Source organism: Festucalex cinctus, chromosome 6 (genome assembly GCF_051991245.1).
Source record: "Festucalex cinctus isolate MCC-2025b chromosome 6, RoL_Fcin_1.0, whole genome shotgun sequence".
NCBI classification, from domain to species: Eukaryota; Metazoa; Chordata; class Actinopteri; order Syngnathiformes; family Syngnathidae; genus Festucalex; species Festucalex cinctus.
The window spans coordinates 25,822,936-25,895,024 of NC_135416.1; the positions used below are offsets into that span (position 1 = coordinate 25,822,936).

At 41.0% G+C, this 72,089-nt stretch overlaps 4 protein-coding genes across 4 annotated transcripts in view; all 4 read right to left on the reverse strand.

Annotated features, from left to right (window-relative positions):
• Positions 1-3,315: 3,315 nt before the first annotated feature.
• Positions 3,316-8,385, reverse strand: LOC144020795 (ras-related protein Rab-33B-like). The gene is made up of 3 exons (XM_077524596.1): positions 8,035-8,385; positions 6,504-6,682; positions 3,316-3,739 (listed from the first exon to the last, which is right to left on the reverse strand). Exons 1-3 carry the CDS (start codon positions 8,281-8,283, stop codon positions 3,424-3,426), a joined length of 744 nt encoding a protein of 247 aa, XP_077380722.1. The 5' UTR covers positions 8,284-8,385; the 3' UTR covers positions 3,316-3,423.
• A 1,610-nt stretch (positions 8,386-9,995) lies between these two features.
• On the reverse strand, positions 9,996-12,449 carry LOC144020522 (N-alpha-acetyltransferase 15, NatA auxiliary subunit-like). The gene is made up of 2 exons (XM_077524084.1): positions 12,308-12,449; positions 9,996-11,445 (listed from the first exon to the last, which is right to left on the reverse strand). The coding sequence occupies exons 1-2, from the start codon at positions 12,410-12,412 to the stop codon at positions 11,248-11,250; spliced, it is 303 nt and encodes a 100-aa protein (XP_077380210.1). The 5' UTR covers positions 12,413-12,449; the 3' UTR covers positions 9,996-11,247.
• Positions 12,450-13,744: 1,295 nt separating this feature from the next.
• naa15b (N-alpha-acetyltransferase 15, NatA auxiliary subunit b) lies at positions 13,745-31,206 on the reverse strand. The gene is made up of 20 exons (XM_077524083.1): positions 30,977-31,206; positions 27,180-27,264; positions 26,973-27,077; positions 24,638-24,795; positions 24,381-24,515; positions 23,601-23,754; positions 23,243-23,362; positions 22,903-22,998; positions 22,634-22,740; positions 22,329-22,401; positions 21,629-21,798; positions 21,386-21,538; positions 19,840-19,968; positions 19,544-19,757; positions 17,880-18,073; positions 17,677-17,785; positions 17,482-17,580; positions 17,197-17,340; positions 16,058-16,155; positions 13,745-15,195 (listed from the first exon to the last, which is right to left on the reverse strand). Exons 1-20 carry the CDS (start codon positions 31,028-31,030, stop codon positions 14,998-15,000), a joined length of 2,595 nt encoding a protein of 864 aa, XP_077380209.1. The 5' UTR covers positions 31,031-31,206; the 3' UTR covers positions 13,745-14,997.
• Positions 31,207-53,555: 22,349 nt separating this feature from the next.
• maml3 (mastermind-like transcriptional coactivator 3) overlaps positions 53,556-72,089 on the reverse strand; it is a 326,823-nt gene continuing 308,289 nt past the window's right edge. The window contains exons 4-6 of the mRNA XM_077523123.1: positions 66,510-66,770; positions 65,675-65,750; positions 53,556-59,394 (exon numbers count right to left, since the gene is read on the reverse strand). Of these exons, the coding sequence (XP_077379249.1) occupies positions 58,319-59,394; positions 65,675-65,750; positions 66,510-66,770 (1,413 nt within the window). The 3' untranslated portion in view covers positions 53,556-58,318. The remainder of the gene's footprint in view (positions 59,395-65,674; positions 65,751-66,509; positions 66,771-72,089) is intronic.

Here is a 72,089-nt window from a genome sequence, read left to right on the forward strand (position 1 = left end):
TGTATTTAAACACGATTCGATTCCACTCAGATTGAGCGGATGAGGATGAACCGATGCAAATGAGTTGAGTTTAAATCTGCAGGAGTAAGTCAGAAACGAGAGCTTCTTAACGCTCACATATTTTTCAAGTTTTTTCTTGTTTTTATTGTGTAGTTTTGTTTTCAAGTTATACCTCTTGTCGTTACTTCCAGAATGATAGTTTGGCACTCGTATGCTTTAGCAATGTGAATAAAATGTTTACCAGCCGTGTGGCACCCATATTCATCTTCATGAGCCTATTTTCCTTCTGAAGGTGTGATTGTGTCAAGCGTATGGCTTAGCGGCGCTGCTCACAACAGCAGAACTCTGTTGTGTTTGTAGTAAGGCTTGTCAAAGGAGAAGAAAAAACAAGCTTCATTAACATCTAGCTGTCTGTTCCTGTCACATATCTACATGTAACTGTGAAAGCTTTTTGCTTGTAAGTTTACTGACCAAGCTGTGATAACCAAATCCCAGGCGTAACTTTAAAAACATGAAACGGAAATGTGCAAAAAATTTTCTTCATATACAAATTTTACATGTTTAATTCATCTACCAACAATGACTCAGCAATTGAGCTCATTAAAGCAAGACAGTGTCAAACCCTCCCAGCCTGAACTGTAATGTATGTGTGAGATCAAACATTACCAAAAGCATCAGTAAATCCCCCCCCTCTCAATTTTCCTAAGTCCACTGTGCCGAGCAAGCTACCATTTGTTTGGTAATTGTTGCACCACTGTGATAGAATCTGGACCTTTCATGCACAAACACGCAGATACTGGCAGGCCTGCTGTATTACAGATGTGGAGTTGAAAAGATGTTTGCTTCATCATGTGACAAGCTCTGAGTCATCTATTCAAGAAAAAAAAAAATCAAAATCATGTGATACATTTTCCATCACCCCCATACTTCATCATCATCATCATGCATGAACTTTGACCCATCTGATATGTTGCTGACGTGTTTCTGATATGTTGCTACCCATCAAAAGGGAGAATGTATTGAAAGAGAAGACCTCGGCTGTTTGACTCCTACATTCAATTTATGGTATAGATACAGATGCTGTTTTTGTTTAGCTTTTTATGTAGGAAGTGGAAGCGGAAATTGTTTTGAAATCTCTGCTCAACAAATAGAGGAAATGGAGCTGACTTTTGAGAATAAGATTGTAAATAAACTGTCTTGACAAAAGTGTTGAAATACTTAGCCTGCATATGAAAAGTCTCCACACACCTGTTCAAATGTCAGTTTTTCTTTTGCAATAATAGATTCATTTCCAAACTTTTTCCACCATTAATGGGAACCAAATACTGTAACCTGTACAACTCAAAAGATTTTTTTTTTCTAATCTTTTCGAGAGGAAAATAAAAATATACACCTTTTATGACTAGTACTGTTGCTAATGTTCAGAATTAACTCTGGCTGTGGATCAATTCGATTTGAATTTAATTCAATTCACAAGAGCTCAGTTCAATTCATTTTCGATTTTTTTCTGAATTGATTCGATTCACTTCACCTGTATTCAATATTTATTATGGAACACCAATTCTTCTTAAATATCAAACACATGATAAAACTCCACAAACAATAAATTCTAAATGAAAATTTGCAGTGGCAGTAATGATTTAGTTTCAGGATTCATGGTTTGATGGATCAATATCAGGCTCAAAAAGTAAAATCCATCCATATTCTTGACCGCTTACTCCTCACACGGGTGGTGGGGGGTGCTGGAGCCTATCCCAGCTGGCTTCAGGCAGTAGGCGGGGTACACCCTGAACTGGTCGCCAGCCAATCGCAGGGCACACGGAGACAAACAACATCCACGCTCACACTCACACCTAGGGACAATTCGGAGCGCCCAATTAACCTTCCAAGCATGTCTTTGGAATGGGGGAGGAGACTGAAGTACCCGGAGAAGACCCATGCAGTGTTATGTGCTGGGGTTGGATCCCAAAAACACAGACACAAATAAGAACTTAACTATTTATTCACATCGAGAGGCGTGGACGAAACTTGCCTAGACGAGAAACAACGAGAGTTGCACAGAGGAACAGAGGTAATAAAACACACACTTCTCAGTCAGTCTTATATAGACAGCGAAATGATCTGATTGGCTGTGGCTAGGCATGTGGGTAATAGGACTGACATGGAATTATCTGATTGGCTGTTGACCAAATGGCTTATATAGACAGCGAAATTATCTGATTGGCTGTGGCTAGGCATGTGGGTAATAGGACTGACATGGAATTATCTGATTGGCTGTTGACCAGATAAAGAGATTAAAGATTCTTGACATCACATAACCTCTGACATCACATAGTGTCTTACCAGTTGAAACTAGATGCTGGCTACATCAGTTCAAAACAGACACTTGACCTCACGGTCATGACCCAAACATAACCCTTGCATGATCCAAGCATAACCCTTACATGACCCTAGTCATGACAGTAAACATAACCCTTACACGGCCCTAGTCATGACAGTAAGCATAACCCTTACATGACCCTAGTCATGACACGCAGACACGGAGAAAACATGCAAACTCCACTCAGGAAGACCGGAGACTGGACTCGAACCTGATCCTCAGTAGTGGGAGCTGTACGTGCCAACCACTCTTACCTACTGTGCCGCCCTAAAAGTAAAATCGATTATTTTTTTTTAAACCCAGCCCTTAAATTTAGCAATCACATTCAAACTCACTCCCGTGCTTGCCACCAATTAAAGTGCCTCTGATTAATCCCAAATAAAGTTCAGCTGTTCTCATATACTTTTCCTTTTTGTAGTCACATCTTTGGTCACGTTTCACAGTGAGCAAATGTCCTAGTGTCCATTGCATCAGAAAGATCTAATTGTTCAAAGGAGAAGTGTACAAAATAATTCTCGGTATTTTAAGCCCTTCCAAAAGTTAACTGTAGGTATATAATGATTAAATCTTACCTTTCACCGGTTTTCTAGTTTTGGTCATGTGACATTCACAAGCTGAGCTGTGATTGGTTACCTGAGCCCTTGTGATGTCATTTTCAGTCGACAGCAAGTTGCAAAACGGGTTTTTAAAGGCACTAATTGTACGTGAAAAATAATGAAAATATCAAATTTATTATAGGCAAAATAATAAGCAAATAAGCAAAGTATCCCTTTAATGTGCCTTTACTTTAGAGTAAGCCTGACCTACAAGAGCAAATGTTTAATGTATATTAAATTTCAGTAAACTTGACAAAGAACATATCCAACCTGAAATAATTGCCTGGCTTTTCATTTTACAAACTAAGTTTCTAGAATTTGCAAATCAACACATTTAGCTCTCCATTCACATTACTTTATTTGGCAAATAATAAACACGATTACAAAATATACGTTTGAAAGTGTGACATATAAAAGTATAAATATGAAAGTCTCTTGTTCTCTCTTTCAGCAGCAGCTCCACATTTCTTTCTCCTCTGGTTTTTTATTGAAAACTTTAAAAGAGCCGCTGTATGTGAGGTTGTATGCTGCGCCGGGATTGGTCTGTCTCTTTAGTCTGGCACCGACGGCATTGACGATGTCCTCCACCTTATCCTGCTGACAGGGCACGTCCCCGACACCTCGTGGCCTGCTGCTGGATTTGGCTGATGTCTCAAAAAACATCATGTTGTGAGTCTTGGCAAAGTTCTTCGCCTGTTCCTGGCTCACCAGGTCGTCGGCCTCGATGACATCACGGAGGTCGGTCTTGTTCCCAACCAGGAACCTGTTAATTAAGCAGTCAGCATAAAAACGAGGCATGTTTTCTAACATTTCAATTAGAAATGATAAACTCAGGCCTTAAGACAGGTCTTTCTTAAATGTAAGAAAATACTTTGAAATTTATGTGAACAGTAAATTTCAAGAAAAAAAAAGCCCTTAAAAATGATATTTTCTTAAGAATTTATGAGAAAAGGAGATATTAAAATAATCGATTCATGGTTTTATGAATTGATATTGATTATTCAATTTTGTTAAACCCAACCCTATTTATTTGATGAATTTTTCCAATGGAACACATCTTCTATTTTCCCCCCAGAAAACTTACCTATTTGCTGTTGCGCACAGGCCAAACCAATAAAAATATTATTTTGGGGTCATCATGTGGCATCTTTGCGTTGTTGTTATGAGGTTTAATTCATCACTGGAGTTTGTTTGTTTGTTTTTTTCATCTGCATTTGTGATGTCTTGTGTTGTTGACGTTCAATAAATGCACCTTGTGCGAGGGAACCATTTATGAAGATACTAACAACCCATGTAAGTCTATTTATTTTATTAATGTGCGCAAATACCAAAAGGGAGTTAAATGACTTCGAGCAACACAAGATTTATGAAAAACTAATTAGATATTCTGTGAAATGGTTAATTTCAACACTTCCCTGAAAAAATTGTCAATTGATGTTGAGCGATTATGATTTTATAGTACTTTTTATGAATACTTCTGCATTAAGTACAATATCATGGTCATTGTTGGACAGTTACGTGATCATTGTGACGTATCGCGTACGTAAAACACATAGAATAACACTGCTGCCAATAAGTACAAAGAGAATTATTGACGGCGGACATCAAAGGTGGAATTATGCCCGCTAACAAAGAAGCACTTCTTCAAAAGTAGTACAGCCACAGGAGACTCGCCAAACATTTGTGTCCAGCCAAAAGTGAGGTTGAAAGTGTGGCTCGAAAACTAGGACATATTCAGCCGGCGCGTAGAGAGTCAAAGTTCAGGACCGTTGGCAAGTTGCGTGTTACAGAGGCTCAAATTACCAGTCAAGTCACCATTGACATTGGTCACGCTCGAAATATAATTTGTGGACGGTCCCAAACCTGGACAGTAAACATCCAGCTGACTTTCATGCTACCAGGCCATCCATCTACATGTTGTGTGCTAAGTGCACTTTAGCCCACATCAAGACAGGCCACACTCACCGCCCCACTCCCACATGGAGTGACATGCAACCAGATGTGTTGAGGATTTTACTCTGAACAGAATTGGCATAGTATTTGGGATAGAAGACAGTCCTTCGCTTGCCCATTACATCAGCAAACTCCCATTCAAATGAACGGAGGTGGCTGTAGTTTACGCACAGGATACAGCATTGTGATCACATGACCTGGATAATGATGTTGCCCGGTATGTTCTTATTTTGATACTAAATCGGTTTAAAAGGAAAGTCAGGGAATAAGATGCCAGAGATATTTGCGCTGGTCATTACCTGAGCCCTGTACCTTGCCACTGTGAACATTTGAACTCCTGGAAACATCAGAAAAGCCTTTTCTATGATCCTTTCCGTTTTCAGTACTTTGCCACCATCTTCTGGCATCTACAAACCGATTTTAGTGAGAGTAACCGCTACATTATAGCAAGGGTCACTGTACTACTTATATTGTTCAGGATCAAAGGAAAATTGGTGACTATCCTCACTAGGGTTGCCAACTTTCTCATCCCGAAATAAGGGACAAGTGCACGGCACGGTGTCATGGTGGTGTGAGCATGATATGTGATATCAGTGTATATTCTGATTAGATTCGAAATGCGCAAAGTTTGTACATTCCCTTTAATCCTTACTGCAGGCCATCATTATGTAATCTCATACTAAACCTCAAAGAAACCACAATTTGTCTCTTTCCCTAAAAAAACAGGTGCAAAAAAAATCAAATGCAAAAGAGGAGCGTAACTCACCAAATTTACTTTTCCCATAGATACTTGTTGTAACAGCACAGTCTTTTCTTTCTTACAGGTTTATCCATTCTCTCTTCCTAACTGACCGGACAACACTACACATTATTATTATTATTATTATTATTATTATTATTATTTTTCTAGCCACTTGTGCAGTAAAAACCGCTACATCAAATGCAGGTGACGATGCCTGATGCCTGTGATTGGCTGACAGGTGCCGTGCTTAGTGACATTGCCGTTTTAGCTGATCTAGGACCTGTAGAGTGTGATTTTCTGTGTTAAACGCTGATTGCAAAACTTGCCAGCAAGCTACATTTCTCGCAGTATTTGTTCATAAATAGTACGAGAATACATCTTGTATTGCTCCCGCTGATACGTTCACAGCTGACGTATTAAGATTGGCGTTTAGAGTGAGTGTAGGCGACATGAAGCTGTGACGAAACCAGGAAGTGCCTCTCTCTCTCTCTAGTTGCCTCTCTGACCTTGCAAGATCTCCACATAACGTCACACCCAGCGACTCATTTTATTGGCTACGAGCAACTTCCTTGTTACTTGCCAACCTATGGGAGCACCCGTGGTCCAAAAATGGCAAAGATGCCGTTTGCTGCATTTAGTGTAAGAATTGAGAATTATTTTACGGGACTTTTGACGTCCCGTACGGGACATAACAATTTAGCCCAAAATACGAGACAGTTGGCAACGCTAATCCTTGCTGACCTAGAGTGAAAGACAAAAGTTAACCCTGTATTGACACCTCAGGTGATCAGTCCAGGGTGACCTTTTTAACATTAACAGACGATGCTGTTACCTGGGGACGTCGTGGCCGAGAGAGTTGCATCTGCACTCTTCCACCCAGACAGAGAGGCTGTTAAAGCTGGTCCGACACGTGACGTCATACACGAAGAGAACTGCGTGCACGTTACGGTAGAAATGTTGCACCATGGATTTACGGAAGCGCTCTTGTCCAGCTGTGTCCCACAGTTGGAGCTGGTGAGACAGACAACACGCACAAACACACACAACCCAAAAAGAATGTAAAAGGTTCATTTTGGTTGCTGTCTAGCTGTTTATAAAGAGCAAAAGAGACACGAGGAGGAAAGAGGAAACAATGAGAGGGTGGAAAAAGTGCAGAAAAGCATGCATGTGTTGAAATACCCACTGCCAACAAACTAGCATCAACAATGAATGTAAATGAGTCACCACCAAGACGGAACAAAGAAAAGCAACAGATGTGATAGTCTCATCTTAAGCAGGGCACAAAATTACAATTTTTTTAACATTTCACTGATTTTTGTTTTTAATGTGCAAGACCCCACACTTGATGGAGGGGTGGGGGATTGGCAAACGGGAGCTTATTGCTCTTATAACGTGTGGTGTATTCAAGATGACAAACATAACGCGACATCGCCAGTACCGACAGTTGTTATTCTCACTTTGTCATGGTACCAAGACTGATCTGTGAGAGGCAACATAATGACACAGGACATGAAGACCGATGGAAACATTTACAAAGGCGAAGAAAGAGTACTAATAAAGAAATGGAAGGTAGGATGTTAACAGTCAGTTTATGTGGTAAGTATGTTGCAGTTGAGGAACTCTTCTGATCATTTTAACTGGCGAATGACGTGGGAGACGATTGTTCCGTTTCACATCGTTACCGCAAAGTAGGCGATGTGGCTCGGCCCAATTTCGGTGCTGACCACTCACAAGGATTTGTGATCCTGAATACTAACCTGATTTAATGCTCCCAACCATTTTCCAAGTAGATCAGGGAGGGGGAATTATAAAATCACTAATTAGTTGTGGTCATCATACTTCATTTACTGCTTTTGTGCCAATGCTTTAGCTTCTTACAGAATAGAAGACACTTTCAAACTCTGCAGTAGTGTTTGTTGTTAACTGTATTTGTCAGTTTACAGTAGATGTGGGCACTTAAATTTAGCTTGCATAAATATGATCTTGTGGTGTTTGTATATCCAGGTAGCATTACTGTGATAAAAGTCAACGTCCTACAGTTCCTCAACAATAAATGAAAGAATTAAAACAATGTTTTCCGTAGCATTTGAGGAACAATAACATGGGTTGCTTTTCCTTCATGTGGTTGAATTTGAGTGAGATAGCATTATTAGCATGTGTTGACCAACTTAACACATGCAAAACTTGGAAACTTCCTCCAAATGAAATCAACTTCCTTTGTGGACAGGCAAGTAGAAACAAATAACTTGTCTTCACAAAACGCCCTGGTGATGGGTAAAACAATTCTGCAACTCTGACACTGACTTATTGGAAAGCATTTCACGGTACTACACACTTGCAAATGATTACATTTGTCTTCTTACCTTGATCATCTCACCATCGATGTCAAGGAATCTCTCTCGGAAATCCACGCCGATCGTGGCCTCCACGCAGCTGGGGAACTGACCGGCGCACAGTCGGTGTGTCAGGCAGGTCTTGCCCACCGCAGAGTCCCCGATCACGAGTACTTTGAAGGTCCTGCAGCTGCTCAGCAGCGAGGAGACACTGCCCAAAGAGGTGGACAGCTCCAGAGAGGACTCCATAGCTCTCACGGGACTGGACTCATCCAACATCTACCTTGCATTGTGTGCGCGCAACGCAAGCTGTGGCACAGCAACGCCGCCTTCAAGGACACAGCTAAGCACTTGGCACACCTCCTCCAACACGGAAACAAGCTGAGGAAAACGCAGCAGCTTTCTTTTTTTGGTTTTTTTTTCTTGTTTTATATATATATATATATAAATGTGTGAATTTTCATCTTAATTGTTAAATCTAAATGTGACGTGTGATGTGAAAATAAAAGTGTTGTTCTTTTCTTTTTCATGCTTTCTTTCTATCTTTACTTTTTTTTACGCAAATGGAAATTCAAAATGCCGAAGTGGAAAAATAAAGCTCAAGGAGTTTAGAATGTGTTTATAATGTAAAATAATGAATGCTGTTATTCTTTAACTAATAATACTAATACAATGATTATGATGATGAAGGAGAAAACGGGAAAGGGATACAGTCCAGTCAGTCAGTATTGTGGGCCCCCTTGTGGCTGGCTGTAGTGGCTACAGATGATAAATCCTGCACCTTCGTGAAAGTGACTCTTAAATCAAGTTCCTTCAAATGTGTTCGTTATTTTATGAAGTTATTACCACTGTAATATTTGTCAAAGAGTCAACTTCACTGGTAATATTTGATTTCACCATTCATTATAAGCCCATAATTGCCTATATTAGAACTCATTCACTGCCAGCCATTTCTGAAAATTTCAAAATTTTCATATAAACCGAATCTACCAAATGACAGAATAGAGCCCTACTTTTTGCCTCGTCCGTAGGTTGCACAAAATACATGAGCCTACCATAGACTCTGAAACAGTGTTTATTTCGTATAAAATGGGGCAATTATGTCATCTACCGGTGGTTGGGCATCAGTAAAGTTGTTTCCAAGTATGACATTTACAGTGGAGCATAATTCTCCCACATTATCCCCGCTCAAAATGTTTTTATATAATTGACAAGGGGCTGCTCCAACATAAGCTGTCTAGTGAGTATCAAGTATAAACTGAATAAAAAAAAAAAAAAAAAAAAATCATGGCTTTTAGTTTTCATAAAGACGTTTGAGCACGTAATCTAACGACATTATTTATAAAATTGCTTTTCACAGTACTCGCAAGGCACAGATCCCAAATAGGCTAGTGGTTTTGTCTCACGGAACATGCATATTCATGACTATGGCGCGCTGAAATACGTTAGTGAGATCAACGGACGTACTGTACATGTAATATATGAACCTCAAGTGAGACATCGACGAAATGCTCAGACAGCCGTTTTCTGCTGTGCTGCCCTCTGTTGGCTCTTATGACCATTCAGCGCACCCGTGCTAACAACTATTTAAAAGGTTTCCACCTCTGATTAAAAAAAAAACACAAAAAAAAACGTGTGACGCATTTGTAAGACTTATTCTTTTATTAACATATGTAGAGCGTTGCTTCAAGAAGGACCCCCCCACCCCACACACACACAAAACAAACCCACTAATATAGCTGACCAAAGATCCATTTGTATTGGGGGAGGTTTTACACATTTTGTGGGGTCACAACCAAAATGATGTAACCCTCACAGAAACGGGACAGAGATGGAATGGGCTGTTAAATTAAACTCATAAGGTTTGTGTGTATAAAATGTTCTATTTGTACCTAAACTTGGCACGTTTTATTAGAAAAACATGGTTGCCACTAGTCTGACTACATCAATAGATGCAAATTTAAAAAGACAAGAATAAAGAAACCCAACAGTTTACTTTTGTTTGGTTTTAATACAAAAATCCAGAGATATCTTACATTGCCATCTCAGATTTAGTCTTTCACATTAGAACCCAAACTAGAGAAAGAAGGGCAAGAAATAAGGGAAATGGGTTAACAAAACAAAACTGAGCAAATTTAGGGTGCTGAAATCTTTGCATTTTAATGTTGAACCCCAGAGAACAGGTTTGGATGACAAATTCTGACCTCCCGAAGAGTCATTTGGATTTCAATGGAAGACCCCTCTGCATGAGCTATAGTGTAGATGCCGTTTAAAAAGGAAAAAAAAAAAGATCACTTGATCCTTATGTAAAATCATGACTGTTGCACGATAGACAGGAGGCATCTATGATATTGCTTAGATCCATCACTTTCTCCTAAGTGTACATGTCGAGTAGTAGTAGCAGTGTAATTTAGAACCAGACAAAAGACAACCTTGCAGTTTTCATTCTATGCTACGATCCATTTGTAGTAACAGACCATTCTTTTCGAACCACAGGGGAGCTTGTGCCTTCTTCTTCCAGGTGGTGTCGTCACACTCTGCTACACAGTGGTGATTGGAAGGTCTGCCCACCGGTGCTCAGATGATTGTTACGGCAGATCCCAATTCACCTGTGCTTGATGGATGTCCTTAGCATCTACTTCAAGTCCTCATCACCTCTTTTCTTGCTCAGCTTCCCGCTGACCCGTCGGATCAAACTCACTGAGCGCACCATTGCTCCCAAGTGACAGCTGTGTGCTGTTTTCATTATTTAAATTAAAAAAACAAAACAACCGATGGGCTTGTAGAAGCGGCAGAGTCAAACTCCAGTGGTTGTCATCTCAGAGAAACCAGTCCGGTCAGTTTCACTCCAACATTTGTCAATAACTGTTTGTTGTCCCCCCCATTAATATTCAGTGTGGTCGGTTGCGCTATTAAAAAAGTAAAATGGCCATTTTGTTATCTTCCTCCCCTTTATCACAAATAAACAAAAATGCACACATGCTCAAGACTCATTCACACCAATGACATACATACACGCACGCACGCACGCACGCACACAAACACACACGCATACAGTCCTGATTTTCAGCATATGGGAAAGAGCCAAGCCATGCCGGGTCAGACCCAATTTAAGCTGAGCCAAAGAACGAAACATCCATTTCGCTTCCCGTGTGTCTGGCTCTATAAAATGACTGCCAGGCGTACCGCAAGGCTCTGTGCAAGGCCCTATTCCTTTTCGCATCCCCTTTTGTCTGGCCATGCTCACATCTCGTTGGCTAGCTCTTCTGTTTCTGTGGAAACGTCTCCATTAGCGATCTTGGTGTTCTCCTCGTATCCAGGGGGCATGAACGCTAACGTGTAAGGGTAAAGCTTGTGACACTCGGCGCGGTACGACTCGGCACATTCCTTTGAGTCGCTCAGGTAGCCGCTCCGAAGGTTCTCCAGGACTTCTGTGCAGATCTGAACAAGAAACAAAGCACTGACATCAAACTGGGTTGATTGCTCAAAATAATTTTTTCTTTGCTAATCACGACTTAACTTAAAGGGGCATGACGACTCAAATTGAAGTGTTAAAATACCCATATTTTTCACCCACACGTTTTATTATGAATTGTATAATGGACAGGAAGCACTACTGTGGCACAATGACTGTTGCCCTTATTTTCTTGTAAAATGAAATAATGTTGGCGTGGTCGGGCCAGAAACTTCAAGTTTTGCTCTGAGCATGACGCATGCTCATGATTCTGGCCGCGTCGCTGGCCTCCATTCCGCGTTTCGCCAGAGGGGTCGCAAATGTGCAAAAACTCTGAATCGTGCATCACGGGCCTTTAAAGGGCAAATTTCAAATTTTGAGGAGCAATTTTTGCAAGTTAATCTCAGAGTCTTGAAGCAAGGTTTTATTGTAATTCAACAATAAACATAGGACAATATAACAGGGAGGTTGAGTGTAGGACTGCAGCGACTTTGCTCTGAAGGTTAGCTAAAGTGTTGTTGACGACATAGTTGAGGGGTGTGTTTGGAATGGGTGGTTTTTGTGTGGTGAACTTCCTGTTTTGTGCAAAGTGAAAAGTACTAAAGAATTTTGAGACACCTCCGGTCCCACAATACTTCTTATTTTATGATCTCAAATGGCAATTATAGACTTGAAATTTAATGTGTAACGATTTTTGAATAATTGAGCTCACGAACAGCGGAATTCATTTGCATTCAGTGATGTCTGTATTTTGTAACATTTGGCAGCTCTGCATCTTTCCACAAATGCCCATTCACAGTTTTGTGTTTTTGACTGCTTATTTTGAGCCTTGCCCATGAATGTACACACCTGGATAGATCTGTTGTCGAGTGACTCATCGAGTGCGGTGGCCAATTCAACTGCCTTTGACAGTGTCGACGAGTCATCTTTTCGCATCCCCTTTTGTCTGGCCATGCTCACATCTCGTTGGCTAGCTCTTCTGTTTCTGTGGAAACGTCTCCATTAGCGATCTTGGTGTTCAGTATTGTGGGCCCCCTTGTGGCTGGCTGTAGTGGCTACAGATGATAAATCCTGCACCTTCGTGAAAGTGACTCTTAAATCAAGTTCCTTCAAATGTGTTCGTTATTTTATGAAGTTATTACCACTGTAATATTTGTCAAAGAGTCAACTTCACTGGTAATATTTGATTTCACCATTCATTATAAGCCCATAATTGCCTATATTAGAACTCATTCACTGCCAGCCATTTCTGAAAATTTCAAAATTTTCATATAAACCGAATCTACCAAATGACAGAATAGAGCCCTACTTTTTGCCTCGTCCGTAGGTTGCACAAAATACATGAGCCTACCATAGACTCTGAAACAGTGTTTATTTCGTATAAAATGGGGTAATTATGTCATCTACCGGTGGTTGGGCATCAGTAAAGTTGTTTCCAAGTATGACATTTACAGTGGAGCATAATTCTCCCACATTATCCCCGCTCAAAATGTTTTTATATAATTGACAAGGGGCTGCTCCAACATAAGCTGTCTAGTGAGTATCAAGTATAAACTGAATAAAAAATAAATAAAAAAAAATCATGGCTTTTAGTTTTCATAAAGACGTTTGAGCACGTAATCTAACGACATTATTTATAAAATTGCTTTTCACAGTACTCGCAAGGCACAGATCCCAAATAGGCTAGTGGTTTTGTCTCACGGAACATGCATATTCATGACTATGGCGCGCTGAAATACGTTAGTGAGATCAACGGACGTACTGTACATGTAATATATGAACCTCAAGTGAGACATCGACGAAATGCTCAGACAGCCGTTTTCTGCTGTGCTGCCCTCTGTTGGCTCTTATGACCATTCAGCGCACCCGTGCTAACAACTATTTAAAAGGTTTCCACCTCTGATTAAAAAAAAAACAAACAAAAAAACGTGTGACGCATTTGTAAGACTTATTCTTTTATTAACATATGTAGAGCGTTGCTTCAAGAAGGACCCCCCCACCCCACACACACACAAAACAAACCCACTAATATAGCTGACCAAAGATCCATTTGTATTGGGGGAGGTTTTACACATTTTGTGGGGTCACAACCAAAATGATGTAACCCTCACAGAAACGGGACAGAGATGGAATGGGCTGTTAAATTAAACTCATAAGGTTTGTGTGTATAAAATGTTCTATTTGTACCTAAACTTGGCACGTTTTATTAGAAAAACATGGTTGCAACTAGTCTGACTACATCAATAGATGCAAATTTAAAAAGACAAGAATAAAGAAACCCAACAGTTTACTTTTGTTTGGTTTTAATACAAAAATCCAGAGATATCTTACATTGCCATCTCAGATTTAGTCTTTCACATTAGAACCCAAACTAGAGAAAGAAGGGCAAGAAATAAGGGAAATGGGTTAACAAAACAAAACTGAGCAAATTTAGGGTGCTGAAATCTTTGCATTTTAATGTTGAACCCCAGAGAACAGGTTTGGATGACAAATTCTGACCTCCCGAAGAGTCATTTGGATTTCAATGGAAGACCCCTCTGCATGAGCTATAGTGTAGATGCCGTTTAAAAAGGAAAAAAAAAAAGATCACTTGATCCTTATGTAAAATCATGACTGTTGCACGATAGACAGGAGGCATCTATGATATTGCTTAGATCCATCACTTTCTCCTAAGTGTACATGTCGAGTAGTAGTAGCAGTGTAATTTAGAACCAGACAAAAGACAACCTTGCAGTTTTCATTCTATGCTACGATCCATTTGTAGTAACAGACCATTCTTTTCGAACCACAGGGGAGCTTGTGCCTTCTTCTTCCAGGTGGTGTCGTCACACTCTGCTACACAGTGGTGATTGGAAGGTCTGCCCACCGGTGCTCAGATGATTGTTACGGCAGATCCCAATTCACCTGTGCTTGATGGATGTCCTTAGCATCTACTTCAAGTCCTCATCACCTCTTTTCTTGCTCAGCTTCCCGCTGACCCGTCGGATCAAACTCACTGAGCGCACCATTGCTCCCAAGTGACAGCTGTGTGCTGTTTTCATTATTTAAATTAAAAAAAAAAAAACAACCGATGGGCTTGTAGAAGCGGCAGAGTCAAACTCCAGTGGTTGTCATCTCAGAGAAACCAGTCCGGTCAGTTTCACTCCAACATTTGTCAATAACTGTTTGTTGTCCCCCCCATTAATATTCAGTGTGGTCGGTTGCGCTATTAAAAAAGTAAAATGGCCATTTTGTTATCTTCCTCCCCTTTATCACAAATAAACAAAAATGCACACATGCTCAAGACTCATTCACACCAATGACATACATACACGCACGCACGCACGCACGCACACAAACACACACGCATACAGTCCTGATTTTCAGCATATGGGAAAGAGCCAAGCCATGCCGGGTCAGACCCAATTTAAGCTGAGCCAAAGAACGAAACATCCATTTCGCTTCCCGTGTGTCTGGCTCTATAAAATGACTGCCAGGCGTACCGCAAGGCTCTGTGCAAGGCCCTATTCCTTTTCGCATCCCCTTTTGTCTGGCCATGCTCACATCTCGTTGGCTAGCTCTTCTGTTTCTGTGGAAACGTCTCCATTAGCGATCTTGGTGTTCTCCTCGTATCCAGGGGGCATGAACGCTAACGTGTAAGGGTAAAGCTTGTGACACTCGGCGCGGTACGACTCGGCACATTCCTTTGAGTCGCTCAGGTAGCCGCTCCGAAGGTTCTCCAGGACTTCTGTGCAGATCTGAACAAGAAACAAAGCACTGACATCAAACTGGGTTGATTGCTCAAAATAATTTTTTCTTTGCTAATCACGACTTAACTTAAAGGGGCATGACGACTCAAATTGAAGTGTTAAAATACCCATATTTTTCACCCACACGTTTTATTATGAATTGTATAATGGACAGGAAGCACTACTGTGGCACAATGACTGTTGCCCTTATTTTCTTGTAAAATGAAATAATGTTGGCGTGGTCGGGCCAGAAACTTCAAGTTTTGCTCTGAGCATGACGCATGCTCATGATTCTGGCCGCGTCGCTGGCCTCCATTCCGCGTTTCGCCAGAGGGGTCGCAAATGTGCAAAAACTCTGAATCGTGCATCACGGGCCTTTAAAGGGCAAATTTCAAATTTTGAGGAGCAATTTTTGCAAGTTAATCTCAGAGTCTTGAAGCAAGGTTTTATTGTAATTCAACAATAAACATAGGACAATATAACAGGGAGGTTGAGTGTAGGACTGCAGCGACTTTGCTCTGAAGGTTAGCTAAAGTGTTGTTGACGACATAGTTGAGGGGTGTGTTTGGAATGGGTGGTTTTTGTGTGGTGAACTTCCTGTTTTGTGCAAAGTGAAAAGTACTAAAGAATTTTGAGACACCTCCGGTCCCACAATACTTCTTATTTTATGATCTCAAATGGCAATTATAGACTTGAAATTTAATGTGTAACGATTTTTGAATAATTGAGCTCACGAACAGCGGAATTCATTTGCATTCAGTGATGTCTGTATTTTGTAACATTTGGCAGCTCTGCATCTTTCCACAAATGCCCATTCACAGTTTTGTGTTTTTGACTGCTTATTTTGAGCCTTGCCCATGAATGTACACACCTGGATAGATCTGTTGTCGAGTGACTCATCGAGTGCGGTGGCCAATTCAACTGCCTTTGACAGTGTCGACGAGTCCATGTACACCATCATCTTGGCAGCTGCAGAAAGGACAGGATATCATATTAGTTTGTCAGCTGATTATGTGCATGCATATAGTTCTGTGATATATGCTTATGTATACCAAAGCAAGATACTGTAATATGATAAAAGCCTTTTATTGTTGTGGGGCGTTGTGTAAGCTCTGTTGCTGCACCAATATCGGTTCGCTGCCCGGCTAGTTCCTCGCAATGCCTTAACGGCTCCACTACCTCGTCACCTCCTCTCATGATCCACCGGAAATACAGTGACAGTTTACGTTACTTACGATAGTTTTTCACATGCACAACCGGAAATAGCGAATTAGTGTCTGCCGGTAGCCATAGACATATGGTCATTAAAAAAAAAAAAAAAAAAAAAAAAAAAAAAAAGATAGAAAACGAAAACTGTTTAACGCGTTTGCGAGGAACAGGAAGTCCGGAGTGGTAAACAGCCTCACAATGACATCAAGCAATGACATGCGCTGGGTCAATAATGTGGCTCAGTCTGAACAAGCAAGATCAGATTTGGACACTTGCTAAAAACAGTCTGGATTGTCAGCCCGAAAAATTGGATTTGAGGAGGAATCCGATTGGAGTCAGATATGCCTGCAGTCTGATCGCAGTAACTGCTGCTACGCTACTAGTTTGCTGTAGCATTTTTACATCAACCGCATGTATTTATTTACGGCACTACCAGAGGTACATGGATGTAAACAGCGGCATTACAATGTACACAACAGTGCAATATCCATGAAAACTGGTTATACTACCAGATACTCGGAATGGTACTTTTACACTAGACATTAGTGTATTGTTATATTTTTATGGATATTGTTGCCATTTGTTTTTTGTTGTTGTTTTTTTATATATATATAAAATATAAGTTTAAAAAATAAATGGGGGAAAAAGAGAAAATTGCGTATTAGTTTGATGTAAATTTATCGGGATGGGATGTAAAAAAATAAAAATAAATAAATATATAAATAAATTTTAAAAAAAGACCGATAACAGGACATTATATTAAATTTTGTCTTTTGCACAGCACTACATGGGGAGACATACCAGCCAATCGGTGTGGTATGGAGTTGGAGTGCTTGGAGAGGTAGGCCTGGTTGAAGCTCTTGGCATTGCTGTCACCAAACAGACGGGTGACTTCTTGCTTCAAGACCGTCCGAACTACGTCGGGCAGCTCTTTGCTCTCTGAGACTGAGCAGATGGAAAACAACAGGGTGTAAGATATGTGAGTGGTTTGATGGATAAAATCAACAAACAGGTAAAAGAAGTATACACATAGATGGACAGAAATGTACCAGCCTCTCTTTTTTTTTTTTAATTCATTGATTTTACCTCCTTTAAAAAAGCGCACTAGACACTGGTGTAGCCATGGGTGGTCTGGATCAATGACCAAGGCCCTCTTCACTGATTGGAGCATCAACAGGTATTTTTCTGCATAGACAAGAAACCATATAATACTGCCGATAAGCATGTTTTATTAGTAGTTTACATAATTATTACACAGCCCAATGAAGTGAAATAACAAACCTTTTCTGAAGTAGATTTCAAATGCCAGTAGGTGTGTGTCAATTTTATCTTTGACAAGATGTTTGAGAGGTATCAGAAACTTGACTGCTTCTTCCAGTGGATTTTCTACCTGCAAACATGATATCAGGACATCAATCAATATTTTCGTGACTTGTTTAGCCATCTGAAACATCTTACGATGTAACGCTAACACGGAAACAAACCTTGACCAATTTATCAGGAATGAGCTCCTCCTTTGGGCCCCCAATCTCTTCGTCATCGTCCTCCTTCTTCTTTTTCTGATTCTTCAACTGTTTCTCCTTTTCTGCATTCTTCTTCTCCTCCTCCAGTTGGGCTTTCTTCTGAGCTCTCCGCTGCTTGTTTCTCAGCTTCTTCAGCTCTTTGTCCGACAGGTTAGCTGGAGGGCACGAAGAAGATAAAGAATCACCTGAAGTTCCAACAATAAGTCACAAATTCCACCCAGGTTTTTAATCCCTTTGGCTTAAACAATCTTTTTGATTTTCCCAATCCAAGGAGTGTCACATTATCGTCTATTGTCTATTGCTTTTACCTAAGACCTATTGTATGAGTATGACAGCTTTCAAGCTGGCAACGTACAATAGATGGCCGCTGAAAAAGTGACATGGGCCGCTACGCGTGACCTTGTGAATGCAGTGTCCCCTCACGTTTTGCGAAGTTACGCGATATGTGAATTTCCATGAAGTAATGGTCGTTAAAAACTTTCAATAACACTAATACTGAATTTCACCTGAATGAGCTCTTCTTGCAGAGTTGCAAAAACAGCAGCCTCTTTGAAGTTAATTGCCTTTAATTAACATTTCCTGCAAGTTTACCTGTGCACGAGAAGGTGGGGAGGGGTGCTGGATTTTTTTCCTAATTATGAGATACCATTTTGTACGAGTAACTGTGTTCTAAAACCACTGAGACACACATTTCTTAACTCATTTGCTGCCAAAAAAAACAACAACGTATAAATACATTCTATTTTAAATGTTTTAAGTGTCCCAAAGATGTATTTATGTATTATAAACATTTTTTTTTTAATTTTATGCTAGAGCATACAGAAGGCATTGATGCAGCCTCACAACTGCAAAGAACAGTTGAACAAATGGTAGTTATTACTCAAACGGCCAGGCAGATGGCAGCAGAGCAAAGGCAATCAACCAGGGCCATGTTGAGAAAAGAAGAAGAAAAAAAAATACTCAAAATTCTAAATAGCAGAAACAGATACAAATATACTTTGATGAGACTAATCTTTCTTTTGGTAGGCTCCATATTTTTATAGGAATATAACACAATATTCTGTGGGCCTTGCAAAATCAGTCAAAATCCAGTAAAACAGCCGGGAGTGAAGGGGATTGCTTCTGTGAAAATGGATGGGAGTGAATGAGTTAATTTACTCAATATTCTATATTTTGATAAAGTGTAATATATTGTGTTGAATGAAAGAAAGAGCTGTTTATATTTACTCAAATATTACAAAAAAGGACAAAAGCAGCATAAAGAATTTTATGGGTTATTAACTATTGAAAATAGAGGGGAAAAAAATCTGCAATAGACTGAATCCGCAATAAGTGAACTGCAAAGTAGCACCACACATGAATCGAGTATGACCCTGAAGGAAGATTCTGAACCTAATTTTCCTTACTGCTGTTACCTGTAACTACAATTGCTAGCTTCTGCGTTTCATAATGCCGTTTCCACTTTTATCTTTGTATGTGTAATACATTTGAACTAGTGCATCGTGTGAAAAAACTGAAAATGTAGTGGGTGCGGCCCATCGGTGTGCTTAAGTTACAGAATTTTACTGGACACTGATAGCATGTTAATAGAGCTCATTTCTAGAAAAATAAGCGAAAACCTTTACCAGTGTCAGCCTGCAACTCCTTGCTGTCGTCAGTCAAAGGATTGTCATGAAGGCTCAAGTATATCTGAATGGCAGTGACGGCAGCCTTGTAGTAGAAGGGATGCATCCGAAGCACGTCCTCGAGTTTCAGCAGGTCCACGTATGAACGCAGCGTCATCTTCCTCATGCAGTAGGTGTGGAAATCAAACTGGTCGTCCGTGATCTCCACAAAATGCTGTACGAGCACAGGTCAGACAAACAAAATGTGAAAAATTCCAGATGATACAGCTGTAAGGTATCATCCCTGTAAAACCTACCCTCTCAATTTCATGGCACTTCTTGAGAGCCTCCCCAAACTTGTTCATGGCCTTGTAGGCAAGTGCACACTCTGTCTGGAACCACATACACTGCATCTCATTCAGGTTCTCCACCGCCGATGCCCCCTCCTGGATACAAATAGCAAACACAGGCAAAAATGACACATTGCGACTGGTTATATAACAGTATATCAATACAGTATATACACATAAATATGTGTTATATCCCTTAAGGTTCTCTACATTTGGGATTTCGTGTGACAGATCAAGTGGAGACAGTCAATATTTGATATGGCTATAATTTCATTAATTAATTTTGCATTAAGTTGATAGCGGTAATTATGGCCTGTGGAATGTTGATCCACTACTGGTCAAGGGATTTGCAAAGTTGCAGGCTATTGGAGCACACTGTTGTAAAGCCTGATCCAGGGCATCCTTACATGCTCGCTGTGTGACATTTCTGGTGAGTACACAGCCCATGCATGTACGTGATGTGTACTGTTGAGCTTCCAGGAATTAAATATGGATCCTTGCAAGATGGAGCCATGCATTATCTTGCTGCAACGTGAGGTGCTAATCTTGGATGAATGGTACAAAATGCAACCTCGGGATCTCTGCTCCTTCAAAACGCATTCAATAAAATGCACCCATATTCGTTGTCCATAACGTACATTTGTTCAAACCAAAACACCAGCACGATGGGCCAATTATCCACGAAGGATTCATCCATGAAGATGACACCTCTCCAACATGCCAGATGCCACTGATTGCAAGCCTGTGCCCACTCATGTTGACTGACAACCAACTGCAGTTATGTAGAGACCCTGTTGAGAATGACGAGCTTGCCTGAGATGGTTTGGGACAATGGCATTGTGGGATCCTGACAGGTACGTTGGGTGGCTCTGACGGAGCAGAGCAGGTGATGGACCCAAAAAACTAACTTGCTGGACATCAAACTTCAAGATGAGTTCAGCAGCCATTATGGAGCGCATAAATTTTCAGTTGAGTTAATCTGTTATCTATTTTTACCCTGAAGTATCTCCATATGGCATGGTATAGTAATGGAGCATTTTTATGAGCTCAACAAGTACAGCCAATACTGACATTGGTATAGGGGTGTGAATTGCCTAGTACCTGACGATTCGATTCGTATCACAATTCATAGGTCACGATTCGATTTGATACCGATTAATCCCGATACGTATTTATAAGTCCATTGTTGCGTTATTTTTTTTTTATTTAGAAAATACTAATCAGTAAACTTGTACAGTGTAAGATTTTTATGAAAATGTATTATTTATTTATCTGAAACCTCTGTCTTATACAAGTAATCTGTTTCATGTCTAGTCTGAAATGATGATTATGGGCTGTATATATATATATATATATATATATATATATATATATATATATATATATATATATATATATATATATATAAATATATATATATATATATAAATATATATACATATATATAAAAGAAAAGGTTTCACAGACTTATCCCAACGTTGCTTTCAGCATGTACTCGTGAACGCTTTCTCACCCGTGTGAATTTGGAGCACATCTCCTCCGCCTCTTTGATCATGCCAGCCTTCAGCATGTACTTGGCACACTTTGAGTTGATGAATCTGTCAGCAGTGTCCAGAGCCTGTGCCTCATCCATCCACTGGGCTGCCTCTCGGATGTTCCCAGCATGCTGCCAGAGAATAAACATTCAACACCGCAACTATATACAGTGACACACTCCCAAATGCAGAAAGAAAATGTGTGCTGGAACTAAGGTTACCTTGTAAATCTTGGCTTTGATAACGAAGAGTTCGATGAGGGTTGGAGTGCTCTCAATGGCTGTGTTGATGTATTCCAGAGCCAACGTCTGTTGGCCAACCATATCATAGTGCTGAGCCAGGAAGTACTGCACCCAAAGCAATGTGGTTGGTGGCTCTTCTTTACCATCATCTGTTACAGAGCAAGATGACTCTTAGTTTATACACAAACACATAAGACACCAGTCAAGAAATGTCCATCAGCTATTGTCAATTTTATTATTGGAGCCCATTACTGAAATATCACGTGATGATTACCAAAAAAAGTGTCAAACAAATTCATCCTATCAACCCCCTCTTCTACTACAATAACACAGACTTTACAGGTGCCTGTCAATTATTGGGGGAGTTTGCAAATTAAAAATAAATAAATAAACATACAGGGTCACATTGTGGTGTATTTCGACTTTTATTGGTTGTTATGACAATTTAAATAAATCATTCGTGCCGCAGTTTTGCTCATGTCAATTAGACACAGAAGCTGCCTTTCAATTTTGACATTTCGGTCACCTCTTTTGATTTGTAAATGATTGTACAGTCCCAAAAATATACTGTAAGCACCCCCCTTTAATGTTGCTGAATGATTTGTAATCATCAAGGTGAAAGCTGGACAATTCCTAGCAACACATCTCTTTTTGAAATACGCTCATGGTTTGTTCTTACCATTTTGGCTGAACAGTCTGGAGCTTTTTAATGAGGTCTCAAAGCCGACCACCAATTCTTCGATAATTGACACCTGCAATTACAAAGCATCGCTGACTTATAAAACAGTAAATGTTGTTATTCAATATAACAGATGATTGACTAGCTTTGTTATTACCTTTAATGTATGCACACTGCCAGTCAAAAGCTAGTACAGTATACTTTGTTAAAGTGTGTCAAAACCTTTGACTGGTAGTGCATATTGCATGATGGAGGAAGAAATACGTTATTCCAATACTGATATCTGTCATCACTACTGACGTCACCTTTTCTTTGTCGTTGTAAAGCGATTTCAGGGTCGTGAAGACAGGTGGACATCCTTTACTGAAGTTCATCCTCAGGTACCTGTCAAGACACTCTCTAAACTTCTCACCTACAGGATAAAGATGTAGTGTGATGATTTTTAGAGGAGGGAAAATAACATGGATAAGAATCAAAATCTAATAGCTGCTTCTTATACATCTCATCAAATGTTAAAAGTGTTAACTATTAGTTACTATTAGTTTATGAGGAGAAAAGTAACTATTGGCCACACCAGTAAGAAAGTTGAGGGGGAGTCGGCGAGGAACGAGGCCTTTTGGAAACTTCTCCCAGGCGTCCTCATAGACCTTAAACCTCTCCTCCACACTGCCTAAATAAGTAGAAAACAAGAAATGAAGAGTTAATACACTCACAATTTAACTTTAAATAAGTAGTTTCAATTTAAGATTTTGTTTCATTGTTGGCGATTCTAATTATGTGTGCCCTGCGATTGGCTGGAAACCAGTTCAGCGTGTACACCACCAACACCTCCAGCATGCCCACGACCTTTATGAGGATAAGCGGTTCGAATAACGGATGGATGGAAGATTCGAACAGGAGAAACAACATCTTACTTGGTTTTAGTGCCTTCTCCAGGCCGTGATAATATGACCAATTCTCTGGGTTCCTCTCCTGCATCCGATAGTAAACATCTGTAGCCTCCTCCAGACGCTCCAACTTCAATAGTAACTCCCCTAAAGGAGAAATAAGTACACAACTAAGGCAAGAACTGAACTAATGAAGTGAAATGTGAGCAAAATAAAATCACAAAGGCACCCACTAAGAAACTAATTACACAGCCATTACCAAACAGATATTCACATTCATGTAGAAAAGCAAGAAAAGTTGACATTTCAATACTGAAACTTCAGATGGTTGGTTACGGGACAGGATGTTTTACTGTCTATTGTGATGTTGAGATACTTGACTCACCCCTTGTTTCTTCCACTGCCAGTTTGTCACAAATCTGCTTTTCATAGTTTGACAGATGCTCCAAAGCCTCTTTGTAAAGACCTGCTTCTCTCAGGACCTGGTTCTGGTAAAGCAGCAGCTCACTGTACTCGTAGTCCACTTTGTCAGGAGAAGTCTTCATACAACACACAAAGAAAAACAGAGGGTGCGCAGATAAATGTTACTTTTTTGGGGGGGGGTTTTGGTCACAAACGCCATACCATTGTTTGGAATGCCTAAACAGGTAGCAATGTTGCCATGGCACATATTTAGGCTTTTTCCTGTATAAGAGAATACTTACGCAAGTTTCGTTCATAAAATCAAATAGATTTCACATATAAAAAATAGTGATCGCTCCATTCCAAGCTCTGTGCTCAGAGAAAGGAATGACAGGAAATGACATGATTCACAGGGCAGGCGTGGCCAAGTGGTTAAGGTCGTCACCTGCCACAGTCGCAACCCCATTAAAGACAATCCCTAGACACACAGTGCCCTTGAGCAATACCCCAAATTGCTCCCCATGAGCTTAAGCAGTCACCTGCTTCAGTTTGTGCCACTAACAGCGTGTGTTCGCTGTGATGGGTCAAATGCAGAGGTCAAATTTTCCAAACTATTTTGCCAATCAAAGGAGAGATTGGAAGATGTAATGGACCTGACTAGGTGCACATAGTTCATATCACTCGACTGTGCCACAGATACAAAGGACATGCTGACATGTACTAAGCTCTATACTGTAAGTATATTTATAAAAGGATGCCAAACCTGTTGTGTTTTCCTGAACTCCTCAATGATCTTTGCTGCCATCTCATAGTCTTCCAGGAGGTGATAGGCGATGGCATAGCCAATCCAGGAAGCTCGCTGAGCGGGGCGCAACTGCAACAGTTGGTACCTCGTCTCCTACAGGAACAATCAGGTACACCGATTTAACCGTCTTCATAGCAGAACCAGCAATGTGATGTTTTCTGACTTGAAGAGACTCAAGTAATTTAACCATACACTTTGGGAATTTCGTTACGTACCCGGTAGCCTTCCAGATCTCTCATCTGAATCTGCAGCAAGGACAGATCTCGAAGGATCTGGAGGTTATCCTTGTCCCACTTCAGTGCGTTTCGGTAACACTTGATGGCCTCATCGTATTTCTTATCAGAGCGCTGCAATAAACCGTATACGTGCCAGCCTGGACGGCACAGGGAGTAAAGGAGCATAGAAATGTACAAAAGAAAAACACATGGCAGATTTTCTCCACCCATGAATTGGTAGCTATTTTCAAGCAATGGTAAAGGTCCTGAATAAAATAAAATAAATTTTTTGTCAACTCCACCACACCCAATAATTAAAGAATAAAGTATATTTTTTTGAGGTACCACAAAAAAAAATGAATTTGATGGTATTGATTCGTTTTTATGCTTCCGATTTTACGATAGAGAATCTTCAATTGAGTATATAATTTGTAAGAGCAAGTAACTATATTCTCAAGAACACTGAACAGTAGCATTAAATAAAGTAAATATCTTAGATTAAAAAAAAAAAAACAGATTCAGGCTTTGCTCACAAAAATTGCACTTATGCAAACAAATCACCTCCTATCACAGAGATATGAGATTACTCTAGGTATTAGATTAATACTTCCAATAAAGTTTCCATTTGGGTAAGAATAAGTGCCAAGTAACAAAATTAATTTGGTAACAGTAACAACATTTCATCCTAACAAGCAGATCAAACAAACGTGTTTGGATCCAAGATTCTTTTCTTCGTACAGCATGCAAAAAATAAAAAAAAAATAAAAATAAATAAAAAATAAAAAATAAAATAAAAAATAAAATAAAAATAAAAAAAGCGGCATTTCTCGAACACTGCTCACAGTTTTCATGTTTAAGCAAACATCACGGCTGTCACTTTGTCAAATGCATTTGGCCGCATACAGAAAATAAAAATACATTAGCAAGACATAAATGTTTTTATATATATATATTATTTTTTTTACATATGAATTTGGTCCTGCCTGAAACATAAATTGGAATTTTGTGGTGATAATTCAACCACACAGATGGTTCATTTGTGGCTCAAGGGAATGATTTTGACGACTTTGAAGAGCAATCCTGTCATTTTTCCCCAAACACTTGTACCCTCTCATGCCTTGCTCCTCGCAGTTTATTTACTCCTAGATGGAAGTTTTGGTCTTTGCCCTATCTGATTGCAGCATACCTATCTCCAAAAGCACATTATGGATATCTGAATTCTGGACCATAGCCAATCAAAGGGTGGCCACACCCTTTACTGTCTCTGATTGGCCTGATTGTGCCTAATGCATATTGCACTTGAACCAAATGGAGGCTTTCTGAGTTGTAGAGACTCCTTCACGACCCCTCAAAAGTTAATTACACTCATGCAATCCCTCTCTCTTTTTATTTATTTTTTTAAGGGATACCGTTGAGAAATTAGGGCACCCAAATGGGTCACAGTCTAGAGCCCTGTACATGTACTGTAACGTTAAAAGTTAACTACTAGACATTTGAGATAAGTAAACAATAATAATTGTGATACGTTTTGGACGCTAGAGAGGGCAAGAGACTGCAAGAGAGCATTAAGGAAATTTGCTGACTATACTCCACTGAGACGAGCGCTTTCCTACAGTATAGAGCACAATGTTCTGTGGCCTCGCACATTATCTCACTGCATAAAAACAGCTCGTCACAAACTACAATCTGAAGTGCATCTTTCCATCTGTTGAAATACAGCATCCCCTCAAAATACACTACTGGTTGTCTCGTTACATGACAGGTGTCAAAAAGTGTGAAAGCTGCCAGAAACGCAGCAGCAGGAGAAGTTGTAACTGTGTGATATTGTCCAATCTAGTGTACTACACAGACACTTCATTGAGGAAACTTCAAAACACTGACAGTACAACATTAGCAGCTTATTAGGACACACTTTGCTACAAAGCGGCCAGCCCTATATATTTATGTTTTGACCATGAATACGCCATCCATTACAACACTATCATGTTCAGGGTCACAAAGATGTGGGAGTCCATCCCATTGAGGTAGGGAGAGAGGCGGGTCACACCCAAATCACACGGGTGTGACGCAGCGACAGATATCCATTCTGGCCCGCATTTACATCGACAGGCATTTTTTTTTTTTTTGTCTTCAACAGGACTCATACATAAACAGGGAGCACAACTCTACACAGAAAGACCGAAGCTGACATTTGAACCCAATTGCTGACCCAAACCATCCTGCTGTGAGGCCCTTTGCCACAGGAGCCTGACTTTGACACACATATTGAGACAGCGAACATGAAACCACCAGCCTTGTAACATATTAATTACATTTGAAAAGTATTCAAGGATACAGACGTGACTCTTGAGGTCATTACGCAGGCCTCTTCTCACCAGGTCGTAGGCATCTTCCTTCTTGCCCAGACAGTTCAGGGTCAGGCCCTTCATAGCCAGAGTTTCTGAAAAGGACAACAGGATGCTGAACAATAGCTCCCTCCCATTAAAGAGGACCATTTTCATGTATGCATCCTTAAACACACACATGCACTTTGGCTACCAACCTCCATGCTCTGCAAACTTGGGGTTGGACAGGATTTGTTTGCAGAACTTGAGTCCATTTCTGTACTGCTTGTGCTCGTAACATCGCTGTTAAAGAGGTGAACAAAAGAAGACACTGAGATCACATCAGCACATAAAACTGTAACAGGGGAAGGTCAAAATGAATGAAGACAACTGGCGAGCTCAGTCAACTTCACTCCAGCTTCTGGATTTCTCTCAGAGCTTGTCATTATTTGTCGATTTGTGTACGCACACACACACACAGATTCTGCAATTTTGGATAAGGAGCCAAAGTCTTATCAATGAAACCACCCGGCTGAAACAGGATGCTGTGATAACGCAAGAAACAAAAAAAACACACGCTTGACTGGAAGAGGGAACATGAATCGGGGTTAGCCTCATGTCGCCAGCTTCAACTAGCCCGATCTCAGCTAGAGGCAGTGTGACATGGAATTGGGCTTAACGATAAATGGAAAATAATGTAATTGCCTCCCCCGAAAAAAATGAATAAATAAATGAAAAAAAATTGCGATTGCGATACACGCGATTACTTTTTTTTCCAAGGTCTTTTTCAATGAATTTTTTTACCCAACAAAAAGTTAACTATAATAAACAAATCAGATCTATTAAAGATTACAGGATCTTAAGATAAAAGCAAGTGAAGCCTTAATATCTATCTATATTAATGGGCTTGTTGTAGCAAATGGTAGGTGACATTTTTACTCATTTGTTGTTTTTTTTATATCACCAAGTCCTTCAAAAACATCACATGAAAACTGAAAGTTTGGGGACCGTTGCTGTGACTATTGTTGAAGCATAAGTGCTGAGCAAAAATGTATGTAATGGATTTATTCTTAATATTAATTGGTTCAATTAACTTCATTTTAGTGAGGTTAGTACATCAGTTAGTACAGTAGTCATAGACATGAACTGAATTACTCAACTCAACTTTATTTATATAGCGCTTTCAAACAGCCTGAACTGTCACAAAGCGCTTTACAGAACACAAAAAAAAACCAAACATAACATAAAACATTAACACCAAAACAATCACAACAAATCAACATTCTTCCATCCCTACATACGCTTTGATGTTTGAGCAGTTTTTAGATGAAAGAGGACAGAATCAGTCTCCATTCAGCAGTTGATCAGAGATGTGATCTACAATACAATTACAGTATAAAGATGCTAAATTTAAAATAATCATGATTGTATCTCATCATGTTATGTTGTAAATATACAGGGACAATTTGTACGCTGCCAAATTGGACATTTTTGTCCAGTCCACGTCATCGCAGTGACGTCTTGCGTATGTTACCACTGCACAGTTCATTTTGGACTTGTTTCCTGGTCAACTGTGCTATAAAAATGCCATATGTTGTCGTCAAGAATTGCCATCATTTTGATGCATGATGCACTCCTGACCATCTTGGGTTTCATATTCTTCTTTTGAGAAAGAGAGAGAGGAAAAAGGTTTATTGCAGAAGTGACTGACGAACACCCGTGTGCTGTACAGAGATGTGCAACCACTCCATCACGGTGGCATATGTACAAAAATGTCATGGGTTTTCACCGAAGCTTATGTGAACATGTGTAGTCGATTAGTCGTGCTAATCAGTCTGAAAATATTAGAAGTATTTGTTTATATTAACGTCGTATGGCTCATTGAAATGCATACACTTACATTCATGAAATATTAATATGATTACGTTGTAATAATTATTTCATATTTAGCATCGTTACTGTATTATTTGACCCTTTAAGACAGGCTTCCCCAAACCTGGTCCTCAAGGGCCGGAGTCCTGCAGGTTTGAGAAGGCTCTGACCTCCAACACACCTGATTCTAAAGATCAGGATCATTATCAGGCTTCTGCAAAGCTTGCTGATGAACTGATTATGTGAATCAGCTGTGTTGGAGGACAGAAACATCTAAAACCTGCATGACTCTGGCCTTCAAGGAACGGTTTGGGGAAACCTGCTTAAGAATATAGTATTTCTGTGTAGATTTTAAAAATTATTACTGTTTGCTTTTTTTGCAGGATAAAATCTAATTGAATATTTAACATTTGACATTGTATTTGCTTTTTATTTTGTTCAAGCCATTGTTTATGGAAGGATTTAACCTGACACGCAAATAAATGTGTCTGACGCAATATTAACATCATTGATGATTGATCAATTTAAGTGGATAAAACTAAAAAATATTGAATGTTTGTTTAAAAAAAAAAGTTGATTTCATCGTATACCTAATGAAATGTGTACTGGCCTGGTTGGGACAGTCTGTGAACTTCAGTTGGCCCCACACAGCCATGAAGTGGTCACGAGCCATTAATGTACAGTAGATCTAGAACCCTACCTAATATAGTACATACTGTATTGGTAGGGCTCATGTGCAGCTGTTACATCTACGATGCGGCGTTGCGACTCAAAGTTTTGAATCGCAGCAAACTCAGTGGCCTACGGTTGGCCTCTCAGGAAAACTATTTGCTGAATCCTTTTCTGGCCACATTGATCAGTTAACATAAAAGAAAAAATCCACTTCAATTTAAAGAAAATTACAAATAATACTCAAAATACATGCTAGTACATTTTCTTTAAAGTCAGAAATCAGTTCTGGCCAAATAATTGCAAACAATTAATTTAAATAGAATCTAAAAGTTGGATAGGTTTGCTACTGCTGAAAGTGAACTGAGGTGTGAGATGACGTCAAACTGGAACGTGCCGACTGTTCAACTTCAAACCTTAAAAGTGAGCTTGTGTGTGGGTGTGTGTGTGTGTGTGAGTGAGTGAGTGAGGGGGGGGGGTGTTGAAGAAGAAGAAGAAAAAAAAACTTCAAACCTTAAGCCATGTTGTTAACCAACACTTGACACATGTCAGTCAGCGAATGTGACAATGTACACATCCCGCTAAGATCGACTACAGTACACCATATAGGCGGACACATTTGCACTGACTTGGCAGACCAAAGTTATGTACGTTCCACACACGACTTCGGAAACACACAAACAGATGGAAAGACGGACTGGGGGCGAGGGCATGGGTGGTAGCTCGCTAGCTGCCAAAGTACAGCAGGCAAGCAGGCCTGACGGTGCTACGGAATTGCTGACACAATCATGCCGGAGATAACTCAACTCGCAACTTTCCTCTCGGGTCACACTTGAACCGAAAGCTAGACTGCGTTAAACCTACGTGACCACCTTTATGTCAAAAGGCAAAAAGCCATACAAACAGATTAAGAGCGACAAATGGACAAATTGTTGATATAAGATACCTAGCTTGTACGCTAATATTAGCCTGTTAGCGAACGTCACGTTTCTTAGTGGTTAGTATGTTTACAAGTTAGCCATGCCGCCACTAAGCAGACCAAGAAATCACGTTATTCGTCGCCACAGTGTATTAAACGAGCAAGTAACACAAAAACAACCAGATCATATGCAATACAGTTGCACCAAGAGACAAACTCTTAGCTTTCATTAGCTTGTTAGCCATTATTGGAGTAAGCGTCCTTTCCAAACTAGTCATGTTTGACACTTAACACTTACAATTGCTTGTATTTCATTCATGCATTTGGAACCTTTTGTCGAAATGACACTAATCGGCGGCGACCATCACAACAAAGCAACGGCCAACCATTTTGATTACATACAAATGACAGCGATGTTCAGGGCCGGGTTAGCCAACCCATTCAATGATCCCATTTTGCTAGCTCATGTGCTAACAGCCCGAGTGCCACCGGTGGCTCTGTAAACTCGCCGGTACTCCAGCTCATTAGAACGCCACTTCACACAGATCAACTCACCAAAATCCTCTTAAAGAGGGCGTTCTCTTTTGGTGGTAAAGTAACTGTCGGCATTATAGCAGCAGATGAGATCAGTTCCCCCTCGACCTCAGCACATGTAACGTTAGCTAATGCTAGCGCGAACAGGCAAGACGAGTAGAGTAAAGTGACGCACGGGCCCGGTTTGCTCGCCCGAGGCGCCCCAGTTCGATTGCTCGGCTTTCTGCCTTCGCCTATTTCCCCTGACGCGCTGACAGAAACCTGACACCTTCAAAATGGCGGCGGCGACTGCTTCTTGCTTTGCTTGCTGTCTTGAAAAGGGGCATGAGCTACTTTCTCAAACAGTTTTTAAACACGAACCTTTTTGGAAACTCAGGAATTTACAGCCAAATTGGACGTTGGCATGTTTTGTTGGTGTTTGCGAACCCCCAGTGGACTTGTGACGCTATCGCAATAAGCGTTGGAGAAATTTACCCCCCCCCTTTTTTTTTTTTGCATTTTAACCAGTGTTTTTATTAATTAATGAATTTATTTATTTATTAGAAATGTTTTATATTGTTAGTAGCCAAAAGTGTTTATTTCATTCAAACATATACTGATAAATAGCAAAATCATAGTAACTGATAATTTTGTTGTGGTCTTGTAGTTCGCCATTTTCCTACCCCTTTCCCAAAGCTACATATTAAAGATTCCAAAATAACCCTTGTAAGAAATAAGCGACTCAGGAAAATGATGGATGGATGTTCAAACTGAGAAACTACTGTAAGCCTACAAGCTTACATTGTAATGGCACACTTCCATCCTGCAACCTCGAGATGGCGTCATTTCGACAAAAAAAAAAAAGGTAAAACCATATTGCCGCACAGTGACAAATGTTTATGCTGATGATGTGCCAACATGTCAACAGCGTGCGACCATTAGACTATCCATCCATCCATTTTCTTGACCGCTTATTCCTCACAAGGGTCGCGGGGGCTGCTGGCGCCTATCTCAGATGGCTCTGGGCAGTAGGGGGACACCCTGGACTGGTTGCCAGACTAGGGGATCTAAATATGTAGATTATGTAAATACATTAAAACATAGAGATCAGATTAAAACAGGCAAACGGATTTGCTTATCTAACATTCAGATACTATTCAGTAATGAAACAGAAAGATAAAGTCATACACTTGTAATAAGCAGGCGAGTCTAAGAAAGAAAAGATTAAGGGAGAAAGAGGGAGACTTTGTGTTATTTTATTCATGGTAGGAGACAGCTTGGGCCTTGCTCTGCTGTTATCTGCTGGCCTCCTACTCCTACACCACAACAATGGCTCCTGCTACCACATTCATCACCTTGACAGCACGTGCACGTACAAGCCCATACCCTCCCCCAGCATCCGCATGTGCCGTTCCACTTTGGTCCACCTACAGTACATTTCCTTTCACCTTATTAGCCTGGGAGGGAGGGAGCGAGAGAGTGATCTAACTCATCTCCCCCTCTTGGCGACACATCATTTGTCGTTGTGTGTAGAACTCATAACAGTGTGGAGTGTGGGCAGAGCTGATGGCCTGTGTTAGAAGCGTTGGCCTGCAGGAAGATATTAGCTGCCATTAGTTTGGACTCAAGACCGCCTCCATGTCTGCATTGCTTGCGGTCCACTGAGCTGCCAGCTGCAATTCTCCACATTTATGAGATCCTTCACCCCCAGCACTTGACTGAAAATCCCTGCCCAAATTAAACCTCTTATAGATCAAACAACCCATCCGTACACCACTTAAAATCATTAGGGCCACAGGTGAGCTGGGTGGAGCCCATCTCAGCTGAATTTGGAAGAGGCAGGTTACATCTTCAACTGGTCACCAGCCATTCACAGGGCAAATACTGTACACAGTGCTTTGAAAACATATGTAAATAACATGTCAGGGATAAAGTTGTGGAGAAATATCCTTTGAATTGAACATCTAAAGAGTCAGTGATATAACAGTCACTACTGGCTTTGGATGCCTCTTTCTATGGGCAGTGGAGATTCTGGTATTTGTAGAACTTCTAAACATTCTTGTCTTTGGCTCAGCTTTTGAAACGTTGGGTAGGATTCACAAGTGGTATCACTTGACAAGTATCGCAACAATAACAGGATGATTCAGGATTGCTCTAAACCAGTGGTTCTCAACATTTTGTCAGTGACATACACTAGTGATGTGCTTCTCGGGTCGAATCCCTGAAGCGTGTGCCGAGTAATGTAGATGAGTGGTTCATGAACGGCGATTCAATGCGTGTGTCGATGACGTACGTGATGACGTTTGACGCCCCGCGAAGCGGGTGTACCACGTGACTGATTCAGGAAATGATTCGCTAGGTTTGAGTGTAGTTCGAAATAAAAGCGGCAAAGAAAAGCTATGGATTCCCCTTCACTTTTTGTGTTTTCGGGTCCCTTACTGCGGTACTTCTTTGCATTTTGCATTCGATTTGACCGACGACGACGAGCTTCTTTTTTTTGCGATGGAGTTCAAGGAACCAGCAAGAAAGAGAAGAAAATATCCCCAGAGTTGAAAATCCCCTTCAGTACTGGGAATCACAGAAATATGCGCTTCCAAGTTTATACAAACTTGCTGTCTCATATCTATGCACCCCTGCTTCATCAGTACCATGTGAAAGAGTTTTTTCAAAAGCAGGTGAAATTCTATGCACAAAAAGAAACCGCCTGAGTCCAAAAACTTTGGAAAAAATATTGTTTTTAAATAAAAATGAATAAGCACTTTATTTTACCTCATTTTTTCACATTTTCACTTGTTGCATAAGCACAAACATAGACAAAGTAACACAGAACAATTCATGTTAAAACACTCTTCAAATATATATTCTTTTGTATTTCGAGCATGATTTGCACCCCACCATTTTATTGCATGCACCAAGCATGTTATACATTTTCTGTCCACATGATGGCGTAGTCGAGGAAATGAATCATCTTGAAGCCCCTACGTGTGTGTGACGCTTTTCACTGCAGGGCTTCATTGCTTTACGGGGCTTCATTTTGCCATCACTAACATACACCCTCTGAATTTTTTATTTTTTTCAGCCAAGTACCCCCTCACCAGCGCAAAGGATTTCTGTTTGGAATTAACAAAAAAATAAAAAATAAAAAAAAAGGTTAAGGTTCCGGTGCGACCGGAGAGTGGATCCCAGAATCACAGAACACAGAGGAGTAAGCGAGAGGTTTTATTCACCAAAACACGTGAATATGAACATAAAGCGCTGGACACAGCAGGGAAAAAAAGTTAACAAAAAGTGCTTGCAAATTGCAAGGAGGGAAATTAACACAACACAAAAAGACCCGAAGGTTACAAACCGCAAACACAAGAAAGCAACAACTTACTATAGCTATAAAACACGCCACATAAAAGTGGGAACAAAAAGAGACGTAGCAAAACTTACGTAGATGAAAATCGAGAATCTTGGACTATAATAATTTAGCGAAGGCGAAAAACAGTAGTAACACTAGACGATGGCTGTGAGCAGACGGCGCAACGACCCGACAGTGGCTGCAAGGAGTCCCAGTCCTTATGAAGGCCTAATAGGTGATGCACTGCAGGTGTGGTGCAGGGGACACGCCCCTCATTAATCAGGCACTGTGAGACAAGGAAAACACACTGAGAGCCCAGCAACATGACAAAAATTCTTAAAACTGAATGCTTTGCCATCATTTTCTGATTTATTAAACTTTGGAACTTTGTATTCATGTGGTATGTTGTATTTGTAGGATATTTTGTATTTATGTATATTTGTATTCTTGAACTATTTGGAAATAAAAATATACAACTAAAATAAATAAATAATTGCATTACAAATAAACATTTCTGCACAAAGGGTACATAAAAATTATCAAGATAAAGTGTTGTCCCTTGGGATTGGAGTAAAGCTCTGATAAATAACTGAATTTTAAATAAAGTTTTAATTGACAGGTGATTCTAAGTAGACAATCTGGGTTGAACCATTCTGGTATGGGAATGATGCTGATTTTTTTTTAATTTTTTTTAAGGACACTGAAATATCCATCCATTTTCTTGACCGCTTATTCCTCACAAGGGTCGCGGGGGGTGCTGGCGCCTATCTCAGCTGGCTCTGGGCAGTAGGCGGGGGACACTCTGGACTGGTTGCCAACCAATCGCAAGGCACACAGACACGAACAACCATCCACACTCACAATCACACCGAGGGACAATTCAGAGCATCCAATTAACCTGCCATGCATGTCTTTGGAATGTGGGAGGAGACCGGAGTACCCGGAGAAGACCCACGCGGGCACAGGAAGAACATGCTAACTCCACCGAGGAAGGCCGGAGCCTGGACTCGAGACACTGAAATAGAATAGCCTAAATATAAAGCTCATTTTATGAACTTGTAATTTTTTTGAAACATTTACTTACAGGCCTAATATATTTTAAAATCGCACATACCCCTCCATTTGAGAACCACTACTTTAAAGCAGCTATATGGAAGATTTAAAATTTCAAATCGCTACTGCCACCTGTGGCCGAAAACAAACTGCACGCTCGTACACGCTGCGCGCACTCGTACGTGCACGACCTCAATACTGAAGACTGGGCTCTTCATATCCAATTAAACTATGTTTTCAGAGGTAAGAAGTTTTATAATGTTAAACAAAGCTGGCTACTTCACGGGATGAGACTCTCGGTCCCCACTAAACAATTGATGTCCACGGGACGTGCAGATCATATTACTTTAGTCGGTCGAAGTCCAGTCCTGTGCTGTACTCCAAAACGATGTGCAAATTACGTCAATTAATTGGACCTCATTCCGATGTTAATATGCAGTTACATATTGTAGTCACCCCGCTCGACGGACGTCAACCTGATTCTAGTCATTATTAGTGTATGTCGCCCCCAGGCTAGCGTCATTGTGCATTAGCCGAAAGGTGGGCTGTCATTTATGGAAATTGATTGTGAAAAACATATAGACCCATTCACTACTTAGTGTGATATGGCCGTGAATGTTATCGCCATTCAGTAGTACCGTTCACATTCCGTTAGCATAATGTAGCTACAATAGGCTGTTTTCACGGAGGAAAATAAGGCAACATTTAGCCTGATTCTTCATAAAGTCATTCTGTTCTATTACATTCAACTTTGCCGCCCCTTTCACGTTAAATGTTGCCGTCCACCTCACTTTCACCCCAATAGTTACGACCGAGAAGTGATCGATCTTGAGGTTACTGCTATTTGAAAACAACACATTTTTTTCTAAATGTCAAGATACTCGCTTCTTACCTTTTGGAGTAGAAAGCCAGCTGTGAATCACTTTTCTAATCCAAGTCCGATCTCAACTCTCTCCACCGTTGAAATGTCAAACCAATGTTCACTCTCGTTCTTGCCCGGCGTCGGTCACGATCAAGTTTAGATTTTTTTTTTCGTGGCACTTGACATTGTTTTCATTTTTTTTTAAGCAGCCTTCCGCGGAGTAAAAGCGGGTGTCTGGGGTAGCGAAAATCTGTACTAGTTCCGTCTTCGCGACTACAGGAAACAACTGACGAGAACGTGCATGACCTCACATCCCGCAGACAGAGGGCGGGAAATTCGAAGGATTCGGACAGGACGCTTCCGAAATAATATTGGCCAGAGGCTTGTAGGAGTACCCATTGTGAACAGCTAAGATGTTGATCTACTAATTAGAATATGTTTCAGTCATAAATGGTCAAATAAAAAAGCTATTGTTAAGATATTTTTTGGGGAAATCCTCCATATAGTAGCTTTAAACAAATGGAGCTGGAAGACCAAGAAGAAAGACCCTGTTGTGAGAAAGTCTCGACAAACATGTGGAAGAAGGTCAGATGAGTCCAAATTATTTGTATTTTTTGTCCTTAATGCAAAGTGTTATGAGTAGTGGGAAACTAAGACTGCTCATGCTCACCATCCCGACTGTGAAATATGGTGGGGGGCAACATCATGGTCTGGGCATGCTTTTCTTCAGCAAGGACAGGGTAGTTGCCAAGAGTTGATGGAACAAAATTCAGGGCAGTACTGGAAGAAAAACCTGTTGCAGGTTGCAAAAGATTTCAGACTGTGAAGGAGATTCATTTGCCAGCAAGACAATGACCCTAATCATAAAGCCAGAGATACAATAGAGTGGTTTAGATCAGTGGTCTCAACCTCGTGGCCATTTGCAGGATGATATTTTGCAACTAACTTAATATCAAAGTTTAATGCTAGTGTGGCACACAACTTTTTTGTTGTTACACTGTTTCATTTCAGAAAAGGTAATATATTAATGCGACAGTGTGTAGAATTTTTTGCCACCTAGTGGTGAACTGCTAAATTGCAACGACCTATGTTTAAAGCATGTGCAGTTTGAAGCAGGCGCGTTATGGAGCGCGCTGGGAAATTGGAATGTTTCTCCTTCACAGGAAATGAGGGTGTGGTCAATTTAACACTCAAGGTAGTGCTATTCAGGTTACATACAACGTCCACTGACTACTTTCACATTAATTGTATCTCTAATGCTACCAAGTGGGAAAACTAAAAAGTTACTTCACTACACCTTTAAGTATGACTACTATTACTACTAAGAGTAACTCATTAGTTACTGACTTTTAACTAATTTGTAAGATAAATTTTCCCCAAATCTTGTCCTTGCGCTGTCCCTTCTTTCAGTAATTTTAATAAGCTTCTTGTTTATTTACTTTGCTTTTAAAATTCCTAAATTATTTTATTTGTAAATGTTTTTATTTATTTTTATTTATTTTTAGTAATGCTAAAGGGATACTTGTCTCATTGAGCCATTTTCAGCAGTAAAAAGTTTATATTTTGTCTATAATTAATGTGGTAACTTCTTTTCATTTCATTTTTCATGTACAATTAATACCTTTAAAAAGTAATATTTCCACTTTCTGTCTACTGAAGATGATATCACCTGTGCTGAGGAAATAGGTAACTATCAATCATGGCTCAGTTTACTGACCAAACTCAGAACACAGATGGGCAAGCCATGATTGGCCGTTACCTACTTCCTCAGCACAGGTGATGTCATCATCAGTTGGCAGCAAGTAGAAAAATTACATTTTAAAGGTATTAATTGTACATGGAAAAACAATGACGTTATCAAATTCATTTTGGACAAAATATTAACTTTTCACTGCTGAAAATTGTTCAATGTGTCAAGTATCCCTTTAAGCACTACTAACGTCAGTACTACTTCCATACCATTCACCTCCGCGAACAGGACTGTTTGACTACTACGATCTCAAAATGTTACGACTCCTACTATGAGCACTACCAATAACTACTGACATGACGTAGTACTACTTCTATTATGGCAAGCTAGTGTGTAAACACCCCCCCCCGAAACATCTCAAGGATCATTGTTGCTTTTGTTTGATTTTGACACTTGTGCTGACCTCATTGGATTTGTGAGTGCAATTGTGAGTTTAAAATTTTCACCTGTTTTTTTAAAATTTGTTTCAAAGCAGTAATAAACATTTGAAAGTGTGCTTTTGGCTGTGGGAATGCAATAAACACCTCTGCCAGCAGACCCCCTCCGCCCCCCCAAATCCCATCTCCCCACCGTCCTTCAGCATCCCTCCTCATCTCGTTTTTCTCTGCCCAAGATGGTGTCGCTATTGAGCATGAGTAATGCTGTTGTCACCGCCGCAAGTCTCCATTGATCAATGTCAGACGGGAGAACGGGGAATGTATAGCGGCTACGCAAGTGAGTACAGCAGAAAGAAGAAGCAAAGGTGTGAGGAGAAGCGAGATGCAGGAGAAGCGAGGCAGCTGACGTAGAGAAGGGAGCTACGAGGGGTGAATTTGGACAAGACGGATCGCGGCATCAAGATTGCGGTCAGGCCAGCCGCCACTCAAAAAGACGAAGTCAAGCCAGCCGCCCCAACGATTGTTAATACTGTGTATTACGGTAACGTGCCGACGTGCCCCTGCTTTGGCCACCTTCAAAATAAAAGCTGCGCAACACCTGGTTTATGGTTTAAAATAAAGAATCATAAAAAAATAACGGTTTGTTATTCCAGAACCAGACCAGTTCTGAGGGACACTACACCACCCCAGGTATCCAACCAAAGGACTTTGAACAAAATCTGATGTTGCATTTCAAAATAAAACTCATTTGAAAATTTAAATCTCGACTATTATTGCTGTTTTCAAAAAATCATTAACAATTCATGGTTTGTTATCCCAGGACCAGACCAGTTCTAAGGGACACTACACCATCCCAGGTATCCAGCCAAAGTACTTTGAACAAAATCTGATGTTGAATTTCAAAATAAAACTCATTTGAAAAATTAAATCTCGACATTAATCCCTGATTTCAAAAAATCATTAAAAATTCATGGTTTGTTATCCCAGGACCAGACCAGTTCTAAGGGACACTACACCATCAAATGTGCGGACTCTTTTGCCTGAACGTCACATCATGATGTTTTGTTGCACATACATCCAAACAAAAAATAAATAAATAAATACATAATAATAATTAAATAATCTTAATTGGTTCAGATTTTTTATTTAATGAAACACGTTTTGAAATAACAGTGCTTACCCTTGCTGTCTCTGATACATATTTGCAAATAAATCACTGACAGTGGTAATGAAATCTGATGTAGCATTTCAAAATAAAACTCAATTGAAAATTGAAATCTCGACATTAATCTAAATATTTTTCTCAGCTTAATATTAATGTGAATGTGGGTTGTACTTCTTTTTTTTTCTTCCCACTGCGTGCCTCGGTTTTAATTGAGTATTGATTTGGTTGTATTGTTTATATTAACCACTGCCTGAAATCAATGTTCAGTCCATCTGTCCATCCATCCATCCATCCATCCATCCATCCATCCATCCATCCATCCATCCATCCATCCATCCATCCATCCATCCATCCATCATCCATCCATCCATCCATCCATCCATCCACCCATCCATCCATCCATCCATCCATCCATCCATCCATCCGGTTGAATTTTATTTTTATCTCTTAGTATATTTATATACAACAGTTATCTTGAGCATAAATCAATGATTTTGAAAATACTAACTTATACAAAGACAAGTGTTGACAGAATAATAAAACACTGATGAAATTTGAAACCTTTGTTGGAGACCAAGCCACACCCCCATGTTGAGGTAAGTGAAACTCTGCAACTGTATCTGAGAACGTCAGTCATTAGTTTGCCTCGAAACAGACAGCAGCTACAGTAATTGCCTATTCATTACCACTGTCAGTGATTTATTAGCAAATATGTATCAGAGACAGCAAGGGTAAGCACTGTTATTTCAAAACGTGTTTTATTAAATAAAAAATCTGAACCAATTAAGATTATTCAATTATTATTATGTATTTATTTATTTATTTTTTTGTTTGGATGTGTGTGCAACAAAATATCATGATGTGACGCTCAGGCAAAAGAGTCCGCACATTTGATAGTGTAGTGTCCCTTAGAACTGGTCTGGTCCTGGGATAACAAACCATGAATTTTTAATGATTTTTTTGAAATCAGCAATAATAGTCGAGATTTAAATTTTCAAATGAGTTTTATTTTGAAATGCAACATCAGATTTTGTTCAAAGTACTTTGGTTGGATACCTGGGGTGGTGTAGTGTCCCTTAGAACTGGTCTGGTCCTGGGATAACAAACCATGAATTTTTCATGATTTTTTGAAATCAGGGATTATAGTCGAGATGTAACTTTTTAAACGAGTTTGATTTTGAAATGCAACATCAGATTTTGTTTAAAGCCCTTTGGTTGGATACCTGGGGTGGTGTAGTGTCCCTTAAAACTGGTCTGGTCCTGGGATAACAAACCATGAATTTTTAATGATTTTTTGAAATCAGCAATAATAGTCGAGATTTAAATTTTCAAATGAGTTTTATTTTGAAATGCAACATCAGATTTTGTTTAAAGTCCTTTGGTTCGATACCTGGGGTGGTGTAGTGTCCCTTTAACTGGTCTGGTCCTGGGATAACAAACCATGAATTTTTAATGATTTTTTTAAATCAGGGATTATAGTCGAGATTTTAATTTTCAAATGAGTTTTATTTTGAAATGCAACATCAGATTTTGTTTAAAGTACTTTGGTTGGATACCTGGGGTGGTGTAGTGTCCCTCAGATCTGGTCTGGTCCTGGGATAACAAACCATGAATTTTTAATGATTTTTTGAAAACAGCAATAATAGTCGAGATTTAAATTTTCAAATGAGTTTTATTTTGAAATGCAACATCAGATTTTGTTCAAAGTCCTTTGGTTGGATACCTGGGGTGGTGTAGTGTCCCTTAGAACTGGTCTGGTCCTGGGATAACAAACCATGAATTTTTCATGATTTTTTTAAATCAGGGATTATAGTCGAGATGTAACTTTTTAAACGAGTTTTATTTTGAAATGCAACATCAGATTTTGTTTAAAGCCCTTTGGTTGGATACCTGGGGTGGTGTAGTGTCCCTTAAAACTGGTCTGGTCCTGGGATAACAAACCATGAATTTTTAATGATTTTTTGAAATCAGCAATAATAGTCGAGATTTAAATTTTCAAATGAGTTTTATTTTGAAATGCAACATCAGATTTTGTTTAAAGTCCTTTGGTTCGATACCTGGGGTGGTGTAGTGTCCCTTTAACTGGTCTGGTCCTGGGATAACAAACCATGAATTTTTAATGATTTTTTAAAATCAGGGATTATAGTCGAGATTTTAATTTTCAAATGAGTTTTATTTTGAAATGCAACATCAGATTTTGTTTAAAGTACTTTGGTTGGATACCTGGGGTGGTGTAGTGTCCCTCAGATCTGGTCTGGTCCTGGGATAACAAACCAGGAATTTTTAATGATTTTTTGAAATCAGGGATTATAGTCGAGATTTCAATTTTCAAATGAGTTTTATTTTGAAATGCAACATCAGATTTTGTTTAAAGTACTTTGGTTGGATACCTGGGGTGGTGTAGTGTCCCTCAGATCTGGTCTGGTCCTGGGATAACAAACCAGGAATTTTTAATGATTTTTTGAAATCAGGGATTATAGTCGAGATTTCAATTTTCAAAACAGTTTTATTTTGAAATGCAACATCAGATTTTGTTCAAAGTAGTTTGGCTGGATACCTGGGGTGCCGTAGTGTCCCTCAGAACTGGTCTGGTTCTGGAATAACAAACCGTTATTTTTTTATGATTCTTTATTTTAAACCCTAAACCAGGTGTTGAACAGCTTTTATTTTGAAGGTGGCCAACGCAGGGGCACGTCGCATGTTACCGTAATGCACAGTATTAACAATCGTTGGGGCGGCTGGCTTGACTTCGTCTTTTAGAGTGGCGGCTGGCTTGACCTCAGTAAGATACTGCGCCTGCGTGCGGTCTGTTGTATACTAACAACACAGTCATTGGTTCATCAACGCTATCACTGACAGACAAAATTATTTAGGCTAGGCTCTTCATTACTTGGCACTTCTGTGACAAGTGCAGATTCAGGCTGACTTTTTTTTTTTTTTTTTTTTAAACCAACAAATGAAAATGAAAGCAATTTGAAATTAAATGCTTATTATTGTTTTTCAAAGTCACAGAAACTTCTCCTTGGAAAAAAAAGTCACAAAATGAAGGCTTTGGAATAGCCTAAAAAAAAGTCGAGAGTTAAAATGTGTGAACATCCTCCATTGTTGCTGAATTCAAGAAATTATGCAAGGAAGAGTTAACCAAAATATCTCCATCGAGATTTGAAAGACATATTGCCGCCCATCTATTTATTAGGTTTAGGGGGTAATCATTTTTTCTCCCTTAATAAATAAAACTAAAATCACCTTTAAAAATGTTTTCATAGGTTATCTTTATGTGATATTTACATTTGTTTGATGCAAAAAAAGAATGCAAAGACTTGTGTGTCCAATAAAAATATATTGTCATGTTCCATGCCTGCAGGCTGTGCTCTCAGTTTTCTTTTGTTGTTGTACTTCCAGTTTTAGCCTGACCTGTGGTGGCGCCATTGGGACTGCACAGCTACTACTAATCATCAGCAATTGTCTTGCTTATTTAAGAAGCAACTTCTGCCACAGTCTTTTGTCGGACTATTCACTTGCCAGCCACCAATGCCCAAGCCTAGCCTCGACTATTCTTCGATCTCCGCTTCGCCTGTACTTCGATTTTGCCTAGCCCTTGTGAGTTTTATAGTGTTGTAGCGAGCAGTGACGGGAGTCGGAGGCAGTGTTGAAGTCCGGAACCAAAGACCGGCGATTTATTGACATCAGCTTCTCAGCGTTTAACAGCAACAACAACTCACTCTGCATGAGGCTCACAGACCTACCAACATTTTATTCTTTTATCCTTTCATCCTTTCATCCTTTCATCCCATCCAACTCCTCCTTCGTCCCAACGTTCCGTGGGTGAATTATGTTCCAATCACTACACAAGCCCCCCCAGAATTCACCCACAATCAAACTCCGGATGACGGGGCGGCAAAACTGCCCGACCCCTGCGGGTACAGGACCCAGGGAGCGAGTGCGGGAGGGACACAGCAGAAACACCAGAACAGTCCCGCGCAAAGCAGGTTCAGCATTTTTTCCATTAGTTCGGACGGCTTACTGTCCCCCAGGCCCTGGATGGCGAAAAGGCGTCGAGCCCGTTCCGGCCGTGACAGCTCAAAGGTCTTAAGGAGGTACGCTTTGAGCCCCGCGTACATATCCCGTGCCGGGGGAGAGGTGATAAAACTCACAGCTCTGGCCGCCGTGAAGCTCCCGAGCGCGGCCACGACGTGGTAGTAGCGCGTGGAATCGTCCGTAATTCCCCGGATGGCAAACTGAGCTTCAGCTTGTACAAACCACGTCGCCGCGGCCGACTCCCAAAACTCCGGTAGCTTGAGACCAGCGGAGTTCGCCATGTCGCTCAATTCGATCAAATTCTCAGCCTCGGAAACGTCAACGAGGCGGATGTCGGGGTCACCAATGTAGCGAGCAGTGACGGGAGTCGGAGGCAGAGTGTTGAAGTCCGGAACCAAAGACCGGCGATTTATTGACATCAGCTTCTCAGCGTTTAACAGCAACAACAACTCACTCTGCATGAGGCTCACAGACCTACCAACATTTTGTTCTTTTATCCTTTCATCCTTTCATCCCATCCAACTCCTCCTTCGTCCCAACGTTCCGTGGGTGAATTATGTTCCCATCACTACAGTGTAGTGATTTTTTTGTATTCTGACTCTTACCTTTTTGTGTAAGCACTTTCAGTTAATCTCCTTGCCAATTTGGTGCAAGCCTTTTAGTTAGAGTTAGTTCCGCGTTGTTACGTGTGCTTTTTGTTACCGTTTTTTCCTCCTTGCTTTGCAAGCGATTTCTGTTTGGATATTTTGTGTGTGTCTATTTTGTAAATAAATTTTTGTAAGCTGCTCTGTTGCCCGCGTTTCTGGGATCCACACTCGCGTCATAACAGAATAGTCCGACCATGGATCCCATGCAGATTGGTGGAGGGCAGCTCAGCACGGCAGAGCGGCTGCGACGAGTCCAGACTGCTTCTACTTGGGCCAGGCCGGCCACCGTGTTGCAGCGTGTGTCCAGTTCGTCCGCCATGCCGAGCCGACTGCCAGACGAAGCTGGGGGGGCAAAGGCAGACTGAGAACATGACAACCGGGCCCAATCCACCTTGAGTACACAGAGGACGAGACCGAGGTGGTCGACGTGGTGTGTGATCCAGGGGCCAAGAGACTAGAACTACCAGGCGAAATCACAGGTTTTGGCTATCTAGCACAGGTTACCGCATTGATTGACTCGGGTTCTGACGACTGTTTCGTTGACCCTGGGTTAGTAGAGTTTCTTAAGTGCCCAACTTTTACCCTCCGTAAACCCCGACGAATTCTCGATCTTAACGGGCGCCTCCTGGCGGAAGTTAGACGCATTACAGCCCCCCTTCAGGTTAAACTCTCTGGGAACCATAGTGAGTCCCATCGGTTTTTAATTATGCCCTCGAGCTCCGCACCGCTAGTGTTGGGCCTGCCGTGGCTAAGGTTACACAATCCTGACATTAATTGGGAAATACCCGCTATCGAGAACTGGAGTGTCTTCTGTCACACACACTGTTTAAAATCAGCGGAGATTAACTGTTCGCCGGCTTCGGAGATCAAGGCGGAGATTATTGATTTATCTAAGGTACCCCCTGAGTATCATGTTTTAAGGAAAGTATTTAGTAAAGATGGAGCCCAGTCGCTTCCCCCACATCGCCTCTACGATTGTGCTATTGATCTTGTCCCTAATGCCCCACTACCCAACTCCAAGCTCTATCAAGTGTCACAGCCTGAGCAGGAAGCGCTCCATGAGTATATTTCGAAATCGCTAGCTGCCGGACTAATTCGTCCCTCCTCCTCCCCTGTAGGAGCTGGATTTTTCTTCATTGATAAGAAAGATAAGACCCTGTGTGGATTACCGCTGTTTGAATGACATTACTATTAAGGATAAATACCCCCTTCTGCTGCTGGATTCCGCATTTGCCCCATTACAGTCTGCTTCGATATTTACTAAATTGGATTTGCGCAGTGCCCATCACCTGGTCAGGATAAGGGAGGGGGATGAGTGGAAAATCGCGTTTAAGACGTCCCTCGGCCACTTCGAGTACCTGGTTATGCCTTTTGGACTTACTAATGCTCCAGCGGTGTTCCAAAGACTTATTGATGTCCTGAGGGACATGATTAATCACTTCTGTTTCGTCTATCTAGATGATATTCTGATTTTCTCTAGGAATCTGGAGGAACACCACCACCACGTTCGTATGGTCTTGCAGCGTCTCTTGGAGAACCGCCTTTATGTTAAAGCTGAGAAGTGTGACTTTCATGCTAATTCGGTACAATTTTTAGGCTTTATAGTGGAGCAGGGTCAACTTCGGGCCGACCCAGCCAAGTTGCAGGCAGTGGCGGATTGGCCGACTCCCACAACTAGGAAACAGCTGCAGAGACTTTTGGGCTTTGCCAATTTTTACCGGCGTTTTATTCGTAATTATAGTCAGAGGGCGGGCGCTCTAACCCAACTTACATCAAGTAAAGTAGCCTTTAAGTGGACTCTTGATGCAGATGCAGCATTTAGTAGACTTAAGTATTTGTTTACTCATGCTCCCGTTTTACCCTGACCCTGCTTTCCCCTTTGTTGTCGAGGTTGACGCATCGGACTCCGGAGTGGGGGCCGTCCTTTCTCAGCGATTCCCAGCCGACCAGAAGCTTCACCCCTGTGCCTACTTCTCGCGCCGCCTTAGCCCGAAGCCGAAGCTAATTATGATGTTGGTAACCGTGAACTACTGGCCATAGTTTTGGCCTTGCAGGAGTGGAGGCATTGGCTGGAGGGCACCAGGGAACCCTTCACCGTGTACACCGACCACAAGAACCTGGCCTACATCAGAACGGCAAAGAGACTCAACTCGCAGCAGGCTCGCTGGGCACTAATCCTCACGCGCTACAATTTCACGTTGACCTACCGAAGCGGCTCTGCCAATACCAAGCCTGATGCCTTGTCTCGACTTCACGATGCCACAGAGGATGCCACCTCCACAGAGACCATCATTCCCAGCGACAGGGTGGTGGGCGCGCTGAGGTGGGAGGTGGAGAGGAAGATCCAGGAGGCACAGACACAAGGTCAGGTCCCTGCCGATTGCCCAAGTGGCCGACTGTTTGTTCCCGGGCCCCTTCGATCGGAGGTCCTGCAATGGGGTCACACCTCTCGGCTTGCCTGCCACCCGGGATCAGACACACCCAGGCTCTTTTGACTCAAAAGATTTTGGTAGCCTGGCATGCACAAGGACGTGTCTGAATTTGTCAATTTCTGCACTGTGTGTGCCCGCAGCAAGGCCTCTCATAGGCCACCCGCCGGATTACTGCGGCCTCTGCCTGTCCCGTCTCGTCCTTGGTCGCATGTCTCTTTGGACTTTGTCACTGGCTTGCCAGCTTCCTGAGGAAACACTGTCGTTTTGACAATTGTGGACCGGTTCACAAAGATGGCCCATTTCATCGCCTTTCCCAAGTTGCCATCTGCTTTAGGAACTGCCAACTTGCTCATCCGACATGTCTTCCGGCTCCATGGCATCCCCCAAGACATTGTTTCCGATCGTGGGCCCCAATTCATATCCAAGGTCGGGAGGAAGTTCTGCACAGCCATGGGAGCCACAGCAAGCCGTTCCTCCGGCTATCATCCCCAAACTAATCGACAGAAGGAACGGGCCAATCAGGACCTTGAGGCCACCCTCCGTTGCGTCTGCTAGAGCCACCCCACGTCCTGGGTTACGCACTTGCCTTGGGTGGAATACGCTCACAACACGCGAATCTCATCCGCCACTGACCGTTCCCCGTTCATGGCAGCCTACGGGTACCAGCCTCCGCTCTTCCCAACCCAGGAGAAGGAAGTGTCCATTCCCTCCATCCAGCACCACCTCAGACGAGCCCACAAGGTGTGGAAGGAGACCCGAGCTGTTCTCTCACACACTACTACCCGAAACCAGGAAATCGCCGGAGACTACCTGCACCAGAGTACGGTCCGGGACAGCAGGTCTGGCTGTCCACCCGGGACTTGCACTTGGCTGGAGGGTCTAGGAAGATGGACCCTCGGTTCATTGGACCATTTGCAGTAGACTCTATCATCAACCCTGTCTCTGTCCGGCTCAAGCTCCCACCGACGCTCAAGATCCACCCAGTATTCCATGTTTCCCTGCTCAAGCCTGTGACCGCCAGTTCCCTGAGTCCTCCAACAGCGCCTCCTCCTCCTCCATGCATAGTCGACGGCGATCCATTCTACACGGTCAGAGCCATCATTGATTCCAGGGTGTTTCGCGGGGTGCAATACCTGGTCGACTGGGAAGGCTACGGGCCGGAAGAGCGCCAGTGGGTCCCCAGCTCCTGGATCCTCGATCCGTCCTTTATCCGGGATTTCCACTCCGCCCATCCTGACAAGCCAGGTAGTCCGCCAGGGGGCGTCCGTTGGGGGGGGGTTTACTGTCATATTCCATGCCTGCAGGCTGTGCTCTGTTTTCTTTGTTGTTGTACTTCCAGTTTTAGCCTGACCTGTGGTGGCGCCATTGAGACTGCACAGCTGCTACTAATCAGCAATTGTCTTGTTTATTTAAGAGGCAACTTCTGCCACAGTCTTGTCGGACTATTCACTTGCCAGCCACCAATGCCCAAGCCTAGCCTCGATCTCTTCGATCTCTGCTTCGCCTGTACTTCGATTTTGCCTAGCCCTTGTGAGTTTTAGTGTAGTTATTTTTTTTTGTATTCTGACTCTTACCTTTTTGTGTAACCACTTTCAGTTAATCTCCTTGCCCATTTGGTGCAAGCCTTTTAGTTAGAGTTACTTCCGCGTTGTTACGTGCGCTTTTTGTTTTTTCCGTTTTTTCCTCCTTGCTTTGCAAGCGATTTCTGTTTGGATATTTTGTGTGCGTCTATTTTGTAAAGAAATTTTTGTAAGCTGCTCTGTTGTCCGCGTTTCTGGGATCCACACTCGTGTTATAACATATATAATTGTTTCTGTTCAAAGGACTTTTTTTTTTTCTTTCTTTCGACTGTATGTAATTTCATAAGTCTCAAGGTATCGGTGCTCGTCTTGTTGGACCTCAGTGCAGCATTTGACACGATTGATCATAATATACTGTTAGACAGGCTGGAAACTTGGGTGGGATTAAATGGAACAGTCCTTAAATGGTTCAGGTCCTATTTGGAGGAAAGGAGTTACTTTGTGACTATTGGAAATTTGGAATCTGATCGAAAAGCCATGACATGTGGGGTTCCTCAAGGGTCAGTCCTTGGACCCCTGTTGTTCAGTCTGTATATGTTACCTTTGGGTCAAATGCTTCAGAACGTCGATGTTGACTATCATAGTTATGCAGATGACACACAACTGTATTACAATGTCCCCAAATGACAGCAGTTCTATTAACGTATTGTGTCATTCTCTAGAGCAAATTAACAACTGGATGAACCAAAATTTCCTTCAGCTGAACGAAAACAAAACGTAGCTCATTGTTTTCGGCAATAAAGAAAAGAGGATTGCTGTTAAAAAACAGCTCGAGTCACTGTCTTTAGAAACTAAAGACCAAGTTCGAAATCTTGGGGTACTAATAGACTCAGACCTGACCTTCAGCAATCATATTAAATTCATCACTAAAACAGCATTTTACCAGCTGAAAAACATATCCAGACTGAAGGACTGCATGCTTCAAGCAGATCAAGAGAAGCTTATCCATGCTTTATCTCCAGCAGACTCGATTACTGTAACGGTCTTCTGACTGGACTCTCTCAAAAGAACATGAGACAATTGCAGCTCATTCAGATACCTTTGATTAGGGACTTTTAAACAGCTTTAATTAAGTGTTTTTTATTATTTTAAACTTATGTTAAATGTTTTAAAGTTTGTTGAATAATGTTTTAAGATTGTTATTGTATGTTCTTTTTAGTAAATTTTGTAACCTATTTTCATTTATTTTTCTTCCTCTGAATGTTAACTACTGTTTCTTGATGCTTATGTTGTCTTTCCTTGTGTAAAGCACATTGAGTAGCCTTGTGTATGAAATGTGCTATACAAATAAACCTGCCTTGCCTTGCCTAGTGACTAATTAATTAAATGTTTTGATAAACTGTTCTACAGACCGCAAAGACACAGATGAAGAAATAAACAACAAACCAACTGATTATGATCAGCGAGAACATTCTCTTTATTGTTTATGTTGGGGGAAAAAAAGTTATTGTAATTTTCTTTTGTTACAGTTTCAGAGTTCTGTACAGAATAAAAAGAAATAAGCAATGCTTATAAGAACAGTCAACTCTCAAACTAGATAAACAAAACAAAGAGGTTTACAATAGAAATTAGTAGTAAGACATTGTCTGAAGTGCAATGGCATAGCTCAGATGGGTTAAACATGAAAGAAAAAACATTCTAAATAAAAATACTTCTCTATTTTTCCCAACAAACAGCAATTCTTTACAGAGTAGAGACTGTATTATCTGATGTATTTAAACTTGTAAAAACATATTTACAAATAGCCATTATCTTTTATATATATATTTTTTTCTTCTCATAATCACATACTGTATGTCAGCACCAGTAAAAAAACAAAACAAAACAAAAAACGATAAGATTAATATATATATATATATATATATATATATATTTTTTCTCGTTAAAATGTCTACAGACTTGGTCCCGGAACACAATATTTGCAGGAAGTTTGTCATCCTGAAGAGATTAAATGATGTCAGTATGAACCTTCACTTGAAAGGAGACAAGACTAACCCTAACAGTGACGCAGGAGCGTTTCGCCACCTCAGGAACACCAACCTAACTTTGCCAGTGTTCGCTCATTTTTCATTGGCACCTACTTGGAGTTCTCAGAGAAGTTTTGGACACCAACACTGGAGTTTGACTACTTTTCACAAGCAAGGCTCAAATAAAGGCTTTGTTTTAATGTCCTCATAAAACTGCTACATAACAAAATAGTTGTCAAACCCCGTACAGAGAAATGGAGGACTTCAACTCCCCAGACATGACAAAAATAAAACAGAACCTCATTTGCAAATGCTAAAAAAAAAAAAAAAAAAAGGAAAAGAAAAAAATCACCAGCTCATCTTGGTTACTGTTGCTTACACTTGCATTTAAAGGGTTGGATTATAGAAAACCAACAAGCATGAAAACAAATCCATTGATGGAGTTGCTTTACAGGGAAGAAGGCTTTTTTGGTTTAACAACAGCGGCATCCCCCAAACGTTCACACTAATGAGCTGACGATGGTGACGCACAGACACCCGCAAACAAATGATACAATGATGGAAGGAGGAGTTACCCCAAAAAGAAATGACACGATTTTCAAACCCGCACAGAAATGGAAACGTGATAACCTGTTAAGCGCGTAAACTGCCTGATGGCTCTTACAGTTTGGCAGAACGAGCAATCAAAGAGTTTATTCAATAAATCCCAAAGGCTTAGCAGTGGATTAATTTCCTAGTAAACGCCAGAGAAGGGGCCAAGTTGTATTACTTCACAGTAGGTTTACAAGTATAACACCATCTGGTTTTAGTGGGAGCGAGAACATTTGTTTGATAGCCGCGGTACTGAAGAAAAGCCACGAGGTAGCAAGCTGACGTGACGCAAAATCTGTGCTGCAACAGGAGGACAAACACATTTACAAAAGACAACAGAAATATATGGAAGATGATTAGGGCCAGTGAAGAGAGAGGAAAAAAAAAGTTTGCCATGATTCTTACTTTATTCTCAGAATGTAAAGTGAAAATTCTCACTTTAATATCAGAATTCTGAATTTAAAGTGAGAATTCTGAGTTTATTCTCAGAGTAAATTTAAATTCAGAACTCTCACTTTAAAGTGAGAATTGTGACAATTCTCACTTTAAAGTCAGAATTCTGACTTTATTCTCAGAATTCTGACTAAAGTACTGAATTTAAAGTGAGAATTCTCACTTGAATCTCAGAATTCTGACTTTAAAGTGAGAATTATCACTACATTCACAGAATTCTCACTTTAAACTCAGAATTATCACTTTAAAATCAGAATTCTGACTTTAAAGTGAGAATTCTCACTTTATTCTCAGAATTCAAAGTGAGAATTCTCACTTTATTCTCAGAATTTAAAGTGAGAATTCTCAATTTAATCTCAAAATTTTTACTTTAAATTCAGAACTCACTTTAAAGTCAGAATTGTGACAATTCTGACTTTATTCTCAGAATTCTGACTAAAGTTCTGAATTTAAAGTGAGAATTCTAACTTTAATGTCAGAATTCTGAGAATAAAGTGAGAATTCTGAATTTAAAGTCAGAATCTGAGATTAAAGTGAGAATTCTGACTTTATTCTCAGAATTCTGACTTTTAAAGTCAGAACTCTGAATTTAAAGTGAGAATTGTCACTTTATTCTCAGAATTCTCACTTTAAATTCATAACTCTCACTTTAAAGTGCGAATTGTGACAATTCTCACTTTAAAGTCAGAATTCTGACTTTTTTCTCAGAATTCTAACTAAAGTTCTGAATTTAAAGTGAGAATTCTCACTTTAATCTCAAAATTCTGACTTTAAATTGAGAATTCTCAGAATAAAGCCATGATTTTCACTTTAAAGTGAGAATTCTGAGAATAAAGTCAGAATTCTCACTTCTGACATTAAAGTGATAATTCTGAGAATAAAGTGAGAATCCTGCAAAACCTTTTTTCCCCCCTCTCTTCACTGACCCTAATCCTCTTCCGTAATACATAAAAATAAAATAAGGCTAATTGAAACATTTTTTTTTTAAATCAAGAAAAAAACAAAACAGCGTCATTCTGATCAGTGAAACACAGCAACTAGGAAAACAACAAGAGGGGGCTTATAATAAGAGTATGTCTTAATCAAAGAAGTCACTTGTGGTGCTTGGATACATTCAGTGCCCAGTGATCATTTGGCCTTCAGTCAGCCTGACGAATGTGATGTGCTTTGTGCCACACAGGCAGAGCGCTTCATGTCAGCTACCTCCCACGTGACTCCTCTGTTGGTGTCTCGTCTGCAATTTAGACAACTCAATGCTTGCTTTAGCTGCCCGTTCTTCTCCTTCATCCTTGCCGTCTTCTTCTACTTGTACATGGACACTCATCAATGAAAAAACAAGCCGGTTGCCTAGCAAAAGCGGGTCTCTCACTTGCGCCGCAAAAGATGAACGTCATTCAACAGCGAAAGGAGCATTGAGAGCGAGGAATGATTCTCTGGAGAAAAGGTTGGAAAGATGGGAGGGAGGGATGAAAGAAATAGATCAAATGGGAGAGAGTGAGCGTAAGATGGAGGGAGAATTATTTGTGTGTGTTGGAGTGTGCATTTCGAAGACAGGAAATGGGAGAATTGAGAGTACTTTGGACTCCCTCTCAGCGCCTCGCACAGCCGAGAGATGTGAAGCACTGAGCTGGGTGGCACAAACACAAATAAACGACTGTCCTGAGGGCAACTTCTTCTTCCCCTTCATCAGTCTGCTGTGTTCAATCAAGACCGATGAAGCTGCGGCTCAAAATGTTGTGGAAACGAGGCTTGCTTTAAAATACTGTTAAAGAATCGTGTTGTTTTTTGTTTTGTTTTCTGTCGAGGGGGAAAAGAGAACTTGCAAAAACACATTTGTTAATCTCTATATGGGTTTCCATTAATATGCACAAGACAAAATGATTTCTCAGTGCTCATACACAAGAATTTGTGAACTCGCTTAACAAACATGCCGTCCACCTGTTAACATTCCGCACAAGTTGAATGGAAGCATCTGGATTCTTCTTGGTTGTTGAAGTATTTTTATTTATTTTTTATTTTTTTAAAAGGCTTCTTCAGCTCTAAATCTTAGGTGCAGAATTCCCGTTTTTGATTTGGAGAGACCAAGCAAACACGACACAAATGTGGCACAACTTAAAGAGATACTTTACTTATATAGCCATTTTTGGTAGTCAAACAATATTTTGCCTATAATAAATGTTATATTTTCATTATTTTTCATGTACAATTAGTAGCTTTAAAAACACATTTTGAAACTTGCTGTCGACTGAAAATGACATCACAAGAGCTCAGGTAACCAATCACAGCTCAGCTTGTGAATGTCACATGACCAAACCTAGAAAACAGGTGCAGCTGTGATTGGTTACCAGAGCCCTTGTGATGTCATTTTCAGTCGACAGCAAGTTGCAAAATGTGTTTTTAAAGGTACTAATTGTACGTGAAATATAATGAAAGTATCAAATTAATTATAGTCAAAATATTAAACCTTTTATTGCTATAAATAAGTGAAGTTTAAGCGGGTCTGCAGTAGGGGTGGGAATCTCTGAAATGAGGCCGATTCGATATGTATCTCGATACACAGGTTGCGATTCGATTGAAAAACGATTATCTTTCAGAACAGAACAGTTCGATACGGTTCGATTAAGTTTGGGAACGATACAATTTTCGATTCGATACGATTCATTTCAATATTCAAAACTTATGGTGACATTTGTTGCTTGTAAACATTAACTCATTCACTGCCAGTCATTATAGAAAATTTTTACATTTCCAATACTCACGTGATATTACATTCAATAATTATATATAAACCGAATCTACCAAATAACAGAATAGACTCCCTACTTTTTGTCCCGTCCCGTTCTTTTATAATTGACAGCAGAAAAATGTAGGTTTGCCAAAATACAGCCATTTCTCCCATGGACTCTGAAACTGTGTTTATTTCCTATAAAATGGGGCAATGATGTCATCTACCGGTGGTTGGGCATCAGTAAAGTTGTTTCCAAGTTTGATATTTACAGTGGAGCATGCTCAGATTCGCCCCCATTTAGCACCGCTCTAAAAAATACAATTGACAAGTATACTTGTCAAAGGCAGTGAATGAGTTTCTTAAAACACCACAATTTTTTACACTATCTACAAATGTGTTAAAAAAGAACAACATAAAATATGTCTTCTATATTTTTATATTTTGAATCAATTATTTAAATATACCGCAACAAAGGGCTGTTATTTATATAAATATTTATTCGTAATTATTGACAGTTATAATTGCTTTTTATTTTGTTTTGCTCTTCAAAATAAGGATCAGGAAAACAAAAGGCTGATAATTTAATGTGAAATATAAATATTTAACCTTTAGACAGACACCAACACAATTAAACAGAATATGTGCACATTGTGAAGTATTTCAGAAACATAAATTTAAGACATGAAATAAACCTACCGTCCAGCCAAAAGAAATGTGAAGCCACCTTATGGAACAATAAATCTATCAAAATCTATATGCAAAAATATTTCCAAAAGTACATTTCCCTTTTTATCAACAATTTTTGTTTTTAACAATTTTTGTTTTTCTTTTGCCATCACATTCAATTTTGGTTAATGTATGACATCTTTTTTGTTTTTTTAATCTGAGACACGATCATGACCACGGAATCACTACTGTTTATTAGGGGTGTTAAAAAAAATCGATTCGGCAATATATCGCGATACTACAGCACACAATTCTCGAATCGATTCAATAGGCAGCCGAATCGATTTTTCAACATCCATTTTTGATGAAAAAATATTCAACAAAACGTCTAAATTTCACACCTTAAGCATGGAAGAATGTTGTATTAATGGAACATTAAGCCTTAATATTTTAATTTCAATGCTGTTCTAACATGAAAAAGGTTACAACCTGTTTGTTAAATACAGTGGCTCACAGTTATAAAACTGAAGTTTGAGATCAATAAATAATAAATTTTCATACAAATCTTACAGTGTACATGTACAAGTTTACTGAATGGTATTTTCTAAATTTGAGTAAAAAAATCGCAACAATCGACTTGTAAATTCATATTGGGATTAATCGGTATCGAATCGAATCGTGACCTATGAATCGTGATACGGATCGAATCGTCAGGTACTAGGCAATTCACACCCCTACTGTTTATGTTTTGTTTTTTGGGCTGTCATTCATTTTGAGTTTGATGACGTAATCGCGGGCACGTCTCAGTTCTCCTATCCGTTGCTCATGCTAGTTGTATACATTGACAGGGAGCCACAAACTGAGAAATGAGATACTTGCAGTGTGCTTTTAGCTTAGCTGGTGTGTTGACTGTGGGACATACCTGTGTCGTTTGAATCCATGCATTCTTTTTGGCTTGCGCGCAGTACCAACGCCGGCCCGGGACATACAAGTGCACCGAGAGGACTCGATAGCCATGGGAAATACCGAGATGTACGGCACCGGCTTCTGCTAACTGTCTCCAGTTGCATGTTGTCACTCGTTGTGCGCGCGACTGCGCGAGCGACTGCGCGCGCGCATGCCGTGTCGCGAGCATGGCGTTGACGGTAGTCTCCCCCCCCAAAAAGTAGCGTAACGTCTTTGCATTATGTTTACAACATCCGAGGAATGAAGCGTCTCTGAGCGCTACTTTGCTAGCTCTCTGTAAACACGGAAGTAGCTTGAATAGTGATGCTACTGAAATGTAAACAAAACAAGTAGAGCACGGCGCAGAACTCTTGCTATTGTTATGAAAACCATAAAGCCTCACTCACAACTGATTCACAGCCACGCGATATCCGGTCCACAGCTTTACAAGCAATGTATCTAAGGATTCCCGGCGGATTTTGTATCGGTTGACAAGTCTGCTACCGATACGGTCGTTTAGCTCCCCTTGACGAACGATGGTTCGGTCGAATCGGTTTTGTCCCACCCCTAGTCTGCAGTTCAAGGTGAAGGAGCACGTCCTTGAGAACAACAAAGTGAAAATCTTGAAGAAAACCATGTGCTGGATGTCAAACCAGAAAGGTCTTCTCCAAACACCCAAAGTTCGTCTCACACATCAACCAAGTGTGGCTAAACGCCAGGCAGGTGAATGACCATAATCGTGTGTATGAGACAACCTCCAAGGGTCACAACCACCAGAGACATAAATATTAGGGCTGGGTATTGATTCAATTTGATTCACATGGATTTTTGATTGAGTTGAGGATTTCATGTAGTACCCATTTTATTTTTAAATGGAAGCCATTCTCAGAAAGTAACAATGCTGCAAATAGTAGAAACCTATTTATCTTGGTGCATTAGTAAAAATATGAATATTTACATTTAGAATTGAATCCAATGCAGTTACATACATTGAAATGTACGTTTTATTGAACATGGCCTAATCAAAACAATAACTAATAAGTGAAATCGATTACCACAGCGCTATGTAAATAAAGTGGCACAAACACTGTCAAATCACGACATTCACATTTCTGTGACTTTTTTTTCATGCTAAGGTTCCCGTGGTTAATAAATAAATAAAAACATATTTACCTGTATCATAAGAGACACAGCCATAGTACATAATTATGCATCCACATGTTGCCTTTTTTATGTCCAATTCTTACCTTAGTTCTTTTACGGGGTACTTTTTCTTTAAGTTACTGTACAGTTTAATTACTGCTGCATGCATGCATTCTGTTTAATAAGGTGGCATAATGCACCAGAAGCACCTGACAACCCTGAGAAGAAATAATAAGTCATGTATTACTGTCAGTGGCCTTCTTCATAGCCATAGGAATCTATGTGAAAGTCTATGTTGAAGAAGGGGGCGCTAATGCACCAAAAGTATTTGACAACCATCGAAAGGAAGTAGAAGAAGTCAGTAGTCTTGTGTATGTGCAGCAGATAGCATGTAGCTACGAGAAGGATTTATTTACTATTTAGAGCAGCAAGATGCCCAGTAACCGATCAGGATTCTACCAATGTGTCATGATTTTAGTTAAGGTAAACCGTTTAAAACTCCTGCAAAAAGAAAAGATTTTAGATAGAAAATGTTTCATCCAACCAGAACTAGGGATGGAGAAACCGAGGCTTTCTGAAACAATGAACCAATTTCGAGACGCTTGTCCTAAAATGGTGCACTGCTTCAAGGTAAAACTGCAAAAGAGCTCCATCTGCTGGTCAAACCTGCACACATGGAACTTTTACTATCACTGTTTTCAAAGCTTCATTCTTTGCTGTCTGTCTTTGCAGCCTCAGTATTTCACATGCTCAATAAAGTTTCAGTGGATGTTTTCTATCTTTTTCAACTGTGGGATTGTGTCGTCCTTCTAAATAAGGGGCGGGCGTCAAGGGCCAAATTCCTGTCGGTTTTGGAGGTTTCCCTCTTCCAACACAAGCTGATTCCAATCAACAGGATCGTTATCAGGCTTATGCAGAGCTTGCAGATGAGCTGATCATATATCAGCTTGTGTTGGGGAAGGGAAACATCCAAAACCTGCAGGACTCCGGCCCTCAAGGACCGAGATTGCCCAGCCCCGTAGAGTGTGATTTACACAAGTAAAGTTGACCTTTCAAGTCTGTGTCATTTATTTTTGTCTGTGGTGTTCAAAACAGTATTTTTAATGCATTACAAAATACTACAGTATTGTAAGTGGCTAATTTTAGATGTTGGAGAGTATTGTTATAGGTACAATTTGTATATGTATTAAAGGTACAGTATACTAGTGTATGCATACGCAGTAAATTCTGTAGAGTAAAATTTAGAGTGGGACCGAATAGACTCCTGTCTGTTTGCCTCCAAGAGACCAAAAATATTGTCTTTGGTCTCTTGGAGTCAGAAAGATTTCAGCTGACAAGTAAAAGTATTGAACCATGGTTTTATGAATCGATATTGGACTATCAAAAGGAACATGGATTTGATATTGATATACCGCTATTTTAAACCCAGCCCTAATGAATTAGCTCTGCACCTGAGACTTATGACTGAAAAATCCGTTTAGAAAATAAATGTCTGACAACCAAGAAGAGCCAAATCACCGCCGTTCTACTTGTGCGTTTTCGCATGGCCTGGATGACTGAGAATCGACACAGACGCCAGATAACATTGTGTCTTGAAATGTTGAGTTCATCCAGTAAAAACTCATCTCCAGTTTTCTTTTGAGGCTATTGGCTGGGGAAAAACTCCTCCATCCAACCGTCGCCTGAGTCCAGCTCTGCTCCTGATCCATCGCCCAAACCGAAGGCTCCTCCTCCGGAGGGCCCGCCCCCATATCCATAAGATGACATGTCTTGATTAGCTGTCCTTTGGTAGCCTTGTGTCTGACTACCAACACCCCCGGGTCCGTAAGGTCCAGCCCCGCCCCCAGCCCCTAAGCCCGGCCCCCCAGGGCCTGGACCGAACCCCCCCATTCCAGTCACCCCTGGACCCATCACCCCCTGGTTTAATCCCTGGCTCATGACCATGGGCCTAGACGGGTTGGTCCTGGGCTGACTGCCCATGTGAGCGCCCATCGGGCCACCCATACCCGCTGCCGGGTTGCCCACCCTGGGGTCCATCCCCTGGCTCGGCCCCTGAAAGTGTTGCTTGGCCACGCGTGGGGGCTGACCTGGCTGCATCCCATAGCCCTGGGCGGAGCTGAATCCCACCCTGTCCCCTGCTGCCCCCGTAGTCCTTACCACGGCTGGCCCCATGCCTTGCAGACTCTGTCCTTGTTGCTGCGGCCAGCCTCCCCCGGCCATCGGCCCGCCACTGCCTCCCGCTCCCAGCATACTTTGCAATCTTTGTGCTTGGGCTTTGGCATTAGTTGGGCCTTTGAGGGATTGCTGTGCCATAGGGTTCATTAACATCCCTTGTCCTCCGTAGCCCCCTGCGCTACCCGCTCCAGGCCCCCCAGGAATACCTCCAACCCCAGCACCTGCGCCTGCCTGCCGGTTTTGCCCTCCAACTGGGTTGTGCTGCTGCGGAAGACCGAGGGTGGCTTGGACACTTTGGCTCTGGTGCTGTTGCTGGTGGATCATTTGGCTCATGGAAGGGTTGAGCCCATAGATGGAACCCTGGTTCGACCCTTGGGCGCTGTAGGGTAGGCCCATGTCAGCTTGGGGGCCTACAGAGCTCCCCTGGCCCTGGACGGAGCTCATCTGGACCATCTGCTGCTGGTTCTGCTGCTGCTGTTGGAGAAGACGGACAGCCCGAATGCTCTGGACTGCTTGGCTCCTGGATGCCAGATCTTGAGGAGGACCTGTAAATAATTGAAAAGACAGACAGTCATCGATATTTGGAAACCATCAAGACATAAACACTGAAGAAGGGTGTTGCTCACTCTACTGAGACGGCCCACGCTAAAGTGACTTATGATTGTCTCCTAGTTGTGGACTCCGCACATCAATATTATAATTACTCAATCTTAGCGCTGTCTTTGACACCACTGATCAAAACATACTAATTGAACGCAACGAAACGTGTGTTGGTATTTCAGTCTAAGCACTTTCGTGGTTTAGTTCATGGCGATGTGACTTCTGGGTGTTTAATGTTACATGTGGAGTCCCGCAGAGCTCGGTATGTGGTCTTCTATTGTTTCCTTTTGATGATTTATGTGAACATAACACTAGTTCTCACTGTTATTCTGATGACATTGTAACGATTATCGGCCGGTTGTAAGTTTTGCAACCTATGCATTTAGAAATGACAACTCATGCAGTTGCTCTAATCTGAAGGCATGCCTCACTGATATTAAACAATGGATGTCTTTCAGTTTTTGTTCCTTAACCTCGGAAAAACAGAGATGTTGATTGTTGGCCCTGCTTGTCATCGGCACTTGTTTAAGGACACCACTTGATGAACGCACTTTTACCCAAAGGAACTCAGCAAAGAATCTCAATGTTATACTCAACTCTCTTTTCAAATGCACATTAAAATATTCGTAGAACTGCTTTTTTTCACCTCCAAAATATTGGTAAGATCCATCCCATTCTATTTGCTAGTGATAATTCATGAGGTTGTTATGTCTCACCTCGACAATCGTAGCATGTTGCTCTCCGGTCTTCCTATCTCTGGTATTAACAGTCTGCAGTTAATCCAAAATAATGCAGCTAGACTCCTGACAAGGGTGAGAAATTTCAACCATATTACCCTGATACTAGCCAACTTACATTGGCTCCTGGTCCACTTGAGGTGCAATTTCAAGGTTTTGCTACTTACAAAATACTACAACGCTTACTACAACGCTTCTTATCGCATTGATTTAGTGCAGAGTGTCCAAATTGGGTCCTCAAGAGCCACTAACCTACATGTTTTAGATGTTTCCCGCCTGATAACAATCACGATCATTTGAAAAAGGTGTGTTGGAGTAGGGACCCGGATCTGGACACCCCTGATTTATTGCTCCAGTATGTTCTGTCCCGAAAGCTTCATTCACAACACACTGGTCTTTTGGTGATCCCGAGAGCCAGAAAGTGGCGTTTTCTATTTGTGCTCTTGAATGCCCTACCCAGCAGGTGGATTTCATTAATATTTGTCAACTGTGGGTGTGTGAAGCCCTTTTAGTCTCTTTTGTGGTCTGAGCTATATAAATAAAATTGAATACTGAAGTGAAACATCAAAAAAACTGTTGCAAATGATGAGTGAATATCAGCTGAGATTTGAATAGGTCGCTTGCACATCGTAATGCATCATGGGAGTTTTTCCTTCGGGCGCCATATTGGGTGTCCGCCGGTTCACAAGGTACACTCGCGAGTTACATGGTAGAGCTTATCAACCTGATGTAATTTTCGCAGTATTTTCACGATTTACCGGAAGATCAAAAACAACGATACAGGCAGAAGGTGTCTCTGTGTGGCGGGATTGATCCTAATTACGTCCTGACCAAGGGTGATTTTTTTTTTGACGGAGAAAGCTTGCTGGCCAAATGTGACATCTCTGGACATCTTTCCCTACCTCGTGTTGACAACATGCTCCATAACACGCCAACAAATCCCTGGAGGCTTACAATTATTTTGTAAGCGGGTGGATACAGAGTGTAAACTTTAACATCGCATCAGAAGAAACGGTTGCTGTTGCACGTAAGTAAACCACATGGTGTTGGTAATTCTGCACACAAAAATGTTGATTTGTTCTCAGGCTTCCTGTTATCATTGTGTTTACATGCACAGCTAGGTTTACCTGATGTGGTTTTTCTAACAATTTTATAACAGGCAAATATGGCAGAGCGTATAAGAATAAAAAGTAACTATGCACAGCCTCCCCGTGGCTTAATTAAATTTAATGCTACCCTTTCACTAGTTACATGTTACTTAATCAACTTATTCTAAATGGTTAAGGTTAACCACTCTCAGAGGACGTATTTTTAGTTTCAGTTTCCAGTACAATAAAACGTGTTCATGGTAACTACTGAGCATACTGACAGCTTTTCTTATGATCTCACGGTTAAGGAGGCTGTCACAACACCCAATTTCTGTCTGGTGCCAGATGGCAACAATTCCCATCACTTGTCACGACAACACCAATAGTATTACCAGGTATGTATGGCTTTACTTTTTGTAGTTTCTTATTTAATTCTATGTTTCATATTTTCATTACAATGTTTGTAATATTTTCAGATTCAGGCACAGATGAGTTTAACTGGACAGACTTCTGCGACTTTGTGGTGTGGACAAAGTGTGATTGAGCGAGTCCACCCAGATCGCTCGTTTTGGCCAGCTGGAAAAGCTAGAGTTTTTTTTCCCAAAGTCCCCTCCTTACCTGAACTGCTCGGGAGAGCATTTACTAGATCAGCAGTGGACTTCCAGTGTTCCTGCTCAGCCGCTGTCACCTACCACTTGCTCATGTACTTCAAAGATGCGGAATAAAGTAGTTTTTTGTGCTGCAGCAGATTGTAAAATCAAATGATATCACTTGAAGTGTGCCAATCTAGACTGCCAAAAGGACAGTGGTTTTGTGACAAGTGTGAAACAAGGATTATTGGGAAAACTGTAACACAGTACTGGTACTTGTCTTACATTAAACAAATTTAAAAGAGAGCAACTTTTTCCTCTGTACATAGCATAATGAAAGTCATTGCGTACCCCATCAACATTACATCATACCGTCATCTCAGGATGGTAGGCACCTGTGCTAAAATAAACTACATTAATTAACAGTTCAATTTTTAACCCTGAAATTACTACATCTAATCATTATTCACTTCATTTTTTGTGCTTTTAGAAATAATAGAGATTTATGCCATTACTTTAAGAGGGACCATATTGCACATTGAGTCAAATCCTGTCATTTGTATTATGTATAGCTTTGTAAACAAACCCAACAATAGAATTTGTATAATCGCTGCCTTTATTAGCGCCAAACAAACAGTCGCATGTTGTCCTCCTCCAATGCTTTGATGCTCGCCTTCGTTTCCATCATGTCATTGGCAATCAAGTCGGTGTGGCATGAGATCCCTAAAGAAAAAAATAAATAAAAAAATCACAAAAAAATACGGTACCAGTAATAGGTTTAATATAGAAAAGTAGTATAGTTTTTTTGTCAGTGTAAAAGAAATGTACACATTTTGTTGCATTTTTTAATGTGTGAACATTGCTACAGGCAAATACTTATTTCTATAAACACTTCCAAATGTCTCTAAAATATAAGGTGCGTGTACACACACAAACAAACACATACATTCACTCATGCATACAATATATCATGTAATGAATTCTGAGTGGCATACCAGAGTCAATGATGTCAGCAGTACTTGAGGGTACAGGTTACTGGAGCCATCTGGCTGCATAACTGCAACAATCTCTGCCACTTCGAGTCGTCTTTTCTTTGCTTGTCTCTCCTGTGCACGTTCATATCTTGGCACCGACTGGGCTGAGACATAGATGTTGTAACTTGGGACCCAACTTTAATGTTGGAGCCCAGTCGGGATGATTGGACAGAAAAACGGGCGCAGGGCGACCTGTTAAAATAAACAAATATATAAAATATGGAAAGACTGGTTATTTTACCGCAGTAGGGTGGCCGTGAATAAGTTCTTTAGCATGATGTGTAGGCTACCGGGGGTCTGTTTTCTTGCATCAGCCCCTTCTGTCTCTTTTTTTTTCAAGTTTACATTTTGCCACCAAAAAACATGTTATCGGCATTAAAAGCCCAAGACTAATCAATCCAATTTCAGCAGTAAACACTTTGCACTGGCACTACTTGGGTGAAAATGTTCGATGTTAGCTTTCGGCTAACGTCCGCTAGCCAGCTTGTACTACCGAACTTGCTTGCTCATAAATCCAAAACATAAGCAACTTGCCCATATATGGGCGGTCGAAACGTTATTAATCCTCATGCATTAAATAAAGGTAAACAAGCTTACCGCTCACAAAGTGATCGCTGCACACACGAGCCCAAAGTAACGACTTCCCTCCGGAGTCCGCACTCCTCTGTCTCCAGGCCCTGGTTCCTAATTATTTTCGGAATTCGGAAAAAAGACCGACTATTTTCCCCATTGGCTTTGTTCGAACAGCCAACGATGCAGCAACAATGTACCATTTTAAACGCAGAAAACAAACGTGATAGATACGTGTTAGACCGAATCGCTACGTAAATGGAGGCCACCCAGCATGGCGACTACGAGAAATCCGAGGCGGAAGTGACGACATGTGCAAGCGACCTATTAGTTGAAAACACTAAACATATAGAGGCAGATATTACAGAAATAAATAATTTCTCTATAGAATAATACTCTTGTAAAGTTTGAGGTTTACAGACTCTGATTATCAAAAAGGATGTTGCTCCAGATCAGCATAATTCCTCTCAGAAACACTCCAATTGAAATTCAATCCTACATTGCTTGAAAGTGTTTGAGTTAGTGATACTTTCCTTTCAAAACGATGCTCAGTCGCGGCAAAACTGCCTAGTGTGGAAATTGCTCCAAATCCTGTAATAAACCCACTTCTGACATCATTCCACTAATCCCTCACCTCACAGCCTGGCGTGCAACAGTAACAGTGCGAGAACAAAGAGGATCACACTCCACACTCACCATTTGTGCAGTGAGTAGACTTATGGTACTAATAATTGTAGACATACTAAAAGTGAGTATGACTGAAAATTTAGTCTAGATGGGATTAATGGCAGGTCTTCGTTGATATCTTTCGGACTTTCAGTTATATATCCTCTGATGGTTACAACAGCCTTTCAACTTGAATTTCCACCTCCCTCACCGAACAGTCTTCATCTCCCCATCGTCCTCACACCCACACTCTTGTCACTTTCTGTCAAGCCTCTCCACGTTCCAGATCATCTACCTATTCTTCGTGTTGCCACCCCTTTCCATCCTCTCTCCCACTTCACTCCACTCATCCATCTCTCTGACTTCACCGGAACTCTGGGGGATCCAGGACAGACAAGTTGCCTTGGTAACAGGCAGAGCAGGAAAAATCTCATTTTTTAAAAGACACACCCACACACCCACACACACACACACCCCCCCCCCCCCCCCCACACACACACACACACACACACACACACACGCACACACGCACACACACACACGCACACACACACACACACACACACACACACACACACACACACACACACACACACACACACACACACACACACACACAAAGGGAGGCAAAAGAATCTAATCTGAATGCCAAAGGGTATATTTGACAGAAACAGATCGAGGGGATGAGCTTTGGATTCACTGTGATATTAACAAAGTGAAACATCCTGTATGATTTTCACAAACCATTGAGTGTAAGATTAAATAGGTGTATTTGTAATATTGACTTTAGACCAGGGGTGTCAAACTCGTATTAGCTCAGGGTTCGCATGGGGGAAAATATATTCCTAAGTGGGCCGAATCGGTAAGATAATGGTATATAACTTAAAAACAATTGCCGCCACTTATACGCAGATTTTTTAGATTTTTGCCAGTCCTAAATTACGGAGCTCAACTATAATCTATTGTTTAAAAAAAATAACTTTGCCTGTATGAGTTCCAGACGTGTTGAATCTACCTTTTTGTGCATATATAGTTCCCAGAATGCATTGTGTGGCACAGTTAATGAAGTTATAAGTACGTTAATCCTTGTCATATGAATTTGTGTTACCAGTAATTGAATTTGTGCCGTATTTAATACGTTTATGTTGGGTTTATGTTACGTTTTGTGGTGTTTTTTTTTATTTTTTATAAACAAACCATAACTAAGTTGTGTGTAAAATAATGACTTCCAGGGCGATTCCGTGTACAAGTTATTCATCTGAGGACTGTTTGTGAAATTACAAATTTATATATATGATTATAGCTGACTGATTAATTGGTACGACATTACGATTTTATTTTATTTTTTTAACTTTACAAAGTCGTCTCACGGGCCTGATTAAACCCCTTTGTGGGCCTGATCTGGCCCGCGGGCCGTATGTTTGACCCCACTGCTTTAGACCATTTCTGTCTAATTACAACCCCTTTTTTTGGATTGGGTCTCATTATGTGTGGAGTTAAATGCATGTAAACGACGTGTTTGCTGATGTTGGTACTCCACCTTGATACTGACTGACTTGAGGGAAGGGATTCCTCTGGCCTTGGCCCATCTGTCTTGGGAGATGCTGCTGTTGGAGCTACATAAACACACAAGCACAGACATAGACAAATGCAATATGACACAATGTAAATATTATAATTCAAAAGACAAATTAGAAGAGCAGATGTGGTGTAGTGAGGATGTTATGAAATCTTATTAAAGTGTTGACTCTTGGGTAGTTACAGTATGTTCCTTTTTCTGTGCATGTGGGTTATTCACGTGTAAATAAGAGTGCCCAAAAAATGGAATATAGGGATTAAATCAGAATTTGGCACTTGGACTGCAGTGTTATCATCTTTAGATGCTTGCTCCAGATACATTTTGTCTGATTGATCAGTGCACACCGAGGAAGCAGAAGTTGCAGCCCCTTCCATTTGTGTGGGCTGTGAGAGCGACTGTAATTCACAAGAGACACTAAACCTCAGCGGGGTGTTCCATCCAGACCGCAATTTAAGTACATCTCTGTATGTTTTTGAGGATCCAATTGAAAACCAACATGGTGGGTGGCGACTTCAGAGTCCAAGACTGTTTAACACTTGATTCGCTCACAGAGAAAGAAGTCAAAAGAAAACAGCACATTATCACAGCAGGTGGCGTGTGGCGAATGACATGAACATAAGCGTGTACACATGCTGGCGAGATGAAAAGGAAGTGGTGAAGAGGGTAATTAGACACGTAACCAGGAAACAGTAGGGGATGAGCTGCTGTTATTCATGGACAAAATGACACAGTGTACGAACGAACAGGCCAAAAATAACGATAACGTAATGATCATGGGCTTTGATGAAAGACTCACCTGTTCGGCCAGTAGCTGCTGTTGTCTCTGCTCTCTGAAGAGCTGCTGCTGCTTCTGCTGCTCCATCATGTGCATCTGCACCCTCTTCTCCTGCTCCATTGCCATCATCTGTTTCATCATGGCTGCCTGCTGCTGGTTGCCCACATAGCCTGGAGGTGGACCCGACCCCTGGTTGGGGCCCACCCCTGAGGCCACGCCGCCGGCAGGGTGCGGAGGTGCGATGGCGCCAGGTGGTCGGGACATTCCCACGACACCTTGCTCCTTGATAGATAGGAAGTCAAGAGACAGTTGCAATCGTCAGTTGGAATGAGAGTGAAGGGGTTCAAATGCAACCGGGTGGCAACAGAAGCGAGTTGCGGTGGTGGCCGTCGGACGTCGAGTATCAATTTGGTGAGCACCGTTGCCCGTTCTGCATGCACAGCATGGTGAGTCAAGTTCCTTTGATGATCTCTCATAGTTGATAACAAGGTGTTCAGATTCTGTTTGTGTTTTGGATTTTATCATGTACAATGCTCATAACAACTTTCATTAATTGTTATGATCCCAAACTGATTTTGCTGACAGAATCACATTTTGTTTTTGCGTGTTGTGCAGATGAAGCTGTGCAGAAAGTAACTCCTTCCATCTCTGTGTCAGTTGTATTTGCTTCCACATTACTTTTCACCCGTGTAATTAACTCTGGCTTGTTGTTCACCGTAGCTGCCATTCATGTTTACACGAGCAGACACATAACAACTGTGTGAGCTGCATTAAGGTACACTTTTTAAATTAAAGTGAATGTCTCTATTTCAGCATTCACAGTGGAGTACGAATGGAATTAGCATTTCGTATTGAATTTTTTGGTGAACACATCACAGCAAAAAGTCGAGTGTTGAAATGACTCCCACACAGTCAATTTCAACACTTTTTCTGGGTTTATCAAGCTCAACACTCTACAGAGTTGAATCAACACCTTGTAAGCAGTTAACCATTTTACACTCTGCCAGTTACTTAATTTAGTCACTTAGCTTACTTTGATTAACTCTCTGCAGAGTTGGTTTAACACTAAATAAATCAACTGTCAAATAACTGATCTCTATTTAAATCAGATAATGTTAAAAATGCACTTTGGTATAAAATGTCGAGCAACTCAAGTCACAAGTTGTGATGACAGTGGACAAGATAGTCGTCCATTGCAGGAGTTTGAAATGCTAGCTGGCGAAACTTCCTTGTTCGCCAACCCGCTCACTCAACCAATGAAAGGCAGTCCAACCCAAGCCAAGCTTTTAGGACCGCCCCTTCATTTGAATTACATTTCGTCCTGGCAAAGTTTCTGCACCATGAAATAAATAAATGTGAGAGCAGAGTGTTTTTATTTATTGATTGATATTTAATTCTATTTATATATATATATATATATATATATATATATATATATATATATATATATATATATATATATATATATATATTTACATTTATTTTTATTTTTTGAAACTTGTTTTTTATTTTTTGTGCTAGTGTTGGCAAATTGGAATGACATGTTAAGTTTCCATTTGAGTAACACCTCTGTCATGTTCAAGTTATTTCATAAAAAATAATTACAAGTTTTCTATCACACTTGTACGATGTAATACAGGGGTGGGAACCCTGGCCCTTGAGAGTCACTGGCAGGGCCTGTTTTCCATGTCTCAGTCCTGACTCAAATGATCAGATCATCAGCAAGCTCTGCAGAAGCCTAATAATGATCCTGTTCATCAAATCAGGTGTGTCGGTGGAGGGAGGCATGAAAGACAGGCGGGGCAGTGGCTCTCGAGGACCAGGGTTCCCCTCCCTGATATAATGGAACTATCAAGTATCAGAATCTTTGAGTACTCAAAATGATTGTATTTGTATTTCATCTGAACGAAGTAGCATCGGTGTATCCCTATACATATACAGTAGCCTATATGTTTATGTGCATTTTTGTATCTTCAAAACAGAGATGGCTGAGTGAGATACCTAAAAGTGTCACTTTAGTTGCATAAAAGCAAACAAAGACAGTTCAGGTATCTTTAGCCACATCATGCTGAGCCTTCACAATGGAGCCATGGTTGGTCCTCCTTACTGCATATATTATCTTCTCATTAGCATATAAAGAGCATTTCCTTCCCCACTTAGCCATATGCTAATCTGCAATAGGACGGAATAGCTTGGTTCACAAGGGGGAGCCTTTACTGTGTGAATTTCTTAAAGCTTGCCAGCTGAACTGGAAGTGGATATTGTTTAGACGAACTAGTAAGAGAAGCAGTAGGGGTCCAAGAGCAAAGGGAGATCTGTTCACATCAAAATGCATCAGCACAGCCCCTCGCATGACTCAACGACAGAGCACATGTGACTACTGGTGTGAGGTAGAGAGCAAATGCAGTCTTTAGCGTCATAAACTGTATTCAGGCGTATGATATGACAAAAAAGCTGGTGGAGAAACCAGAAGTGTCGTTTCCAGATGCTGAAGGCAGCCACACCGGACTGATTGAAGCTTTCAGATGCGTCTCATCTAATGCTGCTTTCTTCCTTCGGTTTACCACGTTCAGACAATGGAGGTGGAGGGAGCGGGCGTAGTTTCAAGAGCTGACCAACAGGTGGCAGTGGTGACCTATTAACAGCTGTGTGTGTGTGTGTGTGCGTGCGTGCGTGCACGCGTGTGTCATTGGTCTCTTAGCAGATGGCTCAATCATGACTGCTCTGATCTACGATTCTGCCGTCTCCCCCACACACTAGCCCCCCCCCCCCCCCCCCCCCCACATCTCTCCAAGCGCCCCACCATTAAAAACTCTCTCTCCGCTCCTCTTCAATCTTTTGGAAAATACAGAAAATACAGGGCCCCTCAGCGTCCGCGATGGTGTGAGTTTATGTGGTATACAAATGCTACACATACTCTACTGTATGCCAAAAAAGGCTTCCAGGTGATGGCAGGAAGGTGACATTTGAGAAGGGCTGAGAGAAGCAGAGCTGCTTTTTGTGCAAGGAGGAGTGAGGGAGAAGATCAAGGAGGAGTAACCGGTGGCCTCGAAGAAAGCAACAGTTGCTACGGCAGGGACCAGATGGCTCTTGGATCAGAAGCTACGGTTCCCGTGCCTGGTCGCCCTTCGCAACACTTGGCAGACACGCACGCTCACATGCCTCCTCTGTTCCATGTAAATAAATATTCGGCTTTGATGCGTTCGTCTCTGAAGGCGCAACTGCATCCTAAGTCCGAATTGTGAATCATATTGTCATATTCATTCGAGCTATCTCAACTAACTCTTCACCTCTGACTACATCCTAGCACTTGTGCACTGTTCAACAGAAATGGGTCAGTGGTAATTCAGGCTGCCTTGTACACAAGTCAAGTTGCCAGTTTGTTGCAGGAACGGAAGAGAGGATGTGGTGAAAACAATATGCCTTACAGGTTGCTTGTGGAGGTGTGTGCGCGTTTGTTCGAGGCACATCGTGTGTTTGTGTGTGGAGGGGGCTGGCAATTTTATTGGGTTATGAGCCATACAGAGCAGTCAATTACATTACATGTGAAGCAAGCTGGGATAATGTCTGGGTGCATGCGTGTGGTGAAGAAGTAGTTCATTTCATTCGAATGTCTCACACTCACAAAAATGAATCATGGCATAATTTATTTTGAAGTATTTTTTCCTAATGTTATTTGAATTGTCTTTCATATTTATTTATTAACAGTGGAACCTTACGTTAACACTCATAAACAATTCAGATTACGTCCAACATTTTCATAGAAAAATAACCTCTCTAGGTATAATTATCGAGACGAATGGACTTCAGATGGACAAACGTATGGATCTATGTTGTGCTGGTTCTCGCGCTGCGTAACCATTATTGGATCCGTGCATAACACATTACTGTAAAATGCAAATGATACATATCTGCGGCGTAAGGCAGTCGCATCTATCATCATTCACTCATTCAATCGTAAATGTGACTGGCTCTGGATAAAAGGTCGTCATGGGTCAAAAAATGCAAATTAAGATATTCGTATATTCTAATTGGACATTTTATTCCCTTAAGTACGATTGACAAAGTGAGGGTGTATTTAGACCTGCACTGTTTGGTCCGCTTTAAACGTACCAGAGTTCGTTTCCCACGCTGGTGCGGACCTTTTGTGCAGGTCTGAACACACACAAACGAATCCTGGTGCAGACCAAACAAGCGGACAGAGACCGACCTTTCGAGGTGGTCTCGGTCCGCTTCCAAACGCACTCAGAGCGGTTCGCTTTGCAGTCTGAATACAAACCACAGCTGATCCGCTCCAGCTGCTGGACATATGCGCCTTTTTGGGCTTAACAAGCCTTCATAGTCAAGTATCGCGGGGTGAATTTTGCCCGGTAGTGAATATTGTGCTAAATTTATTCATAATCATCCATATTCTGTTTAGCCACGCTGCTGTCAGCATGTTGTGGTGGGTGCGGGGTAAGCGGAGCGCAACTGCTCCTCCGTTTACTACACGCAATCGACGCGTTCCAAAATTAGAAACAGCGTCGCGGAACCTCCATTGAATGAGCTGCCCTCGACACTTTCATATATCTTGCATCTATAAACCCACAAATATGCCGAGCAGTATGCAGCACGTCAAAATTTCACGTTTTCCGCCATTTCCGGGTTTCGTATGCGTACAGCCCTTGTCATTTTTGTCCAATGGGAGCACGGATCGTCACGTGGGTCGACGTGATTACGCAATATAGTTCACTTGCAAAAAGCACAGTGTGAATATGAACCGCACCAAACGAAAAAAAAAATAAAGTCCGCTTTTGGTCCAGACCAAACAAGCGCACTAAAGGACTTTTCTGGTCTGAATACACCCTTCGAGCAATTTCAATGTTGCCATGTTGAAATTCATAGTTTTGAGGAAAAACATGTTAAACGTTTTGGGAAATACATCTTTTAAAGGTTCAAAGCAAGTATTATCATAGGAGAGGGATATTGAGCCCAAACATTCAGGAACTGTTGAAAGACCACTGTAAAGTCAATTCCAGCACCAGGTAAAGATAACATGTGAGTGCGACCTCTCAGCAGATGTAATCAGCCAATAATGTTGCTACTTGTGGTCTTTTTTGGGGGGTGGGGGGGACGAGGTCAAATTACTGCAATGGGAAATTTGATTTAAGAATTTTGTGTCAATAAAATATTTGTCATTTGGTAGGGTCTGTTTATTGATATTTTAACATAGATAGTAGGGGTGTTAAAAAAAACTTTCGGCAATATATCGATAATACAGCTCACAATTCTTGAATCGATTCAATAGGCAGCCGAATCGATTTTTAAACATCCATTTTTAATGGAAAAATATTAGGGCTGTCAGAGTTAAAGCATTAATAGATGAATTAATCGCAGAAAATTATCGCATTAATCACGTATTAACGCAGATTAATCACACTATTTTTTTGGACCGCACTTGAGCCTTGAACGTAACTGCGGATGGTTACATTGAAGGCTGCGCAGGTCAGTGATTAGGTTAATGCACGGCATTTCCTACGCCTGTTGTTCCAAGATGAGCGGGGTGACTCCAGTTGGTGTGCTCGGTGGTAAATTTCACTTTAAAAAAACACCCCAACGGGA

Bases quoted from the DNA above. Each gene is read 5' to 3' on its own strand.
- naa15b (XM_077524083.1), bottom strand. From the start codon at position 31,030: ATGCCGACAGTTACTTTACCACCAAAAGAGAACGCCCTCTTTAAGAGG. The intron at 27,265-30,976 runs GTGAGTTGATCT...CCTCTTTAACAG, and splicing joins CCCTCTTTAAGAGGATTTTG to CGATGTTACGAGCACAAGCA. The intron at 17,786-17,879 runs GTTTGTTTCCGT...TCATGTTTGCAG, and splicing joins TTCCTGATAAATTGGTCAAG to GTAGAAAATCCACTGGAAGA.
- LOC144020795 (XM_077524596.1), bottom strand. From the start codon at position 8,283: ATGTTGGATGAGTCCAGTCCCGTGAGAGCTATGGAGTCCTCTCTGGAG. The intron at 6,683-8,034 runs GTAAGAAGACAA...CTGTCTCACCAG, and splicing joins TCGATGGTGAGATGATCAAG to CTCCAACTGTGGGACACAGC. The intron at 3,740-6,503 runs GTAACAGCATCG...CTTAATTAACAG, and splicing joins CTCGGCCACGACGTCCCCAG to GTTCCTGGTTGGGAACAAGA.
- LOC144020522 (XM_077524084.1), bottom strand. From the start codon at position 12,412: ATGGCCAGACAAAAGGGGATGCGAAAAGATGACTCGTCGACACTGTCA. The intron at 11,446-12,307 runs GTGTGTACATTC...TTTCTTGTTCAG, and splicing joins TCGACAACAGATCTATCCAG to ATCTGCACAGAAGTCCTGGA.